This window comes from Salarias fasciatus, chromosome 11 (assembly GCF_902148845.1).
Source record: "Salarias fasciatus chromosome 11, fSalaFa1.1, whole genome shotgun sequence".
Classification (NCBI taxonomy): Eukaryota; Metazoa; Chordata; class Actinopteri; order Blenniiformes; family Blenniidae; genus Salarias; species Salarias fasciatus.
The window spans coordinates 11,012,863-11,083,585 of NC_043755.1; the positions used below are offsets into that span (position 1 = coordinate 11,012,863).

Sequence of the window (70,723 nt, forward strand, 5' to 3'; positions counted from 1 at the left end):
CAGGAGCCTCAGCAGCGCTGCACTCTATGGCTGCAGCAACAAACTACAGCTGCCACTGAAATCTCTGGAGGAGGAGGAATTCACGGTGACTAAGACAAGAGCTGTGCTGCAGTATAGAGACTCTGTGGACCCAAAGGTTTCTAATGCTGGTGTGGAGGTGAAGACTGGTAGAAAATGGAGTGCAGAGAAGTCAGTCCAACAAGCGGAGTCCAGATTGCATTTCACCAGGCTGGTGGGAGCAGTGACAAGAGGAAGGGCTTGCTTTGGCTCTCTCCCGACGAGGAACATGGCACCAAAAGGGAATCAGGAGCAGCAACAAGTCTTGGTTAAGATGGGAGAGTGCAAACCAGAGGCGTGTGACCTGGGCGGACCTGTGGAGAGCGGAGCCCCAGAGGATCAAGTTCCTTATCCAGGCCGTGCACAATGTGCTCCCTAGCCCTGCCAATCTGCACACTTGGGGCTTGGCAGAAAGTCCATCATGCGCAATGTGCTCCAAGCGCGGATCACTAGAGCACATTCTGAGCAGCTGTGCGAAAGCACTGGGGAAGGGCCGCTACAGGTGTAGACACGATCAGGTCCTCAAAAGCATTGCAGAGGCCATTGGGGGTGGAGTAGAGAGAGCTCGACGCTCCCAGCCTATCAAGAAGATCATGACCTTTTTAAAGGCTGGAGAAAAGAAGGCGCTCAAGACGAGAACTTCGACAGGTGTTCTGACCACTGCAAATGACTGGCAGATGTTGGTGGACCTGCAGAAACAACTGAAGTTCCCAAGTCACATTGTGAGCACCAGCTTGAGGCCAGACATCGTCCTCTTCTCCGAGTCCACAAAGCTGCTGGAGCTGACTGACCCTTGGGAAGATCGTCTGGACGAGACCTTTGAAAGAAAGCTCGCCAAATACGAGGGTCTGGCAAGCAGCTGCCAGCAGGCAGGATGGAGATTAACTGTTACCATGTTAATGCCATTTCTAGGGTTTGGACTAGCTTAAAAAAAAGTATGATACAGCCCCTATGGGCCGCACGGTGGCGCAGCCCAGAATTGCCCAGAATCCCCGACCCAATCCGGAGCAAGATTGTCCAGAATTTCTCACAGCAACCAATCGCGTATCTCCAGCCCCAGAATTTTTCAGCCAACCGACGTCTCTTCTGCCCAGAATTGCCCAGAATCACCCACCCAATCCAGATCTGAGCACGTGGCTTCTCTCGACCAATCGATGTCCGGCTTACTACTAGCTCGCTAAACAACCAATGACAGGACACGTAACAAGTCACGATGGACCCGCTGCCGGTGGCTTCCTCCTCCTCAAACTCTGTGGACAAACACCGTGGCTTTGCACATCAAGGTAAGTTGATATTAACTTTCTTTTAGTCTTTTTCAATAAGCTACACATGTGACACCGCTATGATCACAAGAAAGAAACGGCCGTGGCATCGTGGTGACTCTGGAGTTATTTCATTCATTCATTCGTGTTATCCTGCTTGTTGTTTTGATTGTGTTATTTAGATGCTTGTTTTTTTCACTTCAGAATACCTATAGTTTTTTAAGCTGTTTTAGCTATTTAAAGTGCTGCTTTTGCTTTAATTGTTACCGTAGCCACAGGAGTATTATTTAATTATGCAATGTGCCAATTAACTTCAATGAATTTATATATTTGACATTTCCTGAGAGCTTCTCTGAGCTCCAGAGCCACATTTTTAGCCTGACTTGACTGGAACTGCAATGACTGAAGTCCTTTTTTACTGCAGCTTCACTGTGCTGTCTTATTGGCAAAAATATCAGCTGAGAAATTTAACTGAAAAGCTTTTATTAATTTGCAGTGTCACCTCAGTAAAGCCCCCCCCACACACACACACACAAAAAAAGAAATGAGAAAAAACACTGAGGTTAACTATGCATTAAAGAATATACATACAATATGTTAGAATTTGTGCTTTTTAAACTTATATACCTCCAAATAATAATGACAGTAATATAACACATATCAGTAAGAGCTATTTCTCAGGCATAACTCTGGCTGGACTTCTTGGTGTGACGTGTGCATCTATTCCTTCTTCCAAACAGAAGAAGCACAGAGCCATGGGGGATGAGGGGTGGGTTTGCACCCTGCAAAGGTTTGCTGCTTTCAGCGTTTGGCTCTGAGGCAGGAAACAGACCAGCACCACCAGAAGAAGTGGCCTGATCTTTATCTGAAGGTAAAGTTGGACAGAATAATCAGCATTCAGTGTGCACTTAAGAATAAACTTAATTTAAAAAAGTGTGAGGCATTATAAGATATATTCAGATTGTATTGTAGATTGAGAAATGCCCAATGCAGCTGAGGGACGGTCATCTTTGTTTGGCCAGATGCAAACATGTAGCTGTGGTTTCCATGCACAGAGGGTGTTGTTAGTATCTCATGAAATGAATGCATGCAGGTGTTTTATTCATTTTCCTTCCCTGTGCTCTTGCAGCCTTCCAGCAGCGTCCCGGTCACATTCCCCAGCGCTCCAGATCATCCGGGTCCGTCAGCAGCAGCATCTGGACAGACTGCTCCCAGGCCCTCTTTGACTTTGTCATCGGTAAATATGAATGATGTTACAGGTGTTGGTCATGTCAAAAATATTTAGAGAAAACATGTTGACTATGCTGCACTGAACCCAAACCTGAGTTTGGCTAGAAAACATGTCTTCAAGGTAACGTAGCAGCAGCACGAACAGCCTCTCAGTCCAACATTTGAATGGGATTGTTGAAATGCTTCATAGTCACTGACAGTCTCACCATCCACTGTCATTCATTATGTTTTGAGCTGTTCTCTCTTCCTCTCTCGTCAGGCCTGCAGCTCCTCTGTGTCCTCTGTCACATTCAGAACCACGACAAGCAGAGCACCGTCACCTGTCTGCAGTCCAGGACGTCATCAGCCTCATCCTCAGCTCCTCAAACCCCCCCTGTCCTCTACAACCACCTCTGTGTCCATCTGCTCCACCTCCGACTGCTCCTCCTCCGACTGCTCCTCCTCCGACTGCTCCCTCTGAGCTCTCCACATCCGACCATCTTCACGCTCCAGCAGCAGAAGCACAGCCTGCTCCAGGTTCTGAGCCTCACTGTTTCCCAGCAGAGATGAATAAAATAGACCTGCTCAGGACCAGAGATGGATTTCAGCCTCCATCTGGAAAAACCAGCAACTGCAGTTAGACCTGAAGTTGTGGTCCACACCACCAGAGTCTGCTCTTATTTCTCACCAGTTTCCTACTCCAGAGTGGTTTTTTTCACCCACAGGCTCCTCCTGTGGATGCCGGATCACTGTGGAAAGTGATTCTGCACTGGCCTGTGTGCAGAAAGCAGCTCACAGGTGCCGGTGTCCACAAGAGAGCTCGGACAGTCCTGGATGTGCTCAGTGATTTTTTTTTTCATTTTCTTAATAGTGTTGTATGTAATTGTGTTGAAATACTTTGCTGTACATAGTTAGCTCATATATCTCTTTGTGTCATATACAAATGATATGTTTGTATTTTTCAATAAATCTGGCCTTTCTTTGTGCAGCAGTGCTTTTGGTTTGTTATTCACATAAATATCTGTTTAGAAAGGGAAAACAGACAGACTTTTATGCATTGTCAAGATAAAATGACATGTCAAGATCATATATTTAAAATAGTAACTGATCAAATTTACCTTATTAAATAAAAGGGTATCATTACAACTAGAAAAGCTTTTTAAAGAAAGCCAGTCTTCTTATATAGCTTTGTTAAGATCAGAGTTATAAAAGCTCTTTTAATGCAGGTCTGACCAGACAGCAACACATTTACAAAAGGTGAATAATATTTTCATGGCAAACTTAGTTTTATGTCAAAGTTGAACAGTATCCACTTAGAAGTAGTTCACATATTTGGGTCGTCAGCGGGGCTCGAACCAGCAACTTTTGGAGCCACATCTTCCCCATCAAACACACAGTCAATGACAGATTTTCCCCATATATTTGACATTTCAGGAAGAAATTGGATCTAAGTAGATCATAAAGGCAGTAAAAAGGCAAGCAAAAGTGAAAGAAGCTGTCAATTCTCCTTTATTCTCCTTTTTTTCCTTCTTCTTCTCCTTTTTCCTTCTCCCCCTTCTTCCCCCTCTTCTTCCCCTTCTTTTCCCTTCTTCCCCCCCCTAGACAGACTATTGTTCCCCAGCTTTGGCGCAGTGGTTAGCGCTCTTGCCTCACAGCAAGAAGGTCCTGGGTTCAAATACCGGCTGGGGCTCAGGGCCTTTCTGTGTGGAGTTTGCATGTTCTCCCCGTGTGTGCGTGGGTTCCCTCCAGGTACTCCGGCTTCCTCCCACAGTCCAAAAACATGCATGGTAGGTTAATTGATCACCCTAAATTGCCCCTAGGTATGAATGTGTGAGTGATGTTTGTCTATATATGTCAGCCCTGCGACAGACTGGGGAACTGTCCAGGGTGTACCCTGCCTTCGTTCACAGCAGCTGGGATCGGCTCCAGCCACTCGCGACCCCGAAAGGGATAAAGCGGCAGAAAATGAATGAATGATACAGCCCCTTTAAAATAAAACAGACGTGTAACACATGCAATGTAATTTAGGGACTGTATCTGGCCCAAGAAATTTTTGAAAAAGATTTTATTTTTATATTTTAAATTTCTAACATGTATTATAATTTAGTTGGATATGTGACGAGAAAGGTACTGGACTTCTTGAAGGCTAATTTTATTAGCAAAGAAGTTATATAACTTTCATCTTTACTATTAGGAGTAGATAAAGAAATACACAGACAAAAACACACTTTGGTTTCAGTAGGTCAGTAATATGAAAGAGTTACAAAATAAATCTTCTTGATCACATTTAATTAAAAAAAAAATACCTGTGGACATGTCTCAGGCACGCAGCATTGTATTTCTCAGCTCACAAATGAGTCTGTGTCTACACATAATGCCAGAGGTGGACGATGTTTACAACCTTTCTGATATTTCAGCAGACCAACGTACACAGACATTCCCCAGAATGAGACAATATGAATGACTCGTGTTGAGTAAGAGGGGACCATGTTCACCACCTTATGGGCAGTCTATTAATGAGTGGGCAGACCAGTTTTTTTCCTGAGATGTTTTGGAGACAAAAGTAGTACCATTCATGTCTGATGGGATAATATTGTTTGCAGTCTTCTTCTTATGTCTTGTTATCTTATTTGCTCAGCATTATTCCACTGAAATGTTTGATTAATTACAAAGACGTGTCTTGATGGAAACAAACGTTGCTTCAACATGTCTATCTGCTTTTGAGCACTGATGGTGACTGATGGTGAGTTTCCAGCTGTATAATAACATAGGCGGTAATGCAACTGTGCAGCATCTGCCATGATGACTTTTGAAAGTGTGCACAAGATAGCAAGGTGGATGATCCCTTGAAGGGATTCCCTTCTCTTTTTTTAGTCCACTTGACAAAATATTTGCAAAGAAAAACTCTTGCAAGTCATGTTTGTGATGGCTCACTCAGGTACCGAGATTCTTTAGAGGATGACTATTTGTGGAAAACATCTGGTTCTGTGCCACTTGGTGGCGCACTAAAACAGGATTTACATTTCCACACGCAGCCGTGTGAGATCGCCAGAGGGCAGCAAATAGAAGAGATCTGTGCTCTCTATTCCTCCTGTTATCAGAGGATCTGTATGGAGCCTCCCAGGGGACATATTGGAGGCAACAATTCTGTCCCCAGTCATCCACTGTGTTCACTACTGTATGTGAATTTAATTAACTTTAATAATAAGTCATTTGGAACGAATAGTTGTGTGCTGAGCAACAGATGAGGCATTAATGAAGGCATGAAGACTGCATCAGCTGGATTGGCATTGCATGTATCCCTTTCCAGATAAATCCGCTGAAAACTTTTCCAACACTTCACCTGTGCAAGTATTTGTACAGGAGAGTGTTGCACTCATGAGAATCATGCACTCTGAGACAAAAAGTCAGCACTTGTGACTTTTACATAATGCCTTGCTTGATGAACTCCAAAAACTACAGTATATTTAAGAATCAGCTTTGGATATGAAGAAATTTTCTCTCTTTCAGCCCATAGGCAGTGTAGTTATCAGTGTTTTAATTTTAAGAGATTGTGCAGCACGCAGCTCTTTTCTTAATGATTATTTTCAGAGTGATGAAGAATGAACCCTCTAATGATGAGGCAGAAGTACGGAGGGAACACAATAGCTTTCATTGTTGTTGACTTCTTACAATCAGTGGCTCCATCAGCTCCACTTAAAGCAAGAGCAGAAAATGTGATGAAGTGAATGTGTGCAAATTGCATACCCACAGCTCTGTGTCCTGGCGAAATCGAGAAAGCTCGACTTAGACAAATGCAACTTAGTGAAATTGCAGCATTTTTTTTTTTTCAGGACTGGAGAATGTATTTGTCTGGAGTTTCAGCATTTAGGAAACAGTCTTTTAGATTCCATGATTGTGAGATGCCATCCTCTCAGTCTGTAAATGATCAGACCGATTGTCAAACATCTTTTCTTTCTTTGAGAAAGTGAATGCTGATGAAGTATTGTTGATATGATCAGCAGTTATCATAAATATGGCTTTCAGGTGGAATAAGCTTTGTATCATCTGAAGGCTGTAGATGTAATTCATGGTGACCTGGGGTTGGAAAACATAATGTTGGTTGACCAAAAGTCCCAACCTGCCGGTTTTCGTCTGGCTCACACAATATCAGCAGCTAAGCCAGGCAATTCAATTCAATTCAGCTTTATTTATAAAGTGCCAATTACAACATAGTCATTTCTTGACATTTTTACAGAGAAAACCCAACAGATCCACATGAGCAAGCATAAGTGACTGTGGAAAGAAAAAAAAAACTTTTAAAAAGAAGAAACTGTTGCAGCACCAGGCTCAGAGGTGGCAGATTTCTGCTATTCCGGTTGGGGTGAGGGGACAGAAAGAGAAGGCGATAGGACAGGCAGGTAAATTTGTTGTATCAACATACATTTGTGAAGTGAAGCAGAACTGGGAGCCGGTTCCACATGGTAGGAGCCTGGAGTTTGGGAAACCGCTCGCACCCACTGGATCGGGGCTGTCTCATTCAATCAATGGATCAACTCTTTTGATTGATGCCCAGTTAGAAACTGCACCCATTGAGTCCAGGTTGTCTCATTAGATCAATGGATCAGCCGCGATTGATGTTCTGTTAATCATCCAATCATCCAATCCCTGCTATATTGGTGAGTAACTTCAATGTTGTCCCATCTGTTAGTGACAAAGTGGAGATGGTGTTAGAGGCTGATCTGATCAAGGTTCTTTCTCTTCCCTCAGGTCTGCAGAGGTACTGCTGGGAGTCGGACCACCCTACTCTGCGGCAGTAGATGTTTTGTTGCTGGAGTGCATAGCCTCATCTTTGTACTTTGGCGCACTGGTCTGTCCTGCCAAGTGTCCACCTGAAATGGTAATTACAACTAAAACTTTCATTGGGTGTGAAATATAGTATAATACACAATGAATAAGTGAGACATCCAGAAGAAATGGGACTTCTGATCAGACTGATGTTCTCTATGAAAGCTGAGGTACTCAGACCAGTGTCAGGGTCAGATACCAACGTGACGGACAAGTTGGTTGAAATCAGGGATGTTTTGAAATATATTGGCCAAATACTTGGACTATGCAATGTAGTTTGACTAAACAGGATTTGATTTTCACTCTTCTCATTGAGCTCACCCAAAATGATTATTTCTTTCCCATCAGATCTGTGGAAAACTTCAGTAACTCCTCAATCTTTGTCTGGAGCTCCTTGGCCTTCTCTGCGTTTTCTCCTTTCTCCACTCCTGCCACCCGGAGCCCATTCAGCACCGACTGCAGGGCGTCTGCATTCTTCACCGAGTCCATCTGGTCTCTGTCTACCTGGATCTCCTCCACCCAGTCCAGGTAGGCCTGCAGCAAACCGAGGTCATCCACAAAGTTTGCAATGATCCTTAGATCCGGTCGGCATTGTTCCAGGTCCCTCAGCCTCCTCCTCCCCTCCTCTCCGATGTCATTCCCAACAATGCTGAGAAAAGAGGAATATCAGGTTAAATCAGAAGTAAAGAAGCTCGTAAGATAACCTTCACAAAGGGGAACGACAAAGAAAATTAAATAAACATCAAGTTTCACTAGATGGCAGTGTTAGAGAAGTGTTTTTTAGTCTTACGTCAGCGTCTTCAGAGAAGTGTTTTTGCTGAGGCTGTTGGCGATGTTTTCTGTTCCTCTCTCTGTGATGCCGGTGATATCCAGATAGAGTTCCTCCACAGTGGTGTTGTGTTCCAAAGCATTCCACAGCTTCAAAACACCCTCTGGACCCAGGTTATTGCCACACATGCTGCATACAAGTATATATTATTATAATATATATTATTTATATTTATATTATTATTCAAAAATGCATCAAGACATTTATGATATTTAATGTTCTTATATTGCTGGTCAGGTTAAATCTTTAAATTTTCCATGCATGTGTAAACTGTGAATCTTAAAATTTTAAAAGGCAGCTTTGACATATTTGTATCAACTTACTAGAGCTTCTTGACTTGGCACTGATTCGATTTCAGAACTTCAGATTCCAAAACTGCCGCTTGCTTGTCCAGACAGTTGTATCTCAAACTGCAAGACAAAAAGAAAAAACATCAGGTCAGATTTGTTTTCTTTGTTTTTCTAGCCGAGCAATTATAAAGGGACTTGAGTCCATCACTGCAGATGTTGGACAGACAGCCCTGGAGAGACTGCCAGTATATCTTAGAACTAACAACCCGGACAAACCAGCACGTGTAGGAAGTGAGACGATGTGTATTGGCATCAGCCACTGCACACTCTTGGTTCCAAACTTGCTTTGATCACATTATTTTTTATATGAGTGCAGTTTAAGGTGAGCTACTCACTAGAGACATTCACAGCGATGTAATATCGGTCCCAGCTTGTCGAGTCCTCTGTTTCCAATGTTGGAGTAACCCAAGTTCAACTCCTTTAGACTGTGGGGAGAAAACTGCAACACGTAGTGCATGGCCGCACAGTCAACAACACTCAGCTTCATTTTGAAAAGGTTGAGTGTCTTGATCTCTGGTGCTGCGATGCTGGTGGTCTCCTCTATGTGGAACTCCATTAAGCAGTGGAGAAGATTCAGTGTTGTTTGGTTTTTCAGTTTTCTTTCCTTAAACTGGTTTTGAAACCACAGTCCCAGCCTGGTGGGGATGTCGTCCACACGTTTCACAGTTGGATCAATGAGGCCTTCCAGCTGACCTGCAAGCCGAGCTCGAAGCATTCCCATGAAGAAGCGAGTGAACATCTGGAGGTTCTCCAGCTTGTCCATGTTGAGGTCGTTGCTTCGCAGGAGTGCAACAGTGGAGGATGACGGATGTATCCCAAAGCACCACAAGTCCAGAGCCTGCATTATGTCCTCTTGACTGAAGAGGTTGGTGGCACAGTAGAGGGCAGCTAGATGCTCTTGAACAGTCAGGTGGAAGAAAGAAAACGTCTCCACAGTCTCTTCTTTGTGAGGACAGAGAAAAGTGCTCTGAATATCAGCGGGAGTGACGCCGTAGTTCTTCAAATCCTCTCTGCTGAATATGATCTTGGTCTGCAGCAGGTTTTGGTAAGCCAGCTTACCCAGGTTTGTCAGCTGCTGCTTGGCCAGAGCAAGAACCTCAGATCTAGGTGTGGTTCTTCCTGCGCTGCCCTTCAGCGCATGGTGCTTGATGACAGTGAAGAGGTAGCAGAAATACACCTCGCTGACTGTTCTGGGAGGGTTTACCTCAAGAGAACTGAAGTCACCGTCAGTTTGAGCTGATGAACTGAAGAACTCTGCCATAGCAGTGCAGATGATGTAGCAATAAAGCGGAATGAAGGACAGAGCAAAAATGTTGTCGTTGTTCACTATGTACTCGCAGACCTTTGCTGCAACTTGGTTGTCGTTGTAGAACTTTTCAGTGTATTCCTTCACCTGGTCCTCCTCGAAGCCAAGAACCACACAACATCTCTGGAAGAAATTCTTGGGAGCCTCAGTGGAAGGCCTTGTTGTGAGAATGACCGACGCTTGTGGAAGAAGACTTCCTTTGATTAAAGCCACCATCAGCTCTGACACTGACACCTTTGAGCCCACGTTGACGTTCTTGCCCTGGCTCTTCCAGTCCAAAGGGAATTTGAACTCATCCAACCCATCCAAGATGAAGAGCAAAGTTTCTGGTGAGGCCAAAAGATCAGGCAGAGCTTCCTTCAGATACCGAAATCGCTCCTGGAGCAGATCCAGTAAACTCAGTGGCGTGTCAGTCAGATTGAGCTCTCTGAAGCGCAGGTCAAAAATACAGGTGAATTCACGCATGTTCTTCCCAATGGCCCACTCATAAACCAGCCTCTGCATCGCCACGCTCTTTCCAATCCCTGCAATACCTTTCACCTTCACCCTTTTGGGGGCCCGTCCTGATGTTTCTTGGGGGCTGAAGAGATCGCATGGTCGGATGCGCTGACAGGCCTGGTGGACATAGATACGGGCTCGCCTGCGCTCTAAGGCAAAGTATTCGTGTTGGCTATTGTCGACAAAGTCGTCATCTTCTGTCACGAACAGGTCGGTGTAGCGGATCTCGATGTGAGAAGCAGAGTTTGAAGCATCTGCGCTTCCCTCTGAGTAACACTTAAACTGCTCTGTGCGTTTCAGCAAGGTTGTTTTATGAGCAGAAATGGAAACTGGAATGAGAAATAGAGATATTGGAGTGCAATGTAAAAATTCCATCACATCACATAGATCGAGTGCTCCTGTTCTTGACGTACCTCTGATGTTGGGCTTCAGACTCTTCTTAGATGTTATTTCATCTTCAGCTGCAAGATGAAAATCATAAGATGAACTTGAGTTCATCTCTTCAGTTCCAGTATCAATAAACTGAATATACTGTTCAGGTATTGATCATCATTTAAGAAAAAAAACCATCAAAAATGAAAATCATATTGTAAATTTAGTTTATATAAATTATAAATTCATACCTTTAACTTGGACCTCTGGAGAGAACCCTTTGCTTTTCCTTTTGATCAGTTTTTCAATGAGACCTTTATGTTTTTTCTCTGTAGATTTCACAGAATTCAGAATATGAATTATAATTTAAACAATAGATGATTTTTGTTGTTTTTCAAGTTTTTGCTAAAAATACCAGTCATACTCTTATTTTACATCTTTTTATGAGTGAATACTTATGATAGAAGTGGTGCCAATTTATATGACAGAAGTCAAGATACCTTATTGAGAAAAAACTTTGGCTTATTGCCTGGAGGAAGTATCAGGACACGTCCAACTCACAGTATTTAAATCAGACATACCATTATATATTCCATTCTTTTTTTCAGGCACCAGTAAAGCTCATATTACTATTCCAGAACTCATGATTGCAATGACAAACATTTGGACCGGCGTTACTGAGCCAAAATTCTGTCATCTGTTAACACTGCTTGAGGGGGGAAAGTCAACAGAAAGTTGAAGACACCTTACCAGGTCCAACCTCTCCAGGTACAACATGTGGTTTACTGATGATATCATTTCTGCAGTGGTTCCCCACCCAGTCCTGCAGGTCTCTGCAGTAATAATCCTGAACGTCCCTCAGCACCAGCAGGAATTTTTTGCTGTTGTCCTCAGTGGCACATGCAGTCTCCAGTGCCTGGGCCACAGCATTAGAAGGTGTCCTCTCCAGCACAGACAGGTAGTCGGAGGGGGAGAGCACCCCAGCATCACGGAGCCAACGCAGCAGGGGCGCCGGATGGTCACACGTCCAGTTCAGCAGCACATCTCTGTGAGACCGGAGCAGCTGCTGAGCTGAGCTCATGGCCTTTTAATGCACAGCTGGACTTTTATGACAAATCAAAGAAGTAGATGAGATTTGAGTAAATACAAAAGCTTGACATGGGAAAGGACTGTGAAAGAAAAGCACATTTTCACGTTTCTGCAACCTGTATCCCACGCCCCACACACACACACACACACACACACACACACACACACACACACACACACACACGCACAGACACGCACACCGACACTGACTAAAATTGTCTGCACACCAATCAATCAAAGACATACCTTGACAAGCTGTATCGATATGGCCCCAGGCGCTCTCAGTCTCCTCCGGTGTTGCTATTGAACTCAAGAGTGGCGCAAACGCCGTGCTGCTCATTCTCTGAATTATGGTGCAGAAAGCAATTCAAACACCATCAGTTGGTGCAAAGTTCAAACAATGTTGTGACCCACGCTCTGATTGCTTCCTCTCGTTTGATCTCGCAGAGTCATGTGCTTTATAACCAGGAACTAACAAAGTCTATTGTAAAAATAAGATAGTGACACACACACACCGTCTACAGTGTACTAGCTTTAGCGATCATGCTTATGAAAATGTTTGCATTGTTTTCTCAGAAATTCAGCTTTCTAAAATTTTAAATGATTTTATTTTTCATCAAAGATTTCTGTCACGGTTAATATTTGTTTTCCTTACTTTGCATACTCGTGATGCCAATGACCTATGTACAGTAGCCTACTTACTTTGAGCAACTGTGCAGTAAACCCAGCGACAGTCAAAGAAGTTAAATGTCAAACTTTATGTGGAACTTCAAACATGTTTTTTTCTGTTTTACCCCTCTGTCACTGGAAATTAACTACAACCACATTTCGGTGTCACGGCGTTTGAGGAAATGGCCAGCAACATGAGCATGACTCACTCACTGTCATGTGTCGTCTCAGAGCAACTTGCTGAGGTCTTTTGTTCCCCTGCAAGTCATTCTTAGGATCTGAGTGATTAACTGTAATAACTGAATAAGTCTTGAAATCTATCATTCCCCAATTTAAAAACAACACTGTGTGTTGCAAGGTGAATTCATCTGACAGCAGTGACAGAATATACAAAATGTGAAAGATAAAGGTGAAAAGTTTGGCTGGACTGCTCAAAGTGAAGTCATGGCTCAAGCAGCACAACGAAACAATCCCACTTCCCCCTCCTTGCTCCTCTGTTCATCCTTCCCTGTCTGCGCTGCCAGAGCAGGGTTGCAGTCATGCATGCAGACACCGTCTTTCTTTCCTGTGCTGTGATTTTTGGTAAGTAATTCAGTGAATTATTAATGCAAGGATTTCACTTTTAGCTGCAATTTCAAGAAGATGTAGCATTCTCACTTGTGTAATGACTCAATGTGCCTGAAGCCATAAACTGCAACTTTGAATATATATATATATATATATATTTTAAATTTTTCTGTATGTGGCTTGCAAGATGTTCTCTACCAGTGAATATGGAATATCAAGAGATGAACATATTCTTTATTAAAAGTGCCATACTCATTGTTTTATTATACGATCTGTTGTGCAACTAAAAATGCAGAGATGCTACATTGTGTCTATTGTATTATTTACCCAAAAAGTATTCATATAGTGTAAAACATCGGCATTGTGGGCTAAAATCGCAGTTTTCCTCTTCCCTTTTCTAATTATACTCCTGTTGCGAAATTTTTCTGTGTCATGTTAAGCATTGGGATACTGGGTCACCGCAAGCTGGAGAGCAAGACGCATGTTAATTCAAATTTTGTCTTTGCGATTAACTTCCTTAACAATTTTAAGAAATTCAAGCCATTTTAGTGTATTTTTTGGAAGAAAATAAAAAGGTTGGATATTGTGTACTTGTATGGTAGTGGTTAGCTCACTCCCCTCGAAATTAGATTTACCTTGCTCCAAAGAGGCTTTGGGATAGTTTCTGTGTGAAATTTTCACATGTTCTCCCTGTGCATTCTGGGGGATATTAGAGTTTTACTCTCACAGCTGAAAACATGTTGAATTGAAATTCAATCCTGCTTGCTCAGTGTTCTTTGTCCTCTGTCTCACCAGCAGCCTGTTGGAGGACGATACAGGCCGTCTCTCCTGTCCCCTCGGTCCCCGACCGTGTCCGGGCCCTGGCGGGCTCCTGTGTGGTGATTCCCTGCTCCTTCACACCTCCAGCTCCTCATCCTCTCAGAGGGAGGAAGCAGAGGGTGGATGTGCGGCTGAGATTCAGAGGCGGAGGCCAATTTTTTCCCCTCCGAAGCACAGCTTTCAACAGTCAGGACAGAGATCAAGTGAGCCGCGACTTCCAAGGCCGGACGTCCCTCTTTGGACGAATTGCAGATGGCGACTGCTCGGTGAAGATCGAAAGGATCAGACAGGATGACCCTCAGGCTTTTGAGGTTGCTCTGAAGGCAGGAGATGACTTGCTCTGGGGAAAGCCACAAAACTTCAAGCTGGATGTTACTGGTAAGTGGAGGAAAATATGTTCAACCTATTTCTTCTCAGTTAAAAAAGATCTTCTTTATTTTAAGGATACAGCGAGTTTACTCTTGTGTACAGTGAGAATTGTCCCCTACTTTTAACCGATTCTGGCAGAGTATTTGAGGCTTTAGGGGCTTTACTTAAGGGCTCAAAGGGTTGACAAGTGAAGACTTTCAAATGTATCTTGTACACTAACTACAAACTAAATTACCGTACTTTGATGGTTTCACCAATTTGACAAATATTACACATAAAAAGAGTTTATGATATAATCTGGAGTAGATATTCATCTGCCTAGAGTTAAATGCCATGCAAAAGTCAGAAACTCAAAAAGATGTAACCAAAGTTCTATTGAAAGACAGATTTTCCTGCATCAATGCACCTTTGTGCTTGTTTAACATAGAAAATAAAACAATAATGAACAGAAACGAGTAAATAAAATTAAGCACTAATGGTGAAATGATGGACATTTCTCTTCCTGACAGACACACCTGAGGCTCCTGTGGTCAGCGGCATGTTGTCTGCCACAGAGGGGCAGCAGGTCACTCTGAACTGCTCCGTCAGCTTTAACTGCCCCTCCAGGCCTCCGGCCCTGCAGTGGAGATGGGAGCGAGGGAGTCTGCTGAACGACACCGAGCCTGGAGAAGTGCAGACCCTCCACACCGACCCCCACAGGCTGACGTTACTGGCCTCTCTCTCCTTCACCGTCTCACACCAGGTGAAGCCCAGGCTCAAATGTGAGGCCGATTACCCAGGAGCCAAAACTTTAACCACGTCCAGGGATCTTCACGTCACATGTAAGCACAAATTCCAGTTGCACCTCTGTGTGTTTGGATTCACTTTACACTAAATTCTCTTCTTTGTTTCTGCTTTCAGTCTCACCTAAAGACGTGAAGGTGCAGGTGCAGACCCTGACCGTGCACGAGGGGGGCAGCGCCTTACTAACATGCTCATGTAAAGCCGATCCTCCAGTGACGGAGTACCGCTGGTCCTACACACAACACGGCCACACCGTGCACCCCCACCAGCGGACGCACACGATCCGGGTGTTCAACGTGACCCGGGACATGAGGCTCCGCTGTTCAGCTCAGAACCTGATTGGTCGTGGAGAGTCGAGTCCCACAGCCCTGAACATACAGTGTAAGTCTCCCTCTTCAGCCTCTTCCACTGGAATACATACATTAGCATCCCAGACATGCTACTGTTTGTTTTACTTTTTATTGTTTGGATTTTGGTCAAAAGTTCAAGTGTAACCTCACTCAACTGCAATATTGTAGTGGACTGACCCAACCTGAAGAACAATACAACATCATGGCAGTGAGATGAGACAGTAAATAAGTAAAGCTCACATAAACTGCTCCTTGATATAGTAAAGGAAAAAAATAACAATAGAGGACAGACTGAAGAAGACCAACATGGAGGAAAATGAGTAGCCTTGCAGAGTTACATGAGAAGGTATATAACAATATCAGGATACGTATATATAGAGCTACTACTTGCAGTCAGTTAACTGATTTTACCAGAAAGCTGAGAGAAACTTCAGGGATTTAGTAGTGGAAAAAAGTCAACAAATTACGATTTCCCCTTTGTAAAGGTTTATCTTTGTGCAAAGTTCACACATTACACAAATTTATAGCTGAGCTCTCAATATGCATGAAAAGTTATGAAGCAGTTTTCCCTTTTTTTTATTTAACCTTTATTTATACAGTTGGGGCCACATTTTCAAGAGTAGTGTAAAGCATTACCTGCCATATTAATCATCAGCAGGTATTTGTTCTTTCAGATGGTACCAAATTATAACTGTTCAAAATCCTTATGATACATTGGATACTCAAAATAAAAAATGGTGATGCACACTTACAAATCACAAGTGTGATATCAAGAGCGTGAATGATTTGAAGCCAGTGTTAAAGCTATAGTTTCAGTCAAAGGTGTAAATGTACTTTTTTCCCCTCCTGCAGATAAGCCAGCCATCCTCCGGCTCTCCTCCACCTGCACTGTGGAGGATTCTAAGGTGCTCTGCAGCTGCTCGGTCGACTCCAACCCCAGACCTGCCGTAACCTGGAGCGTCAACGGGACTGTTCCACCTCAGGATTACAACCTGTCTGCCACATCAGAGCCCAACCTGCTGACGGCGACTTTAACAGGCTACATGGACAGACCTCAGACGGTGATTTGTTTTGCTTTCAATGCAGTGGGAAACGACTCGCTGGTTTTGCTGCAGGGAGGCAAAGGTGTGTTCAAAGCAATGCTTTTCTCTCTTCTCTAATAAATGCAAGAGCTCTACCTTTTGTTTATTCACTCTGAAGCAAGGTGCTGAACATCTGTGCAACATGCCTGCAGCTTAAAAACATAAGTAGAAGAGAGCAAGCTGAAGGGCGGATATGGAGAAAGGCTTCAGCATTGTACCATTCTTGAACACGAGTACTTTTTCTTGGCCTAGTGTGTTTATGTTTGTTGCACAGGTTTCACCATAAGTACAAGCAGTTTGTAGTGAGACGCTACCATTATGGAAAAGTGTAGCCATTAAATTCTGATCCACTGCTATTGTTGCCGTCCATACACAGAAACAGCCCCTCTGCTGTGGTTGGTTCTGCCTGCTCTGGCCATCTGCCTGGTATTATCGCTTCTGTCTATTCTTGTCTACTGCTGCCGGAAGAAAACTAAAAAGTAAGTGGAGTAAGCCTGTTAAATGTTTCTTTTATCTGTTTCACACTCGCTGAATTTGAAGCTGACAGATTTGCTTTCCCCCTTTCAGACATGTCCTGAATCGACATCCTGCTGTTTACCCTGAGGGAATGGGGATTTATCAGGACAGGATGCCCCTTTACATCAACTGCACGGAAGTGACGCACATTTACACCAATGGCAGCTACCAGCTTGTGTACCAGAACTGCACTCCTCTTTTTGTCCATACCAAGCAGGTAATTGTTTAATATGACCTTTATAGTGATAAAGTAAAAATAAAAACTCATCATCATCAGAGAATGAGCAGCATTGTGGTGTGATTTCCAGATGCGTCCGATGGGAAGAAGAGGTGGGGAGAGAAGAAGAGGTAGAGAAGTTGGAGGAATGGACAGACATGCTGGTCTGGGAGTCAGACGAACAAGAGAGGTCCAGAACACTGTGGCAGATGCAGATACAGCCATCTACCTGGAGATCCTTTGAACTCAGAGCCACATTACTCTCATATTCTGCAATATTCAGACTTGTTTTCATCCTTGTTTTCATCCTGATTGTCATCTCTGTCTTATCTGATTCCGGGCTAATGTGTACATTGTATATCGATGTATGCATTTGAAAAGCATTTATTGTGCGGTGAGACCTCTTGGACACCAGTGGTGGTCTATCTCACTCATTTTTTATAATCGGTGCAATTTTCTTCTCTGAGTGTTGTTGTGTGAACTGTGTCTTTACCCTTTTATGAAAGAAAGCATTTGAGAAAAGATTTGATAAAAGGGCCATCATCACCTTGTCAGTGATGCCTGAGAGAATACAAGTCCAAGGTTCTGATATATCTGCCACACTCGCACCGCCTACTTTTGATTTGCAGAGAGAGAGAGAGAGAGAGAGAGAGAGAGAGAGAGAGAGAGAGAGAGAGAGAGAGAGAGAGAGCAAGAGAAACAGAGAGAAAGAGAGACCTCTACTGACATTTGTTCCTCATTTTATGAGTGATGGCTCTGTTCCATTAGAAATCCCCTAGAGCTTGACTGGTGTCATTCATAAATCCTGGAGAATGTTAAATTGAATTCAAAGAACATTTTTTATGATGATTTTAAGACTAGATTTACACATATTATATATTTATTGTCCTGATGTTAGTAAGGTTAGAAATAGAATTGCTTTCATCATTCAAACAATAATTCGACCAATATATCAAAATATGCAACTACTGTCCAGTTTGCCTGTCTGGTTGGATTCATATTGATCATTTGTATTTTTTTGGGTGATTGTTTACATAAGCTTTATTTACAAGTAAACTGGCATCGGTGCCTTCCTACTGCATTACTACAGTGTGGCGTGATTTTTTTTTTTTATACATTCCTGTGGTTACATTATATCTGTATAACACCTCAGTCTTGTTTGCCAACATAAGAAACAAAATGCTTCGTTAATGACAGTGACAAATATAAAATGCAAAGTACAAAAATATTTCAAATGAGTCAGACACACGAAGACAAATCACAAATTTACGTCCAGAAAGGAACATTTAAACAACAAAAATGCAAATACGTGTCAGTAAAGGTGGAGCTTGTCTCGGTTTTATAACAATACATTTGATAAGATCATATTGCTCTTCCCAGTTGGTGGCGGTCTTATATACACTGTCAATGGTGGCAGTATAACTTCGGTGATGCTTTTTTATGACAGTAGAAGAAGACAGCAGACGCTCTCATTGGATAAAAAGGACATTTACCGGAAGTGGCGGTACGTCATAGCATGTATGGGCTTTTGGTGGGAAAATGAGTGCTCAGATGCGCACGTTTAACTTAAAATTATTACCAGTAACACACATTTTCTTGTGTTTCGCGTAACTACAAGGTGACGGATGTGCGTTAAGTTAATATCCGTGTGACGGACTCATACGCTGTTGCCTTGATGTGTGCTGAAATAATCAGCATCAGCAGGAAAACTTGCCTCTGCCTTTTGTTTGCTAGCATGCTATCCCGTCAGATAGCTGTCTGTACTTTAGTCTGAGGTCCGTGACACGTCTAAGCAGTCACTTAGTGTGTTTTATGTGTCGTTAGCCGGTTGAGATAACCCGAGGTTTGGTGTAACGAACGAAATCAGGAATAATTATTAATAAATAGCCAAGCGGAATCAACAACAGCATGCCAGAGATCAAACTGAAGCACGTCGTGTCTTGTAGCACTGAAGACTCGGTGAGTTTTTGGAAGAGGTTTGTTTTAGAAGGGACTTGAAAAATCCAGCTGTTTCTTATATCAGTCTTTTATTTACAAACCAGACTCATAAAGCAGATAATCTGCTGAGCTCCGACACCTACAGGAAATGGAAAGCAGCGAGAGCCGGAGAGAAGCAGACATCCGTCATCCTGCAGGTTTGTGTTTGCTCTGACTCACACCAGTGTAAACAAGCTGTTTGATTGCTGATGTGGCGTTTACTTAACTTCGATTACAAGATAGATGGATTCCTATTAGACTGAATCATAACATTTCTATGGAGGGCGGGTCTGGGTTTGCTCCGAGTGGAGTTTTCATGTTCTCCCTACGAAATATTGTATTTGTAGTAATTCCAGTGTTTCTCTGTCTTTAGGGATCTTTGCTTCACACAATACAGGATTGTGTGAGGATTCTGTGCACCTTTAAATAAACAAGACTCTCACTCAATTTTGACTTCTGTACCTTTATTGCAAACAGATTCTTTGTTCTGCAGTGGTTTGCAGATAATCGACAATTATAAGTTTCATAAGTCCTCAAGCACACAGATAGTTTGCTGCTTTTCTAGAGATGAACACAAGTATTATCAAGGGATGATGCCTGCAATATTACATTCCTATATCACCCGAGTCGACAGCCTTGTTAAGCCGAAATATTGGTTTTGAAATAGAAAAACAATTGAAGTTACTTGCAATAGCTATGTGTACATGTGAAAGAAAGTTCCATGTCATGCCTGATTCTCTTGAAGAAGCACAGAGTTGATAAAGTCATCTAGTTTATTGTAAGGGAAATATTGGCACTGGCAAATGATCAGATGTGTTTAAAATTATTGTCCTCTCATGTTAAATATTGCCATCTCCCCTCTGAATGTGTATTGATTCTGTGCTGTCAAGTTTTCTGTAATTGAGAATCATGCTTTAAAATACATCATTAGCAATAATTTGTTTTGTGTCCATTTAGTTTGAGCGCTCACATGTGGGGATATGTTCAATAGTCTTTCGCTGCTCTGTCAGAACTTTCTTCTTCCCACTTGTGTTCAAGCTGATTTACTGTGCTCTCAGTTTGAGAAGGAGGAACAGGTGCACAGCATCGATATTGGAAATGAAGGGTCGGCTTTCGTCGAGGTGCTGGTGGGAAATTCTTCTGCAGTCCGAGACCAGGACTATGAGGTATTCCCTCTACACTAAGCTTTCACCTTCATAATGTATAACGTGTAGGAATATAATAGTTAACTTTAGTTTTTTTTTTAGGTTCTGTTGGTCACGTCTTCCTTCATGTCCCCCACCGAGAGCCGCAACGGCACCAACATGAACCGGGTGCGGTTTTTTGGGCCCTCCCAGCTGCAGAAGAGCACGGCTCAGGAGAAGTGGGACAGAGTGAAAATCGTGTGTAGCCAGCCGTACAGCAAGGTAATGACCATTATTATCCACCAACACTTCTCAATCAGTTCTGAATAAAACATTTCTAAAGTGTGTCTGTAGTTTGATGTTCATTAAGAGACTGTTATTTTACGTACTGCTATCGGTAATAAAGCTTTCAGTAATATGCAGGTGTCACAGGTGTAACTTTCAGGGTCCATTCAGTTGAGATGAATGCATTTTTGTTTTCTCTTGTCGTAATAATATATTTTTAACCTTTGTCTTTGTGCTTTTCAGAACATAGCGTACGGTCTCACCTTTGTTAAGTTTCATTCACCGCCTGACAAAAATGACCCTCCTCCCACTTCATCCCCTGTAAGTAATGTAACACACACACACACACACACACACACACACACACACACACACACACACACACACGCACAGTCTTGTATTTCTATCCTTGTGGGGACCGTCCATTGACTCCCATTCATGTCTAGCCCCTAACCCTGACCCTTACCCTAACCCTAACCCACACCACAATAAAGCCTAACCCTAAAGAAATGTTTTTGCACTTTTACTTTTTTCAGTAACAACAACATGGTCAAGAAAACACTGTTTCTCCTACTTAGGACCGGAAAAAGGTCCCCACAAGGCACGTCGTTTCACGTTTTGCTATCCTTGTGGGGACATTTGGCCCCAACAAGGATAGAAATACGAGAACACACACACACACACACACACACACACTCAGTGTCAATAACAAAAAGTTCAAACTTTGAATTGCCTAGTTTTTCACATTAATTGGTCGTGACATTTGATCAGATGTATAAACATTTTTGGTGTCATTTTAATTTTTATGGTTTTTTTATTGTAATCACTCAATATATTTATTACACTTTATCACGAAAACATGAAGCTGTAAATTTTTATGTTCTAATGCAATTGCTATAATTTCTTTTTACTTTTTATAGCTATTATTTTTTAACCACTTTTTTTAAACAGGTTTCCTTCCTTCTGATTTTCCTTCCATATCCATGATTTGTATATGTGGGAGGAAAAGCATACTGTACAGTTCATGCTGCTGTGAGTTTAATGCAGTAACTTTCACTGTGTGCTGAGCTGAATGCAGTGTTGGTGTTTTTGCCAGCTGAGAACACACCCACACTTTGTAAAATACCAAAAAATGACAAATAGCTGGCAGGAATTCCTCAGCTGTACACACCAGCACCAGTGGAGTCGACCTGCTGTAATGATGAGATCTTCTGACACCAGTAGCACGCTGTGATTCTTTAGAAGTCTTGATCTCCTGCTGGATTCAGCTGGAAAACCATTTTTTTAGAGCTGCTTATTAGGTGTGTATGAGTATTTAGATTCACTATCGTCCAGAGGGCTGCGTCAACATTGCACCATGGATCATATAAACCGAGCACGCATAAACACGTCTTTGATTTTTTTTTTTCTTTTTTTAATGGAGAATAATTCTGTGAGACCGATCCCAACGTAAAAGTGATGTTTAAATTAAAAAAAAAAATTAAAAAAAAAGCACATTAAAAAGTCCATCTTCAGTACTGTGTCTTGTTATTGGTTCATGTGCACAAGCCACGAACGGCCAGTGTCGCAGCACAAAGCATCATGGGATCGATCCCCCGACTGCATGTGTCTAAAGCTGATATTTTTGGTGTATATAATCCAGCCCGTCAATCTGATCACTTCATTCACTGTTCATGTAATCACACTACTAAAGCTGCGAAACACATTACATCAATAAAATCCATTTATCCTTCTGTTTGGACCCTGAACTCCTTTTTTATTTCAGAAATTGACGAAGCTGGGACAGTTCAAGGTGAAGGATGAGTCTCCTTCGTCTGGATCCAGTCTTCAACCCGGCAGCCTCTTCTTCAACCGGGAGTCAAAGTCAAGCACTTCACTCAAGGGTAAATGTTTCATTTCACTCTGTATAACCTGGAAAAACCTTTTAAATTCTCATTGGATCCCAAAGTGGAGATGTGTGCAAATCAATGGCCTAATTTTTTTGTCCTTAAGGCTGTATTTTGAAGAAAAGTTTCTTCTCTTCCTTCATCTGCTCTTTGCATTCCTGCCTCTGCAGCGTCTCCTCAGACTGAGAAGCTGAGTTACGCTGCAGCCGCCCTGCAAGCGGGGGGAAGCTCCCACTCAGCAGGCCAAGCTTCGTCTTCCAACGCTTCCTCGCCACAGGTACCGAACCTCTCCGTCATTTTCTGCACCAAAGCACAGTTTAGGAGCTTGACGCCTACAATGTAATGACTTTCTATGGCGACCAGTGGGACTTGTTGCTGCATAAAATGTGTCTGCGCATCAGTTATTTTGCTGTTTTCCAGAACACTCTGTTACCTCTGTCTTTCAGCCACCAGCAAAAAGGAAATTTGAGTTCAGTAAAGAGCGCCAGTCGGCCCCCGGCCCCCCCGCGCCCAAGAAAACGAGCCCCGTCGGCTCACCGGAGGGCAAAGCGGCAGCCCTCAAAAACAAGGCGAGCCCGGCCAGCACTGCCAAAGGTAGAACCGCGTGCGAGTAACTGCCAGCAGACGATCGTTTGACCCTGACGGTGTTTAAAATCCCTCACTTCTCCTCACAGCTCCACCAGCACCGAAAGCTACGGAGAAGAAGCGGGAGAGCCAGTCGAAGCCGGAACCCAAACCCAAACAGAAGGCCAAATCTCCCAGTGAGCAGCAGGTCCCGCTGAACCGCATCATGGAGGGCGTGGTGTTCGTCCTGAGCGGCTTCCAGAACCCCTTCAGAGGGGAGCTCAGGGAGAAAGCTCTGGACATGGGGGCCAAGTATCGACCCGACTGGACGCCCGACGCCACACACCTCATGTAAGCTTGACTCGGTTTACCTTTAGTGCAAGTTGTACAAAATAAACGCGTCTTTGTGTCGTGAATGTGAAGCTGCAGTCAGACCCTTTTTGGAATAATATGGTGTAAAGATGATTATCAGCTCTAACAAAGCTGTTTAATTAATTAAAACCTCTTTTTACTCATCTGAAAGTAACATCAGATTTTTAGTTTATGTGATGAACCAGTTAACTGTATTCTGAAGCCTTTTGCTTAATCAGCAGGCATACCAACAAATTGAAGGCATGTCCTTATGAGAAAGTGTCTGATGCCTAAATTGCCTGAAGTGTTCAAATCAGTTTGTTTGATTTACGTGTGATGCTCTCTATTGCCGAGGGTTTCAGTGAGATACATTGAAAATGTTTTTTTTCCTTTTTAGTGTTTATTGATGGACTTTGTAACAACTGTTGACGTTGAAATATTCAGTCTTTATTGGATTAGAAGGCATGTTTTTCTCAGTTTCAGAAGTCTCTAGATGTGAATAGCATAAAAGAATAAAAGATACTGACGTGATGAGTTTTAGGTTCTCCCTCATGTTGGTGTTGATTGCATTGTGGTTTTTTTCTGTAGATTATATGAGCTGTTTCTTGTCTTAACTCTGGTGCTTGGAAACTTTCTGCCTGCACGAATGCACCAGTGGCAGCATCAGCTTCTAACGATCACATTACTTATTGATGATAATGGCTTTATTTTTTTCCCCTAAGTGCAAATATTTCCTAATTTTCCCGTTTATGTTCTGTTGTTCTTCATTCTGTCTGTCTCTGATATTTTCATAATTGAAACAGATTAGGCCGTGAATCCAATAATAGCAGACTATTTACAACTGTCAGTGTCTCTTTAGTGATGTAACCGTGTGTGTGTGTGTGTGTGTGTGTGTGTGTGTGTGTGTGTGTGTGTGTGTGTTTGGTCCCCTCGCTCTCCAGCTGTGCCTTCGCCAACACCCCCAAATACAGCCAGGTGAAGTCAGCAGGGGGCATGATCGTGCGGAAGGAGTGGGTGTTGGACTGCCACAAGAGAAAGCAGAAGCTCTCCTATAAACGGTGAGTGAAGGAGAAATTCCGTGAAAAGCAGCCGATTTAGATTGAAGTGAAACTGAGTGGAATTTCTGCCCTGAGCAAGAACAATTCGACAAGGATTCAGTATCTTTTTTTCCTCCCCTGTTGCACATTTGTGTAACGCATAAGTCCACGTCTGATTAACGCCCTAAGCCACATCTGTCCCTCCACGTCCAGCAATCTGCGCTCGGCACTCGAGCTGATTGAAACGTCCAAAAATACACCTCGCGCGGCAGCGCTGCCCACTCTCCACGGAGAACATCGTAACCTTGAGCAGCTGATCCCCCGCCGCGATCACAAATTAAAGCCACCCGGCACCGGCAGCCCCCTAATTACCCGCCTCATTACCGAGGCCAGCTTTCGTAACATCAAGGTCTTCTGTCATCACGCCACAAAAAAAAAAAAAAATCAGTGCGTACTGAATAATGCAGAGCCGAGCGCTACTTCCAAGCCGTGGAAAAGTCCAGAATAATTTGAGTGGTAGTGTACTTTGCTGTGTTTTTTTGCTTCATCATTTAAAGAATTCCTTCACTCCCGTCTCTTAAAGGATGATTGTGCCTGTCAGTTTCGCACCAGGCCGGGTTATCCAAGGCTTTACAGAAGATAATTCTGATATATTTAGACTTTTTAAACTAACTAAGTGTCTGTAATAATAAGCTGTTGATATATCAGACCTAATTATATCATTTTATATATTACTTCTAAATATAAAATCAGCAAAATTCATTTTGAGTTATGGTTCTTTTTGTTTTTAAATTGGTTTAATGTTAATAATGACAGAGGGAAATTCTTTCTTCTGATATATAGTTTAATAATGTCTCTATAAATATATATCTATCAATAAATATCCATGTGATAGTTTCTATAATAATGATGAAAATAATTCACTTTTTTGTTCATTAGCAGGTTTTATAGAATCCTGAGCAACAGCATTAATACATTGTGTATACTGTTCAATTGTTTGTCGATTATTTGAAAAATAAATAAATAAACGCCAGTCAGGTAATCAGCGGCTCGTGATTCGAGCTCTCAGCCACATGGTGCACCTTTTAATCTGTCCCTTCTTTCACCGCGGCAGCTTGAGCTGAACCGGGATTATTTCATCGCTGCTGAGAAAAAAAAACATTTACATGAATAACAAAGAGAAAAAACTCACGGGGAATGATTGCTTTCAAAGTAGTTGAACTTTCAGTTTTGAACCAAGCATTTCACAATAACAGCATTACAACACAAACCATCGCCGATGGTTTGTGTTGTAATGCTGTTATTGTGAGTGATTCATAATAACAGCATAACACACTCTAATGAACCCTGCTGTGACTTCGATCATACTCCCTACTGTATTTATTTAGATTTTTTCAGTTGTGGAATTGTCGAAAATGTCACACTGTTCAGTGTCAAGAAGAGTAAGAAAAGGCTAAAATGGTTAAATCTGCAAAAAATGAACCAAAGGAGGATATTTATTCCAAATCATCTTAAATCACTCAAAAGGTCAACAAAAAACATGCAAAATGGTTAAAATGCAGAAACGATAGATTCGAGACTGAGAATATCTACTAAAATGGCTGAAACGGCGCAGTGCTCTAAAGCTGGACTAAGAAGTGGCCGTAAAATATCTACCATTCTAAACTGTCGTGAGAAGCGGTTTTGGATTTGTAGGTTTGTGTATTCTCTAAGAGGCCGCCGGTGAAAACTGGAAACACAAAAATAAAAATCTAGAAGTAAAAAAAAACTTTATAAATTTGAGGCAAGAGAAAGAGCACTGCTATTTGGATGAACAGACATTAACATGCATTTAAATGTTTCAATGTATGGCAAATCAGACCTGTGTTGCAATAAACCACAACATTGTTTCCATTTATTACGTTATTATGATGCAGTTTTCTCTCTGCTGCTCTTTTTCAAACATGCATGTAGTTTGGATCACTTCTGTTCATGGTGAAGTTCAGTCAGTGGGCTGAAAGTTGGTCTTTTTTTTTTCTCTCACACGAAGAGATTAATTGTGTTTTGGTTTTGACGCGTCAGTCACCACTTCTCCCTACAGTTTTTGGATTTCGCTGAGCGATGAGCTGTTGATTTAGATTTATATATGAGCGCGGCAGCTCTGAGTTGAAGATGCCAGAAAAGCGTTCTGCTGCGTCATTTCAGAGAATTAATTCTCATTCAGCTCCTGCAGGACACGCCTCATAGACCAGACAGGTTGAGAGAAATCAATTTTTGGTCCACGTTGGTCTTCAGAGTCTTTAATTAAAGCGGTCGGCGTGATGGGATCTCTGTTGACAACCTCACTCCGACCGATCTGTCTGCCTCATGCTGAAAGAGAGAAGCTAAATGCATGAATGACAATATTTCTTTGAATCCAAATCTTCCTTTAAGATTTTCTGAAAGTGAAACGATAGATATTCCCGAAGCCTTCGCCGTCACCCTCACCTTTCTCCATCAGTTCCTCATCCACCCCCAAAAGATCTCTGCCCCCCCCACTCCCTCCTCAGAATAAAGCAGCACTATTGTGCAGCATGTGGAGTGTGCAGCTTTGATGATGTATCCTTTATTTAAAAGCTGCATCTGCTATGCGTAATTAAAGGGACCACTTACTTTGATGATGACAAGTACCCCAAACACACACACACACACACGCACGCACGCTAAAGCGTCTAAAGGTGAACGCGCCGCTCCATCCGGCTCCTGAGAGACCGACACGAGCCAAGCAGTCCAGAAATGCTTTTCTCTCGTCGCCGTTACGCAATCGGAGACGGGCGGAAAACACTCGAGGAACTCTACAACATCTCGCCACAATAGATCCGAAGAGCTGAGCACGTCGCTGATGAAAGCAGCGCTCTGCAGCAGCGTCCCAGGAGGAGCTGCCAGCCCAACAATACCTGAACACCATCACTGTCTAATTAATCTGCAGCGCATTAAATATGGGAAAACAAAAACATCTTCTTGACAAGAACTCCTGCGTCATGGAGAAAACTGATTATTTCCTATTTAATTGGAGCCATATCTGTGAGTAACGCTGCAGTGTGAGACGAGCAGCAGCTCTGTGTGTGACGCTCAGTTTACCTGCTGGGCTTTATCAGGTTTTATTTGAGGAGTAAAAGTCAGGAAATGAGTGACGGGATCACATGCGGTGCTGCAGCATGTTTTCCCGGAACGGAGTCACACCAAGCAAAACGTATTTCCGATTTGTCACATAATTGATTAATGTGTAGTTTGAAGTGCAGCCGTTGTTATTCTCCACCGCAGCTCTTGGGCCAGGTTTGTGCTGGAAGCGCCTGTCAGTCTCCAGAGCCGCAGGCTTGATCTCTGCCTCGCCCTGTCTCTATCTCAAAATGTTTTTTAGCCGCTCTGCCATGAATTGCTTCCAATGGAGATGAGATAACTGAAGCAGAAAATAAACTATATGTGTGAAATATTTGTATTTCAAACTGAAATTGCAGATCGCTATGCTGCTTCCATAGCAGCATAGCATTTAAAGCTTTGTCATTTTTACAGTGTTTTTAGTCGTGTAGATTCTTTACTGATTAAGTATTCTTATTTCATTATCTTTGCGGTTATTCTTCGGTTGTTTTAGAGCAAATTTGAGTGTGTATGTGTCTGTACAATCACAGTAAAGATAATCCTATAGTATTATATTGGTCCAAGTGGAAGACAGACTCTTTACTCTGTTTCCAAAAGTCGTTTTTACATACATATATATTTATATATGTGTGTGTAGCAACTTTTTTTTTCAGCATTTGTAATCTGATTTACAATGCTGCATTTACCTTATTCAGCAAAAAAAAAAAAAAAGAAAAGAAAGGAAAAGGGGAAAAAAAGTCGGACCAGTAGACACAGCTTTATGTTTCCACGTCCCAAAATAAGGAGTGTCCTTTCAGTTCAGGTCACCCGTTACTCTGCACATTTTCAAATCCTGCTTGAAAACACACCATCCAAGCATAAGATAAGCTTTTCAGGTTAAATCGTCTCAGAAGGTCTGATATTCAGGATGTGATATTTCATCTCTCGGTGTTGCTCCGACTTCTGCATGACGACGGCAAGACGGCCTCCAAATCAAGAGGAACGTGCAAGTGCTGGAAACAGTTTATCAAGAGATAAATGTCAGGCCCCCGAGCTATGATCAATGTCCAGAGGGTTTAAAATGTTGCATCTTAGATGTTTTGCTGTACTCTAGACGTCTAGAGGTCTAGACGAAAGACTGATTAAAATGAACCTGCATTCCATCTTTATTGGTGCTGTAAATGAACACGAAATATTGACAACTGTTAATAACTTCAAAAACAACAAATCGACAGATCACGCTAATATAGACATATCCTTAATTAAAAGTATAATTGATATAATTTTAAAACCTTTTACCTATATTTGCAATTTATCATTCCAAACCGGCATTTTCCCCGATGAAATGAAAATTGCAAAAGTCATTCAGATATACAAAAATGGAGATAAACAATTACTCACTAATTACAGACCAATCTCACTACTCCCTCAATTTTCCAAAATCCTGGAAAAACTTTTTATGGACAGGTTGGACAGTTTTATCAATAAGCACCATTTGTTAAGTAATCATCAATACGGTTTTAGAACCAACAGGTCAACATCAATGGCTGCAATTGAACTCATCGAGAGCATTTCAAATGCAACGGACAACTCAGAATTCACCGTTGGGAGTCTTCATAGACCTCAGAAAAGCATTTGATACCATCCATCACAAGACACTACTCAATAAAATGTACAGATATGGAGTACGGGGTACCGCCCTTGCATGGCTAAAAAGCTACCTTACTGATAGGAAACAATATGTGCATTTCAATGGAGTAGATTCCGATATCCAACAGGTTACATATGGTGTCCCACAAGGCTCTGTTCTTGGCCCCAAGCTTTTCATACTTTATATAAATGATATCTGTGATGCTCTGCAAAATGTTACCTGTGTCCTATTTGCTGACGATACAAGCCTTTATGCCTCCGGTCCAAATCTCGATCAGCTCTTGCATGTAGTAGAAAATGATCTAAAAATTCTTAAAAAGTGGTTTGATATAAATCAATTATCATTAAATATAAATAAAACAAATTTCATTTTATTTGGTAATAAAATGATCAAAATTCCATTGAAATTATCCATTAACGATAGAGCCATTGAGCAAGTTAACCAAACAAAATTTCTAGGCGTCATAATTGATAGCAAACTAAATTGGAAGGCCCATATTGACAATTTAAAAAGAAAAATATCGAAAATAATTGCCATCTTACACAAAGTAAAATATTTTGTCAATCCAAGATCACTCCATATCCTATACTGCTCCCTGTTATTATCATATCTAACATACTGTGTGGAAGTGTGGGGGCACACATATAAATCTATAGTCCAATCGATTTTCATATTACAAAAAAAAGCAATAAGAATTGTCAATCATAGCGACTATTACGCTCCAACAAATCCACTTTTCATTAAAAACCGCCTACTTAAATTAGAAGACTTAACAAACTTAAGCACAGCAGTGATAATGTATAAGGCAGATCATAATATTCTCCCAGACTGCATGCAGGAGCTGTTCAAGCAAAGAGAGACCAGGTATAATCTGAGGGGCACTGCAATATTCAATAAAATAAAAACAAGAACAAATACCAGAGGAAATACTTCTTCAGTCAAAGGGGTAAATCTGTGGAGCACTCTGGACATGGAACTAAAAACAGCAAACTCGCTGATTAAATTAAAAAAATTATACGAAATAAGGGTCATTGACAAATGCATTACACTGAGGTAGCAAACAAACCTCACAATCCAAACTTCACAAAACTCATAATCGAACTAAACTTCTGTTGTTTTCTTTCTTTTATCAATCTATCAATTATTTATTTATTTTTTGTATTAATTTTGTGTCTTGTGATCTATCTCTGTTCATTATTTACGGTTAGTACTATTCTTAGCGGCCTCATTAAGGGTGAGAAGGGCAAAGAAAAAGGAGGAAAATTGGAATGTAAAAAAGAGGACAGGAAAAGGAAAAGAAGTAGAGAAGATAGAGCAGAAGAAGGGAAGGAAAGAAGGGAGAGAGAAGGGAGGAAGGGGGGGAGAGGAAAAAAAAAAGATTGGCTCCCTCTGTCATGCTCCATCTTGACTGTTGCGCTTGGTTCGACTTTGTATAATGTTTCTTTTCTCTATGTCGCGGTGAGGTAAAGGTGGGCTAAATAAGCTTCGGCTTCAGCCCGAAACCTTTTCGGTCTGATAACATGTTAACCATATATACACATATGTTTTTTGTACTTTTCTGTTTATTATGTACCAGACCGAAATAAAATCTAAAATCTAATCTTTAAAACCATCTAGTTTTAGGGATATTTCTGTCACAGTCGAGCCCCGGTGTGGCTTTTAGTTTATTTGTCTCGACTGCTGTCTTCGCTTGATGAATTCTGCTTCACAATAATAGGAAGAGCCGACACCGAAGTGCCGTGGTACCGGTGTGTCTGCACATGTGAATGATTTATACCAGTGTCTGGACCAATTATACTTCTCAAAAAATAAATAACACGTCCCAGATCTCAATGGATCCAGTTGAAAATCTTTATTTACTACACAGCGGAAAACATTGAGACAAAACAACTTAAAAATGATCGACGCAAATCAAATGTATTATCCCATGGAGGTCTCCTCTTGGTCCTCCTTGCACAAAAAGTCGATGTGCCTCCTGGCCTGTCTGCTGATATCTCCTGCCTGCTCTGGACACTGCCCTGACTTAAGGCCGGCACACACTACGGGAGAATCGGGCCGAATTTTGCCCCGACGTTCTCCTGATCGAAGCCGGCAAAGGTCCGACTGTCTGGAGTATGCAAATGAGCTCGGGTCCGATCTTCCTGTGGTGTGCGGTGTGTTCAGAGAGATTTTTTTTATTTGCGGTCGGAGCCGCTCGGGAGGCGTCGGAAGGGGAGATCGTGGATAATATGAACATGTTTAATATTCCTGATCACAGATCCTGTTGTGTGTGGAAGAGTGAGGAGCCGATTCTCTCCGTAGTAACACCACACACTAGAAGATCAGGAGAGGAAAATCTGGTGCTTTCTGTCTTCTGTTGTCTTCTAGTGTGTGCTCTCTGAATCGCGGAAGATTTGAAAACATCCTGCAGTGTGTACCAGGCTTTTAAACATCAGCGAAAAAATCACGCAGAGAGGATGAGAGCGGAGAAAAGCTCCGCGGTCACCACCTGCAGAACGACTCCTAATTGCCTCTAATTTCCAGCCATTCAGTCCCACAGCAGGTGAAACTGACTCACAATCAGTGTTGCTTCCTAACTGGACTGCTTGATTTCACAGAAGCCTGATTGACTCGGCGTTGCTTCGCGTTGTTCAAGTGCTCCCTTTATTGTTTCGAGCTGTGTAGTTGTAAACACTTGTATCATGAGGACTCATCAAGTCCCTAAATTTCGATCGAGTCTACAGAAACTCTGAAAACAAGAGCGTGTGTGTCACGAGGACATCAGGAGTTATTTTCCACGCGGCAGTTTTTCTGCATGTCTCCTCCATTTCTGATATCATTACAACTGGTACATGGAGCTTAATGGAGCATAGAGCCTTTTATTTCCCCCCGCTCTCTCTTAACCTTCGCAGAGATCATTACTGGTGATCATCTCCTCTCTAACAGCCCGGCTTTGCATGAATTTTCCATTTTGGATTCAGTTTCTTCAGTTTATTTGACTGTTAAATGCCAAACGGGCTTCGGTTCAGCCTGGGTTATTGATTTGTTTCTTACTTTTTTTCACCACATGAGATGAATATATTTCATTCTCAATATTCGGCTCTATGAGTTTTTTCACGCAGAGATAATGAAGCACTAAGTGATTTACGCCACAGAAACAAAAACAGCCCCCCTCCCCCCCAAACACATTTAAAATCAAGGCTGAAAAGTTTGTGGAAAGCTTAAAAATAAAAGCTATAAATATATAAATAGAAATGTTAAAGTCTGATTAAATAAATTTGCTTTTGACTACGTCAATACTCACCGCAGACTGACATTTCAGAGGAAATGCAGTCTTGCTTTATAAGAGTGATCTATGGTAATTTAATTACAAAACAAGTTATCAGTCTGAATGAAAAAATTACAAAAGAAGTTTACGTGTTTGGAAGCATCCAGTCTGACTGTGGCGTCGATGCGAACCTCAGTATTTCTGATTTCACTGCTCAAATAAAGCAGTGCAGCATCACACTTATTCACTAAAATGTATGTTTTATATATAATTACCTTAAAAACTGAAACATGAATCCATCAGTCAGTTGTTTATAGGTGCACATGATGAATTTTTCTTCTTCTTCTTCCCATAATTAAATTCAAACAGTCTCAAAACAATTGAATCAGGTAAATTGGATGATGCCCGCATGCCTCATCCCAGTGGCTTCATCAAATCAAGCTGGACTAATCTGGCTGGGGAACTTTCACAGACGGCGTAAAACTTGGATCGCTGCTACATTTATTCCATTAAACTGAGATATCCATGTATCTTCTCTGCCGCTGTATTCAGTTAAAGGTCGCGGGGGTCTGGAGTGGATCCCGTCGACTCTGGGTGTGAAGGCAGGGTCACACCTCGGATAGGTCACCAGGCCGTAGCAGGAAGCAGGAAGGCGACCGCACATTGATATTCATACAGGCAGTTCTGCTCACCAATTGTATCTAAAAGCATGTTTCGCGACAGCGGGAGAAAAGCCATGAACACATATTTTGGGAAAAAAAAGAAGAAAAAAATCTAAAACAAAGAAAGAAAAGATTCGAACTTCACAAAAGAAAAGATTCTGCAGCTTCAGAAGGCCTGGCCTGGACTCACACCACAGCTTTACTGCTATGAGATGAATGTTCCACCTGTCACATCGCATATAATTTGTATATAATTATTTCCTCCCATTTTTTTAAACGGGTGCTTTTGATTCATGCAAAGTACTAAAAACACACTGAAATAATTCCAACGTTGCATAAATGCTGTTCGGTTTAGTATGTTTTAGTTGATTATTTGAATGTTAAAAACAACTGATATAACAATGAACTTTTCAATGAGTGTCAATTTTTCATGCATTCATCTGTGTTTCTTACAAGTTGAGCGTATCTGTTCATCATGGATGTTAAGTGGTGGACGCAGTGGTTGGTGGCTTGTTGTTTTACAGGGAAAGAAGTCAGAATGTTAAAAACACAGGTTGAGAAGCATCTTTTATACATGGTCGATCCAGATGTTTGCTGTGTCTAATATTGTTCTTTAAATACAGAGAGTAGATGCTATTCAGTGTTTTTACATGAGCAGCTTCGCTCTTGAATCAGATTATACCTGTCTTGGTCACCTCGAACTGAGCAGAGCTCGATCTGATTAAACAAACGCCTGGTCCCATTACACTCCGACTGATTCGTTGCTTTAGTCTGGGTTTCTTAGCATGATTTCATTTGAGACGCTTTAGTGGAAGAAATGCAACAAATTCACTTTTTTAAAGGTCTGATACACGATTTTCTCGAAAAGACGAAGCCCCACGTCTGTTACTCACTTTTTGAACAACGCGCATGCGCCAGACCATCCGCCCGGCTCTCCTGCTTCTCCCAGGAAACGCGTAAGTGTACGAGCGCGATCTCCTCTTCTCCGCCGTGCACGGCTCTGTTTACAGTTTCTGCGATCCGCCTCGCTCATAAATAAAGCTTTTTTTCTGAAACAGTTACAGTTTCATTGTGTCAGACTCGCCATCGGTAAGTACTAGCTCAGAAGCTCACGGCTACATAAACACTCTGAATGCGCATGCGCAAAAGGGAGAAGCTGATTGGGCGCAAGCACGTAGAACCGCCTTACGAAAGCAGCTCGTCAGAATGATTGACAAACAGACCCACCAATTATTTAGGTGATCCACCCGGAAATCAAAATGTTGTATTACACCTTTAAGTCTGACAGAAATGCAGGGATGGTTTTTACCTGAAAAACTCAGCAATTTTCAAGTCAGTAACTTTGTGTCTGAAATCAGAGAGTGATTGTAATTATATGCTGAAACAGAAAACATGATATTTCTCTGGATTCTAACTGGCACTGATTGTTAAACAAACAACGACAAGGCCGATTATCCCGGTGGAAAGTGGAAAGCGTCCACTCTTGGCGTACCTTGAATCACTGCACAAGTAAAACTGATTGAGAACATGATATTTTGTGCACGTCTTCCTTTTCCTCCGGCTTTTTTTTTATCATCCCGACACTCCATTTGTTTCCACGCAGATACTTGATGGATGGAGCCGAGTCGAGTTCGGAGAGCGAGATGGACGTGGACGACCGGAGCGAGGAAGAAATGAGCACCGAGGTACATTTGTTTTCTGAGCGAGCCCATCAGAGTAACCAGGTGAAGCATCAGTCTGTCTGACCGGGCCGTTTCCGCAGAGTCCGCAGAAGCAGCAGAGACGAGTCACCCCCAAAAAGACTCCAGTGAAGATGGAGGAAGACGACGAGTACGGCGGCTCCACTGACGTGGACGAACCAGGTGAACCGTCACTGACCTTCACTGACCTCCAGGAACACCAGAACAGTCCGGCTCTTTCTGACTGGCAGTGAGCATCCTGTTGTCAGCATTACAAAGCGATAAACATGTTTTTCGATTGACTGATGGCCGGGTGGACCCGACACGAAGAGCAGAGTGAAATGAAATGGGAGGAACCCGGCAGTGGAGAGGATATTGGAAAATGTGAGCCAAGATGAAAGAGGCACTTAAAGTTGAGATTCAGTGTGAGCAGATCGGTACAGTCACAGAACTCGGTGTTGGAGGTAAGTTTGTTTGTGTCGAGGCGTGTAGCTCCCTCTTAATATGAGGTTATAGATCCAGATTGGTCGGACTGACATGAGTAGTGTTGCACAAACCACCAAAAGGTTCATCTTTCGCCTCCGTACCGCCTGAAACAGCCAATCACATCCAATCACATCCATGCCATGCTTGTTTTCATGGATAAAATAAAAGCAAGCTGATAAAAACAGCTTTTAATTGCAACTATTTCTTTCTTCCAAAAAAAAAAAAAAAAAACATTTGATGCAACATTAAGCCGCGTTCCTCTTGAGAAAGCAATAAAAGACGTCTTTGCGGAGGCCAAGGAGGCAGAGTGTAAGCGAGTGAACTAACACAATGAATCACTTCCCACAAGTCGCAAACGGCTCGAGCCTGAAGAGGGATGAATCAATTGAGAGGGCGCGATGTGAGAGCAGAAAGAAAAGAACCGCCTTCACCAAGCACTTAGAGACGGATCGGTCGACAGCACTTCCACGGGAAGGACGGCGGCTCGGGCACACACGCCGGCGCTGCAGGTGGAGGAGCCGGCGGCCGGGCGTGATCGCCGTGGAGAGACTTGTGCATGATTCTCATTTCTATGTTAATGCGGAGCCGGGAGTAAAGTGGCGGGGTCGGCCTCTCCTCTCCCGCTTCAGCGGCTCTAGATTGTATGCTAATGGGCGGCGGCGCCAACAAGGTCACACCTATTGAACAACAAAAACGCAAGTTTTCCAAGCGATATAGGCGCATCAGGCATTTTCGTTTCATCCTGCAGGAAACACAGTAGAAAGATGAAGCAGTTTGTCTCCAGTAGTTTAACTCTCATTCTTCATGGTTAACTAGAGTTAAACTCAGAGTGCAGACGTGGAATTTAAATCGGTAAATAAATCCTGCTTTAATGTCTATAAGGCATTAAAAGTGTAGGGTTTTTGTCTTTTGTGTGTTTTTCTTAATTTTTATGGGCAATACATGAAAACATTGACATGTATGTTCTTCATCTGACAGGGGACGACGACTCTGCAGGCGACACGGAGGACGAGCTGCAGAGGTAAACGCCACAGACAGCCTTGAGGAGGCTGTTTTAAAATATTGACGTTGATCGGTTTCAGCGTCCCTGTCCGGTTATTTCACTCTTGGCTCACCTGACTCGGCCGTTCCATTTATAATTTCATTACAACTCGAGCTAAAGTGATGCCAGGTGAGATTTTTCATCTTTGGAAAACTTCCCACAGCCCTGCTGAATATCTTTTTTTTTTTTTTTTCCTCTCTCACTTCACTGTTTTAGTCCAATTTTTGTGTTCTCCTCTTCTGCTCAGCAGTGTTTTCTGATCGCAGCAGTTCCAAAGCTCTCAAAACACAATGTTTGTTTTCCTTTGCAGCACTAAACTGTAGAATCACTAAGCCGTCCTCTCGGATGGTGCATTGATTTAAAAAAGAAAGCTCATTTGTTCCTTCAAAGTGCTTATAACATGAACAGGAAACATGTTTTGGACGGCTCTTGTAACTCTTTAAAAGGTTTAATAATGCAGTTTGGTTTGTAAGGATTGCTAATAACATTTTATGTATTTTGTTGATGATTTTAGAATGTTTTATGTAACTTATCACCAGGCAGTCTTTGCATAATGTTAAAAAAGTTCTTGGTTTTAAAAGAAACGGTGAATTCAGTCTGGTAAATCAACCCGTAGCAGAAGTGACAGAGACATTGAGTCTGGAAACACGCAGCATGACTGTGTTTCGCTGTTGAAAGGGTGGAGAAGAGTCACAAAGGGAAGACGGCGGCAGCGGTGAAGGACGAGGATCCGTACGGAGGGTCCACGGATGAAAACACAGACGTTGAGGCTGAAGTGGATCATCCCATTCCCGAGCTGCCAGGCGAGCCTCTTTTTCACTTTATTTTCAACTTCCCTGTTTTGTTCCACTAACAAGCCATAATTACTCTTTCTACATGTTGTGCTGTCTTGCTTTTTACCTTCCAGACTTCCTGAGTGGAAAGCACTTCTTCCTCTACGGGAAATTCCCCAACAATGAGAGGCGACTGTTATTACGATACATCGTTGCTTTTAACGGGTGAGACAGACGTTTTGTTGTTGAAATAAAAAATTCATATAATTTACCGTCATTTTCTCAAAAATGTGGCTGGAATTTCAACATTCAGAGAGATCGAGGACTACATGACGGAGAAGGTGCAGTTCGTGGTGACCAGTGAAGGCTGGCACGAGTCCTTCGAAGATGTGAGTTCACTTCTTTCACATTTTTATTCAAGTCCTCCGGTTTCCTAACACACTCTGTAAACACTGACGTGACTCCACTGTGTCGTTTCAACTTTCCCGGTGAATGTGAAAGCATTTGTGGCTCGTATTTAGTGACTTCTCAGCCGCGTCTCGGCCTCGCCGGTGTTTAATTCAGTAACGTTTCCTCCACCAGGCCCTGATGGAGAACGGAAACCTGAACTTTGTCAAACCCGCCTGGATTTACGCCATCAATGAGCGGCAGAAGATGCTGCCCTACCAGCCGTACTCAGTCGTCCCCTGAACAGTGAACTGAACGTACAGACCAGGAGGAGCCACAGACACATTTTTTACTTTTACAGATTGCGTTGAAGACGGTAATAATCAAACTTCATTATCGCCTCTGTTTGTACTGGATATCGACAAAGAACTGTTTTTCACAGATGTTTTTGCCAGTTTGCAAAAAAAAAATCTTTTTTAAATGGTGTCTGTTGAGGTTAAGTGTTAGGATTAGTGGTAGAGTTCTAGCTTTCGCTGACGAGGGTTGTTATTCTCAGAAGTCTTCCTCTCTCTCTCTCTCTCTCTCTCTCTCTCATTCATGTTTTCTCGGTCCATTTTGCTGCAGCGTGCCATCGCGGCTCCCCTCCTCTACCTCGGGCTCTGTCTGAAAATGAATTATCACCCTGTCCTGACAGCAGGCAACGCTGATAAAGCTCCTACTGGTGTGAGCAGGCAAACTATTACAAGACAAACCCAAAGTCAGGTGAAAGGTGTCTGTTAGTAAATGCCAGGAAGAGATGAGGATTTAAAAAAAAAAAAATAAGTGTCTGTGTGTGTGAATATTTTAGAAAAGAGCAGAAAAAGTGAGGATTTTGTTTTCTTCTTTGCTTTTCATTTGATAAAACACTGCGATTTCTGGCATGCCGGTGAGGATTAATGGGTAGAAGTTTGATTTTATTTATGTTTGTTGAATCAGTGTGACAACAACCAACCGACGGGGAAACGCGACAGATGTCGAGCTTTTATATGTTTTTTTTGGACATTTCGTTAAAAAAAAAAGTCCTTCCTAATAGACTCAAATACACCATCTGCTTTTCACAGCTCAACTTGTTCAATTCCAAGCCTTGAACTTATTTTCTTATAGGACTTAATTATTTTGTCTAAATAAAAGAGGTTTTTAATGAAAATATTGTTCTGGTTTTTATTGATTTAAACCGTCTTTGTGCCCACCTGCTCTCTCGCTCCTGTGTTTACAGCTCAAGAGGCTCGGTCTTCCTTGTCATTCCTCCTCTGATCTCTCTCTAATTTACTTCCCTCCTGTTTTGCGCCCCGGAGCGACCGACTCTTCTCCTCAGCGGTCCGGGGGATTAGAACGTGGACGAGAGGCGGCGAGGGGAGGGGGAAGCTGCAAAAAACATGGGTTTAGATTTTGAGTAAAGCTGCATAAAATAGCCAAGGACAGGACTGCCTCCTAGTTTCAGTTAGATAAATTTACACACTTGTGATCCGCGTTCCTGCGACCTTGTCAAAGACACTGATCTGCTTTTTCATCAGAGAGAGAGCGCGAGGTCAAAACCCTTAGTCCTGGAAATGGACAAATTTATCACAGTTAATGACATCAACCGGATACAAGGTCGTATTTCACCTAAATGGAGATCCGTCCTGGAGGATGAGCTGCTTTTTTTTAAAATTTTTTTTTGATAGGTCGACTTCGGTCATCCTGCAGAGTTTCCTCCCGTTTCTTGATCGGCAGGCAGATTATTCTTTCTTTGTGCATTTTTATTCCTCCTGTGAATCTCGGCGGTGGCTTTGCCTGACAGAAACCTTCTTTCCTTCAAAGCCAAACACTCTGACTCCTCAACACGAGGAGCAGCGGTTGGCATATTCTAGGAAAAAGATTTTTTTTTTTTTCTTAAATGTTCATTAGTTGGGTTTTTTTTTGTCATTGTTTTGCTGCTCATGTAATGTTTTGATGTCAAAATGTGAAAGATACTGATAGCGGATTCCTCACATCCAATTAACTAATGTTATTCCACTTCTGTTAATCAGCTGAAGTATTTTTGTATTTTGAAATGTGTTGGTGAAATTTCCCACCTCACAATGAGAATATCTCTCTGTGAGCCCTTTGGGTTACTCTTCTCTTCACTCGTATCTGCTTAAGGATCATTTGTATGGTTTTAGTGTTTCAGCCTTTTAAGCAGGATGTGATTCCGTCTCTCCTGACATAAATTACTGCGAGTCGTGATGAGCTCCGGTGCATACGAGCTGATAACGATTCATCCTCTTTATTGAGAGCATCTCCGGGCTGGCTTTGTTTTAGAGGGCAGCGTTCATTTTGCAGAGGTGAGCAGGTCATCAGCAGGACACTTGTGTTTTTACTCCGGTTATATCAGAATTGCACAAAATGTAGAAGGATCACTGCCCTGTCAAAGTGCAGGTGGAATATGCTCGTGTTTATTTTCCAGTTTAAAAACATGGAGCAGCAGTATTTCAACCCAGAGCTCACAAAAGTGTGAATATTGAGGAAGTATGGTTACAACACAGAGAGAAAGTTCAATCTGCTCAGTAGGATCTGAGGCATTCCAAAGCCTTCCTCTTGATCTCGACCCGCTGCTCCAAATGAGAGGCCAGGGTGTCACGCTCCACTTTTCCACATCCAGCAGTTAAATCTAACAGCACCAAAAAACGCAAGTGCCCAAGTCAATAGCTAAGATAATGTCATTAATTAATTCAATGCACTGAATCTATGCTTTGTAAAGCTTGAAAATCAACTGGAAAACCTCAAGAATTTCATTTTTATTTAAAAAGTCAATTAGTTGGTAGAGTATTTTCGGAAAGACTTATGATAGAAAATTGAGTTTTGAAATTGGCTATTTTGCTAAAACTTTATGGTCCTGAGAAGGTTTTTTTTAAATCAGTAGCTGCATAATTGCACATTTAAAGCTTACAGTGACCACACCTATTTGTTGTTTATTTTCGCAAAGTTTTCGAATATGTGGAAAAACTGTTGGAGCCCTGAGGGATGGCCCAGCACACCAAGGAGGCAAAGCCATTAGGAGAAAACGCATGCAGGCACAGGGAGAACATGCAAACACAAAGTGTTCCCAAGATTGCATCTCTCCACATAAATAATTTTCTCTTCTCTCCGTCACTCACCATTGTCATTCAGGTATTGTAATATGCAAATAGAACAGCGAGCGGTAACACACAGAATATTAATTTGAGTCTGGTATTAATGAACAGACTGACCTTATGAATAACCAGGACTACTAATTCAGTCCAATCAAAAGCTCGGTGTGTGTATTGTGCCCCCTGTGAGCCCAAGTATTTTATCCAGAAGGTTCAGACGCTCCTGCAAAATCAAATGAGAGGAATCTCTTTAGACACGAGTTGACGCCTGTTGAGATTTGAGAGCAGCATGAGACGAGCCATGAAATACGATGATGATAATAACGTTTGTATTTTAGGACCAAATGTGAAGTCCCACTGTGCTGCAGGAGTGTTTTCCTTTCTTTCTTTTTTTTTTTTATCTGTTTGACATCAAAGCACACCATCAGGATGTGACTGGACAAAAATGGCTCCATGGCGGAGTTTCAGGGTGGAAACCACCGCTGATGAAAAAGAACATGAAGGCATATAAACATCTTCAGAAATCCAATTCTTGGGTCAGTCTCAATACGCTGAGCCGAATGATTTCAGCCACAGTGTGACTTCACGTTCACGCCATTTGCTCTGCTTTCCTCATGAAGATCATATGATTTCATTTTATCCAGGCTTCCTTTTTTTTCCTTCATTTTCCGTCTCGTTTCATTAGGCCTGTTGACGGTGAGCTTCACCGGGTTGAAGGGCGGTTCCACGGAGATTTCTGTTCCCATCAGATCACTGTACACCGTGACAGCAGCGCCAGCTTTTCCTGAGCGCTGTCTCTTCAAATCGGTTTGGACACATTTACTCCTCTTGAGATCCAACTAAGTTAACATCCCAGGGGTCTTTGAAAAACGTTGAAAGAAAACTTAAAGTTGAGATAATCCTTCAAAATACACGACGAAATGACAGGATACACAAAAGGCGTATTTATTAAAGAGCAGTCAAGAAAATGTTCGACTGTGACGTTTAAACTTTGCTCAAGTTACAAATCCCCTCCTTTCACTGCGACCAGGCTCCGTGGAGTCACTGTTCCTCATGTAGGAATTAAAGTGAGGTCTGCAGACATGTTATTTTTAATTATCTCCTCGTGTTTTAATAAGAATGTTTAATATTTTGTTGGAAAACTTATAAAACATGTCTTCCGTCTCTGCAGACACAATCGATACTTGTGGTAAATACTCAAGCCAATATTCCAGCTGTTGCCTGCCAGGTGGGCTGGTTTATGGCAGTATATGGTGTGATTTAGGGCACTAAATGACATGAAAGAGACTGCCGTGGTTGTAAAATTTGCGCATATTTTGTGCACTAATCAAAAAAAAACTGAATTTATTAAAAATGTGCATTTTTGATGAAACACCAACCTTTACGAATCAATTACAACTTCCTGGTTTTGGAAAAAAATAAATAAATGGCACTTAATGATGAAGAGGTGAATTGTCTGCCTTGTAAATACAGGTTTATAGCACCCATAAAGAAAATTGATTCTTTGCTCATGAGCTACCTTGGATTACACGATAACATCTCTGAACAACATGCACACTCAGTCCAATAAATAAATTAGCCTCGTCGAATTTTAAGGGCGTTGTCTTAAAGGATTTTTCAAATAATGCTCTAAATGTCAAAAACTCTTCCTGGACTCATTCCTTCATAAAAGAAAACAAGTTCCTGTTCATGAACATTTTGTCTTTTCTTCCTCTTCTTCCCAGATTTCTCCTCATTAACAGGTCATTATGTGTATATTAGGGGGAAGCAGCTGCTAGAATAAGGCTTATTCTATTAAATTTTTCCCCTTATGTGACTGTTTTGTTCTCACTTATATCCATCCACTGATCCACTCTGTCTTAGTTCTTCATACAAGGTTCATGAAACCAACATTTCATATTTAAAATTATGAAAATGTTTGATGAAAAATAGACTTATTTTACCCTGACACAGATTTTATTTACAAATGAAGAACAGAGTCTTTTGTCACTCAAGGTTACATGATTCAGCACTGAATCAGATGCTTGAGAAGAGTAGAAAGGAAAACAGTTTGTCACAAACTGGCCACTATAGCATCCTTTCAATGATCAGTGTTTATAAATAACTCATTGTCTTTACTATACAACAACAACAACAACTATATAACATACAATCCATAGTGTTACAATAACAGTAGTTGTTTGATTCCACGTGTGTACACGTGTTTGCTCGTGTATCCATGTAAAATAAAACAAAAGACAGTTACAGAGTTCTGCTGCAGAAAGTGCTCTGTTCTGGTTTGTACCGGTCTCATCTGAACAACGCCCACGGATTGGGAACTTCTGCCTAAAAGACTCAATCTGGGGCCTCCAGACTAGTTTATTGAAACTACAGGTGGAACATCCCGAGCCTGTGGTTGTGACTGCCCAAAGTTCTGTGTTTTTTAGATGATCAAACTAATATCTATACAGAGAGTGACGGTGCAGGTCACGGCAGAAGGTTGAGGTCAGACTGAACCTCCAAGTTTGAGGAAGTGCCTCACAGACTGGAACTTCAGGAAATATACTGGACTTAAAAGCTAAAAACGTCCTGTCATTCACCAACCACGGCTTCTATTCTCCTTATTTCATAAGGCAAAAGTGTGGAATTTTGGGGGGAGTTTTGGAGGACTGTTGCTTCTTCTCCTCAACAAACAGGATCCTATAGACTAGTTTCTAGTTTAACAAATAAATTATAAAAACTGTGATCAAGTAGTGTTTGGAGGACCTGTATTTTGTCAAGAATTCACTCATACTTAAGTACACTTCACATGGCATGAGCTAGACCATTCAAACTTTTTGATTTGCATGTTTGGAGCTAATTTTTTCTTTTTCAATTAATTTGTGTTTACTAAGGACATTTTTAAAATATTAAGGACTTTTCATCTGGTTTGGCTTTTCATCAAGTGTTTTTAATGTCTGTTTGGATTCTATGGATTTCAAAGTGTTTAGATTTGTCTTTGACCAGGTTGTGAAGCAGTATGTTATATGGGAGAAGATCATGTCATGCGCAAAAAGTTTTGCTGCATCTATGGTTAGGTATAGTCTTATGTGCCTGAAATTGGACAAATTGAATTTAATCATATTTTCTACCTTTTTAATGTGCTTTTTGAATGTCAAGTTTGAGTCTAATGTGATTCCGAGATATTTAAATTCTGATACTACCTGAATATTGTTTCCACTGAGCACAATGTCAGGGTTGAGTTTAAGTGAGAAAAACAGACAAACCGTTTTGTTTGTGTTTAGAAGTAAACATGAGTTCCTCAACCAGTCAGACACATGAAACATGGCTGCATTCAGTTTTTCTCTTGCTAGTTTAGTTTCAGCATGTGTATAAAGAACTGTGTCGTCGGTGTACATTTGTATGGAGACAGTTGGACAGACAGAAGGCAGATCATTTATGTATAAACTAAATAAAATAGGCCCCAATATCGATCCCTGGGGAACTCCAAAGTTACAGTTAAGATATGTTGACTGAGATTTAATTTAATTGGATTGAATGTGATTCAAGGGCCACAAGTGAGAATTTTGTTGGTTAAATTCTGACTCGGCTTTTTTTCTTTAACAGCCCAAGAACGTGCATGTGAGGTTAACTATAATGGCATTGAATTCCTTAAATGTGCATGTGTGGCTGTGTATTTCTGTGTGTTTGCCTTGTGATGGACTGTGACCTGTCCAGTGTGTGTCCTGTCCTCACCCTTGGTAAGCTGGACTCCAGGACCCCCTGACCCTTTACATGATAAAGCGATAGAGAAGATGGATGGATGGATGTTTGTAGGTGAATGATTTTTTTGTCATGCATGCTATACACCTAAATACATTCACGACCATTTCTATAAACTGAGTGTGAGTAATAGTAGCCTTACACTGAGTGGCTTTTGAGGAGACTATTTTCACTCAGGTATTTTTAAAAACATTGAAAAGAACAGTAGCCTGTTTTTTTTTTTGTTTTGTTTTTTTGAAGTACCATTTGTATTAGCAATACAAGACACTCAGCCACCAAATGTAACATCCTCTGATCCAGTTTTTTGACAGAAAGACTGATGAGTCAAATGCTGAGAAATTACCACCTAAGTTGAATCAATATGTTAGAATACAATGAAATAGAAAATATTTGAAAATATTGATTGTGTTAAGTTTGAATCACTGGGATTCACTGACAAGTATCATTGAATTCTTATTCGCTCAAAATAAATGACCACCCATCAGAAATTGAGAAATAAAAAAACACACACACACTCTCTCTTTGGCTCCACCCCCTAGAATAACTTTAGCCAATAATATTACAGTATGTCTGCAGCGACAACAGCCGGTATTTTCCTTTTTTTGCTGTAAATATAAACAGAACCTGTTCAGACTCCTCCAGGTCTCCCGCAGCTGTTTCCATCCGCGTCCCCGGCTCCTCTGTCGGACTGCCCGGCGCTCCCCCCGCCGCCCCCGGCCAGAGGAGCGGATCTATCCGACCAGACAGACGGACAGGGGGTCAGGGTGGGAGGACTGGCCGTCAGTCGTTGATGGGACGCGGCTGACCGGCGGACAGTTTGTCGGAGAGGAGCAGAGAGCGGAGAGAGGAAAGGTGAGGAAACAGACTTTTAGCGCGTGTGTATAAATTCATATTTTAATAGCCAGAAACACTTGTATTTATCGTGCAGGAGACTAGTTGCTGTCTTTAAATGAGAAAATTGTGCACTTGTGTACTTTTTCCTGCTGTGACAACCCTTTAGACTTGGGTGTATTCTTCATATTTCCAGTTTATAAGCCACCTTAGTCAAAATACAGCATCACATAATATTACATATTGTCAAAGATAAAACGTTTTGTTTTTGATTTTATCACATTTAAAATGATTTCTTTGCTTTTATTTTTATGTGGTTACTCTGAAATATTTAACCTAACCATTAACTTTTCTCTGATATTTACATTTTTCTGTCATTGTTTAACAATGTAAGAACTCAAAATGCAAACAACAGTCTAAAAGCTCATATGAAGTCCGATGCTTGTATTGAGTGTGTGACGTTTTGAGTGCTGAGAGCATTTATTGTGAGCAAATATAACTGTAGATTCGAGGTGTTTTTAATGACACAGGTGAAGCACTTGGCAGAGGTGATGAAGGGTTTATAGTGTTGAAATGAAAGTATCCTCGATGATATAGATTAAATGTCACAATTTGAATTCATGCCATATTTCTTACTAGCGCTTGGTTCCGATTTCTTTTCCACCTGGACTTCTGCTGATGCTATTCTTGATTTGCTGTTTGATTCTCTTGAGCCCTGTGTGGTTGGTGTGTCCACCTTCACGAGACATATGTGTCAATGTAGTGAGCATGGTGTCCACTGTGGCCTTGGATGTAATAATATCTCCACAGAAAGACAACCTGCTTCACTTGAAACTGCAGAAAGAGACATTAGGTTTTTATGAAGGACTCTTGTGTGACCGTCATGTTGTACATGGCCACCAGGCTGCAAAGTGCCATTGTGCCTAATTCTCTCAGCCAAAGGACACAATTAAAGTCATTCTGAGTGGGAGAAATGTAAGATTTAGAGAGGTAGAAGGTGCTTAAATGTCAGTGGGACATGTGGTTAAGTATGCAAATAGCTGCTAACCCTGATTGTATTAACACCTTAAATGTTTGTACCATCTGTGGCGGCTGATAAACTGTTACTGACTTGGACTCATTATGAAATTCTCTCTCCGCGAATAGAGAGAATTACCCCGGCTTTGGAGTTATCAGTTTGTTATCCCACTCCGCACCGAGGCGCTAGTTCCTCAACAGTCGGGGTGTAATTGCTTTTCAGTTCTACTTTAAATTCAGCTCGGCCTGCTCCGGGCTCACACACACACACACACACACCTCTTGGAAGTGGCTTCCGAAAGCTGCAATGTCTCTTTTCCATCTTTTATTTAGAAAAAAAAAACTCTGCTGCCTGAGTGAAAGATGGTTGTGGTTGGTCTGGAGCTCCTCCTTGGATGGAGTGATTTCCTCTCAGCATGCTAATCAATTGATTGGGAATTTAATCAGGAGAGCACCTCTGCTGATTTTTTTTTTTACAAGACAAAGTGTCAAACATCTGATTCAGAGCTGCCTGCCTGTGAACCGTGGCTCATGAAATCATTTCTTGTTATAATCACCTTATTGGCAGATTTCTTTGTGAAGAAGAGGTTTGGATGAAAGAAGTTTTATTAGCAGTTCAGCACACAAAGCCAGAGAACTCACAGTATCACTTTATTTAACCAAGGCTCCTCCATCTCTAATGATGTGAAGGTGGCGTTTCTCCTCCTGCTGCGTCTCCTCAGCTCACAACACAGGGAGCCATGTACTGCAACTGCAATAAGAGGTGTTACACAGACTCCTCAGTATAATTGGAGTCATTATTTTGCACTGGGTGTTGATTGGGTGTATTTCAGCACTCGACTCAGGGCTAATCTAAATCTTTAAAAAAAATTGCTCTCGGATTTTTCTGCATTTCTGCAGATGTCTTGAAATTTTACTACTTTTTAAAAATCACCAGCTGCTTGTTAAAAAAAACTTGCAGGGTGGAAAAAAGTCACATGAGTACTCCTGGGAGCGATCGAGAGAAAAAAAGGGGGGATGAGAAAGTGAATATTTTCCTGCTGATGAATATAGCGGAGCCGAGCATCCTCATCGTTCCCAGTGGTGGAGGCTCGTTGCTGGCTCTCACTGAGAGCAATGAAAGATTTATTGCCGGCCAGCTCATAGCCTCAGTACAGCTGGGTTAAGTTTGACGGAGTACGTTCGAAAAAAAAACTTCTCTTCTCTCCGTCTTTCCCTCTCCGTATTTTCCAGCTGTGTTGCAGGCAAACAAGGCCAAGGATGTAATAGAGCTGTCAAGCGTCTCCAGAGACGAGCAGCAGAGGAAGAGAAACAGGAGATTGGACAGCAGGAGGAGAAGGAGATAAGAGAAAAGGCTGGTGGATGTTACTGAAGGGAAAGTCAAGACAATAGGGGCGTCTGACAGAACGAGGATGACGAAGTGAGAGGTAAGTTCATGAGTGAAGCATCTTATCATCGACGAGTTGGAGAGAGATTAGAGATATTACATATTGAGTTGCAGAGAAAATGAAGCATTGTTCTTTATGATTTTAGTCAGGCATGTTGTGAAGCGATCAGGTTTTCCCACGTCACTCTGAAGAGAAAGAAGGCAGGAAGGACTTCAGATTGCACTTTAATGTTGTTTGTGTTGGATTTTGCAGCCATCAGAAGTTCATTATATATCAGCGTCTCTTCATTGTAACATGTTTTATGATGCAAAGCAGGCTTTGGACGCTCAATCTGAATCCAATTTCACTGCTATGGGCCTGTGAGCAACCTTCAGCTGCTCAGGTCACATCAGGAAGGGAATCCAGCGTCCAGTTGTGTGAACATCTGGATTACCTCATCTGACATGGCGAGGCATAAGAGAGCAGCTGAAATCCTCTTTCAGAGGAGATTTTGTAGAAATGTGAACATTTTCAGGCTGAGCTTGGGTAAGCATGAATTAATATTTCAGTTGTGAGTAATCAAATGTTTAATTTTACTAATACAGCCCGTTTGAGACCAGACATATTTGATTTTGGCTCGTCGGCCACAGTTTGACACCGCTGATCTAACTGAGAGATATGTCATATTTAGACAGTTTATATCATTTCACTGTGTTTCATCTGTTGTTTCGTTAATATCCCTGTCCTTGGATCTTCTTATCTCCTCCCCCAGAGTTGTTTTCAAAAGATCCAACGCTCACCTTCCTTTTTTCAGACAGCCTCTCTGTTTTCTAACTGCCTCTAAAAATTCCAGAGACTGATTTTATGACTCCTAATTAGACTTTGCTGTCCTCATAATGAACACGAGTACAAAATAAATCAAGGTTCTAATGAGCAGCCATAGGACTTTCATCAGAGTGGCGGCGGTTCATTTTGCAGCTTAAAAAACATCTGGCTCGTGTTTCACTTTTCTGCCGGTTGCTTGTAAAGATTGTTTCTTGAGACGTTGACAAATGAGACTGACACTCTGAAATGCTGATGAGACATTGTGGATACGCTCCTGTGCAAAAAGCAGAAATCTCATTTATTTAGTTGCTTCTAAGCTGTTTTGGGACTTTATTTTTGGTTGGGAGCCTCAAATTTGGATTGAAATTAGTCATGTAAAACCATCCTTTCATGGGCTTAAGCCTTGTTGGAGTACAAATAATTGAGGGGACAAAATAACAGACTGGATGCCATTGTTTTCCACCGCACTCATTCACTGTTTGAAGAAGACAGTCATTCAGAATGGTAATTGTTGGGCTCTGGAAGAGATGGTGAAGCATTTGAAAGTTTTCAGCTTTAAAACTGTGTTGGAAAAAATGTTTGTGAGCAAAAGTTCAAAGTTTTAAAGTTGAAGGGAGCGAATCCTATAAAAATTCTGCATACTAGAGCCACTAGGTGACGACACTCACACACTCAGGCACAGGTGAAGGGCGTCAAGGTGAAGAACCAAGGAGCCTGAAACAAGAGACCGTTAGGATTTCACAAAAAGCACCAGAGACAAACATGAATCGTCACAACAGCTCTGCATCGTAAAATCTTACCTATATTTCATAACTTATAGTTAGATGAGATATACTGTTTGGTAGATTTATGTGAAATATGTACAGTGATGCAGTGATCGTGCGCCATCCCCACAGTGGTCAATCTCTGGTTTGAGTCCAGGTTTGTGGTTCTTTACTTTGGGTCTTTTGGGGGATGCTGTGTAATTAATAATTTAACCTGGAACTATTCTGATCATGTGATATTTGTCATTGAAAAGATTAATTGTGTTTGATCTCAGCACCAGTAGTCAAGCATCGGCGCATACTGCATTTAGAGAACAACAAAAACTGACTAATCATTCAGTTATAAATCGGGACCACTGACCACTCTCAGATACGTAAACCACTGCAGGTAATGATCCATATTATATTATCTATAGCATATGGACTACTGGAAACCAGAGAAGAGAATACATACATGCATGCAAGAACGTGTGAACTCCAGACAGTAAGACCTTGCAAAGGCAACCAAGTGCAGTCCTATCAAGGGCATATCCACCTGACCTGAGGAGAGTCAGCACAGTTTAGCAGCACTTCTCCATATTTCTCCAAAATGTGTTTTTCCTCTATGATACATGTAGAAGTGAGCATGACGTTTATGGGGAATAAAAATGAAAAGAAATAAAAAGACAACAAAGAATTCAGTCAGACAAACCGCACTGATGGGAAGGGAGATCACAATATATTCCATTTTACACTGGAAGAAAATACAGTTATAGAGTGAGAGGAAGTTGAATAGACAGTAAAATCTCTTTTTTATGCTATTTGCAGCCGAGTGTGTTCCTACACCCATCTAATAAAGTCTGACCTTAAGAATTACATCCGACAAACCCAGATAACATTTGTAGCTGTGACCTCAGGGGACCCGGCTGCAGCTCTTATTTATGCACATTTTAAAGTGTGTTTATTTGTGTGTTTGTGTGTGTGTGTGTGTGTGTGTGTGTGTGTGTGTGTGTGTGTGTGTGTGTGTGTGTGTAAGAGAGAGGGAGAAATTTGTGTTAACAGGGATCACTGCACCTTGCTCTGAAAGGAAATCAATAAGCCGATGTTAATAACGGCCGACCCTCACGATCAATAACAGAAATGCCCCTGGTGCCACGTTACTTATGAAGCAGGACGTACGTCTGGGCGGAGCCAAAAACAGGATTACCCTTTCATAATTAAAACCTCTTGAAGCTCGTCTGGTGCGCTGCGCTCCAAAAGAGTTGGCGTTTCTGTTTGGATTAGAGGGAAATGTGTAAAAATATGAAGCTTCACATGAGGCTTTTCCTCATAAATGAATTTGAAAACCTGTTTAAAAAATTAATACTATCAGGAAAGAGCTCAATAAGTAATTCTGTGAATAAAGCAGGTTATGAGGCGAATAAAACTGTTCTATTGTGCAGATATTATATTGAACTGATGTACTTCAGTGAATTACGGTGCTATAAAAGTGAATAAGCAGGGGTTTTTTAGTGCTTTTCTCAAGCAGAGCACATAAGTTAGAGTGAGAAAGTCAGCCTCAGCCATGTCTGAGGAGAAAAATGTTTTCCTTGGGTTAATTAATTTGAGGTTGATATATTTTCTCTGGGCAAAGACACCAATTAAAAACCTCTCGCCTAATTCAGCAATCATCCGCATGTTCAAAGTAAATAAGAAACTGTTTACATTTCAAGAGTTAAACTCTTGCACATTAAAATTTAGTTTAAAGTGCACAAGCAGGCATGACCTGCAAACATAATTCTGAGCACGATTCATTTTATTCTGTCCCTGCTTGAACCTGCAGAACATTAAGAAAAGCTGGCGCGAGTCAAAAAGCAGGTCAACAGGTTCACAGAATAGTTTAATTTAATATTTAATGATTGAGCTGCAAAATGTAAGTGAACTAGTTTTAGACAGCAATTGAAATTTCAACCCCTGTGTCATGAAAGCAAAAACTATTTTTCTTTTTCATCTTTTTTCCTGTGACATTTAAACTAATAGTGATCATAAAGTGGTGCTCCAAGAGGGAGACGTGCGTAGAAGGGTCACCACGTTATGATTCTTGGTAAAGAAAAGACTTGAGCAGCTTTAGGAAACTTGAATGGTGCTTCAGATTTACTCAAAGATGTCGTATAGCTTAAAAATTCAGTTATATCACCAAATATTATCTCTGTATGACTTTTCAGATGTTACCTAATGTGCTTTATTAAGCCTGGAATGAGCTGTCCTTGTAAAAAAAAAAAACACAAAAGAAACTATAGAATGTTAGAAAATTCCTCTTCTGAATAAAAAATGAAACTGTAACAAAATCTTAAATGTTATAAAGTCCAAGTGGACAAATAAACAAAAAAATTACATTGTCCTCTCAATTTGTCTTCTGTTTTAAATCATCAGTTTCACAGTATTTCTTCCTGTTAATTAATATTATAAAAAAATAATAAAACAGCACCTGCACAAATCTACTAGTTTAACATCTTGTGGGCAGATAGACGTATTGCTGCTTCAGTGTCTGCTCAGACAATGTCTACACTGTGAGTGTGTTAGAACAGCTTGTGGATCATACACTCAAGAAATTCTGTGAAAAAGCTCCAGTCAAGTAAATCAATGCTTAACAGTTCTGAAAAAAACTACAACTAGGCATTTTTATAGATTTAAAAAAATAAAAATTCTGTCCTGCCAGAACATGCAAAGTGGACGTATTTCGGCAACAGAGGAACTTGTAATAATAATTCAGACAGCACTGTGTTTTAAGCATTTTAATTAATATATGATGGTATGCATTGTGCTCATAAACATGCTGCAAAATTCATAAAGTGATGTTTTCTCTACTTTTTCTGCAAATGACACCAGATTGTAGGGAACTCGTACTTGGTTTTGGATTTAATATGAGGAAATTCATGTTGTAGATTTTTTTAATTAGAAGACATTGCAAAGTTCTAATTGATGAAAGATGTTTTAATGGTTTGCTCCCATCCGTCCGTCCACTGCCAGCTCTCGATGGATGAAGGTATGTTGAGCCCTGGACCTCAATCCATAACGATCATGAACTTTTCAAATTCAAATGGCTTATATTAAGTGCTTTTCTAACTTTTAAAAAGCCATTTAATTTAAAAATGCCCTGAGATACTTTATAAGCTGAAGGTAATATACCTTCCCATCTCGACGTATTTCACAGAGTGCCCTATAAAGTTTTTAATGCTCTTCATTAATTTGATTGAATTTACCTGACGGAGGCTTGACTCTAATCCAGTGTTGACTCATCATCTCAGGTCTTTAATTTAACAATCGCATATCTCTTAATGAAGAGAACCACGGTTAGAGATTTAAAGTCGGTCCAACAGGCATGCATAGGGAAAGAATGTAAATTCCACGGAGGAACAACCCCACAAGCAGCTTAAAGTCTGATTTTGTTTGGTTGCAAAGCCACTTCTCCAGCCTGTCATCTCCGAACAAAGCAACGGCAACTGCAACATATTTATTCAGAAATTTGTTTTTAAAAGTTAGGTAGTAATTATGCTGGAAGTTATGAAATAACTGACAAAAAATAAACTTTTCAATTATATTCAAACTACTTGAGGTGCACAGGTCCAGTTGACTCTTTTTGCCATCCAGCTTTTACACATTTTGGAGGGTTAAAAACAGGTCGGAGTGCAATGTTCCTGCAAAATCCATCCATATCTTTTATGGATGAATTCATATTCCACCTTGCGAATAAACTGACCTTTAACCCACAGAAATGTGAGTTCTCACCTTCTCCGGCACTGATTCAGATCAATATCTAACCGTGTCAAATCAGTGTGTGGCCGCCAGAGATGATAATGTCCTCCTCGGGTGCTGTGGTCAGTGGAGCGAGGTCAACAGGTAGGAGAGTAGATAGAGGTGCTTATTGATTCGCTAAGCCCCATCCTTCTCCGATATGTGTGAATTAGCGATGCAGATCACGGGCCGGTTGGAGTGAGCCGAGTTATGGCAGCACAAATCTCACAGAGCTCAATTATGACCTTGAGAATAACAGTAAAGTTCATACAGAGATGCTGCAAATGAGGAGCCGGTTTCAGCTCACTGTCACTGCTGAATATTTTATGCAGCCTTTTCGCGTCTTACAATACCGGCTGTTTGTTCCAGTGCAGCAGAAGAGAGTAGTGGAGTGAGATAAGAGAAAGGGAGAATGCTTCTCATGTAGCTTGGTGGTGTAGTGTTTGGCACCATCATGTTTGAGTTTGCATGTTTTCCCTGTATGTTTTTTCCCCAAGTACTCTGGCTTCCTCCCACATCCAGATAGCATGGATACAAGTCCATCAAAAGTGAAATTCCAGTTGGGATCTGCTGCCCTAAGTTGGATAAAGTTTGTTTTGGTGATGGTTTTGTTCTGCAGAAAGTTGATAAATGCCCTGCTGCATGTTAATGATGAGAGATTTTACAACTGAGTTGAGGAGCAGAGGAACAGCATGATGTTAATTTCGAGCACGCGGCCCAGTCATGATTACGAATGAGTCCTCATGCATTCACAAAACTATTTACTCTGACCGTATTGCACATGTGCAGAACCCTTTCAGAAAAATTCCACGTTCCCTGTTTGTCTGGAGATGGAGCGATTTCAAAATGTTGCTCCATGCACCGCTGTCATGTGAACAAAAACACAAAAAGAAAGTTTAGAGAGTAAAGTGTGAACAGGAGCGGCTTCCTGTGAAACAGACATCCATCCGACATTAATTCTAGCTTTTGATTCCTGAACAAACAACCAAATGCTGTCACTCTGGAAAATATTCTCCTCAGATACATTTATTCATCAAACATGCAGGCAGGCTTCAAATGTTCAAATGTGCAGGCTTCAAATGTTGCCTGAAATGCCTGTTTATACAGAATAGAGGCTGTTTTCAGCTTTAATAGGACAACTGGAATGAAATTAAATGTTTACAAGTTGACCTGGTGGAGAAAAAGAAGCCTGAACCCCAGTGAATGTATAAAGTTGTTGAGCCGAATCCATTTTTACACACTCTATTTTTATTCTCTAACAGTATTTATTTCAGAATGTAGATAAATCCTCTACCCAGGACCAACCCTCACTGGCAGGTGTGTTGCACAGTTTGCAAGTTTAATCAAATATTTCTATCTTAAGGGCTAATCGTACATAAATGGAAAAATAATTAGCAGTTTTTCAAGCACATTTTACATTTAGTATTTCTATTTTCAGTGCTGCCAGTGACTATAAACCTCAACTTCCACAAGAACTCACAGAAGAAGGCTACAACAAATTGAACAATAAGTTAATGCTGTTAAAGAGGCTTGGTTTAGAGATCTGTTATTTAATATTACTGTTTTTGCTCCATCCACAGACTTTACACTGAAGCAATCTGATAAACTGACAGCTCAGCTAATGTGTCTCAGCAACAACACTGCAGTGAAATAACAGCCTAAAGAGACAATCAAAATAATGCAAGTTACTTTTTCGTACAGCTATTATTTTTTAATAGTAAGAGTTTGTAGCTCCACAAAAAACCTAGTAAACTTGTAATCAAGTACTAAATTGCATTAACTTAAAGGACACTGATCAAATATTGGCAAACGGAGTTCAGTCTGAAACACATCAGCAGCGATGACGCATCGCAGTGTTGTATTCAGCTCATGCTACAACAAACCAATAATACATGACAACATTTTTGAATTTAAAATGTATACATACTTTTTTTATTATTTTATTTTGAAATATCAGTTATGCAAATTTAGATTTTTACTGTATAGATAACCATCATCATCATGTCTTGCCAATATTCTGAGAACTGAGCAGATCCTGTAGTCCTGTTTCTCAGTACAAAACTGCACCGAGGGAAAAACCCGAACTGAATCATCAGAACATCTCACTTCATGCAGGGAGCATCAAAATAAACGAGATGGAACAAATGCACATTCGTGCCAAATCAATGAAATATGATCAATAAAGAGATCATGAAATAACAGTCCACTTCTCGGTCCCCATTTCACTCGTAAGGGACGTGTTAGAAGGTATATGTTTACAGAAAAAAATCAAACCGAGGGAGTCCTCCGGGTTTTCACAGAACAGAAACCTTATTGTCTGGTAAAAATGGGCCTGTGAAGCCTCACTGGATATGCTATGGGCTCCATTTAGTAAGATGCCCAAACTTTAAAATCCACATTTTTTTATGTGGGAGGATCTGTTTTGAACCATTTTGTTAATACACATTTTAATGAAGATGTGAGTAGCTCTCCCCTTCAGGCCTGTGAATCTTTCAGTGATCACCGAGGCTTTGCTGTCAAAATAAGATCTTGCACATATAAAAGGTGAATCTTCCTGTTTTTGGCTCACTGTAAGGTTTTAATAACTCAGACTGAAGAGCGGCTCAGCAGCCATTTGTGGAGGAAATCTGGTGAAAGCTGCTGTTGTGAAGGAGCTGGTTCTGATCAGTCACCTGCTGTGCTTCAGTACATGTTTTGCATTATATTGGATCATAGTTAAAAAAAACGTTCTCTGTACGTGTTCACAGTGTTTTCATTTCTTTAACTACAGTCACACTTGACCAGCTACACTGATTTTATTTGTGCAAAATCAGTGATTCTAGCAGTTATTTTCTCCTCCTTGAATGGATTCTTGTGTAAAGTTTGATCTTTGAAGCACCAGAGGCTCCAGAGAGAACCTGGAGAGATGTGCAGAGCATCTTTCAGCTGTGTTACAGTGGGTGTAAAGCCATGTGATCTTGACTGTGTACCTGTGCATGTGTGCGTGCGTGCGTGCGTGTGTGTGTGTGTGTGTGTGTGTGTGTGTGTGTACACGTGTGTGTACAGGCAGCGTGCACTGGTGTTTGTCTCGGTGTTCTGTGTTTGGATTCCTGCTGAAGTGTTTCTCTGAGGGGAAACACACTTTCAGTCCTGTGCCACAATAACCCGATTTTTATTTTGTTGCCTTGAATAAAGAAGCCAGTCTTTCTTGGCTGTATTGTGAAAAGCTGAATTGAGCACACAGCGCGTCAAGAGGGGTAATTATTTTCATTTCTTGCTTTTCTTCTCTTTGTCATCAATTCTCAGCCGGGCCATGTTTACTGGAGCAAGATCATGACTTCGCTCAACAAGTCAGATGAGGCTTCCTCCTCTACCTCTTCCTCCTCCTCCTCCTCCTCCCTTGAGCAGAACTTCTCCATTATTGCCTCCCACGACCCCCCCTACACCGAGTCCTTTCCCACTCCCACCTCCCTGCTGACGTCCTCCAACTGCACCAGCTCGCCGTCGGCCGCGTCGCCTCCCTACAACTTCTACGCGGTGCTGCTGGTGCTCCTCATCTTCTGCGTGGTGTTCGGTAACGTGCTGGTGTGTGTGGCGGTGTCGCGGGAGCGCGCCCTGCAGACCACCACCAACTACCTCATCGTCTCCCTCGCCGTGTCCGACCTGCTGCTGGCCACCCTGGTCATGCCCTGGGGCGTCTACCTGGAGGTGTGTGTGTGTGTATGTGTGTGTGCACTTGGTGTTTTAAAGAAGAAATATAAAATGAGCCCATCACATTATTTACTCAGTCACAGAAACCACTTTCTGATTTTCAGAGTCATAAACAGTAGTTTGTTAGTTGTTACTCTCTTTTATTTTTTCGTAAAACTTTCTAAGAAGAGCCAATAATTTGAAATAATTAATTTTCTTTGATTTTGTCAGTAAGCAGTGAATCGATTAAAGGAATTTCAAACCTGAAGGTTAAAGAAAAAGGGAGTTAATCCTTCTCAACAGTCCATATCAAGTCTTCCAGTTACATTATGTTTTAGACACAATCAGCTGACAAAGCTCAACTTTAATGAAGTATAGGAGTGTTCTCTGTCTGAAAAATGAAACGGAGAACATCTGGGAAATTTCAGTCTGATGCTCTCTCGCCTTACAGCGAGAAGGCCGTTGGTTCAAATACTGGCCAGACGTTTCTGTGTCAAGTTTGCATGTTCTCCTGGCAAATTGGCCCTTGGTGTGAAGGTGAGTGGGTGGCTGTCCGTCTCTGTGATGGACCGGGGATCTGTCCACAGTGCACCAGGCCTTCACTGGATCAGCTCCACCGACACTGAAGGGGATTTAAGTTGCATCGAAGATGAAAAAAAAAACATGGTCTTGGTTTCAGGATGTCAAAACTAAAAAGAGCCAAATCTCATTTCTTATCCTTCTGAACATTCTTGCAGCCATGAAGTTATTGTTGTTGCTGTTTTTTCTTATTTTTAACTTGTTTTTTCTTCTTCATTCTCTTTTTTTTTTTTTTTTTTTTTTTTATTGGTGTTCTTGTTTTTTTCTTTTTTTCATCCTCTTTGTGTACTTCTAGTTTTTTCTTTTTCTCTTTCTTGATGTTCTGGTTGTTCTCTTTTTGGGAGATTATTATTATTATGTTATTCATCCTATTGATTTTTGCCGTCGTTGTTCTTGGTGTTCTTTATTCTTGGTATGTCGGAGTGTGACTCCAGTTTGTGTTTTGTGCTTGAAGGTGGTGGGAGAGTGGCGCTTCAGCCTCATCCACTGCGACATCCTGCTCACCCTCGACGTCATGATGTGCACCGCCAGCATCCTCAACCTCTGCGCCATCAGCATCGACAGGTGGATTCCTGATCATTCGATCTCCTCTTCCACTTTGCACAAAAACATTTTATATTTATTATCTATTGATGCTTTAACACAGCCGCTACTCCTCCAGTGTTATTATCCTTCTCAATTACTTTGAATGTGGCGTTTCTTTCCAGCAAGGCTTTTTAGCAAAGCGCAAACAACCCAGATTGCAGTAAATCAATATGCTATTTCGTTTTGAGGCACCTCACCTTGAAGTCTGGCTTGCCAAAGAGCATGAAGATCCACAGAGTTCCCACAGAGACTTGAAAGCATCATGTATTGTGCAGCGGTTAATGGCAGGTTGTCATTTACATTGTCCTCTATCATTTTTGTTTGAGTTTTTCTTTATGCGGGGGATGAGGGGATCGCGTTAGATGATTTGATGTTGCACCTGCTGCCCTCCATCATGGGGGTGACCAGAGGCCCGGTGGCACGCCGTCTGCAGCTGCTGCTCTCAATCCTCCGACAACGTGACACATCGAGGCAGAGCCGGTTCAGGCTCCTGTGATTCGGTGCAATAAGTGAAGATAAAGTCTTAATTGCCTTGTTGAAGCACGGCGATAAAAAATAATCTGAGAAGTAAAAGGCTGTCAGCGCTTAATACCTTGGCAATTTGCAATGAAACGGTGACTACCAGGTTAAAGCGGTGCATTTAAGTGCTTTAATTTCAGGGAGGTTACGTCTGCATCAGATGAGCAGTCTGAGAAACGTGGCTCCTTTTTTATGCACTATCCTAATGGAGAGCATTTGGATAAGATAGCACACACCCAAATAAAATTATTCCATTAAGGGGAATAATTTATTGCTTTGGGTTTGTTTATACCCATAAAAACAAGACAGATTTACTGTCTGTTCTTGGGGAAATTGTTTTAAAGAAAATCTCATAAATCGAATTCATCTTGTTTCAGTCGAATAATGTTGGATTGGAAAATACACTTTGCCTGCTAAGAGATGCTTTACAGTTTCTTTCATCAATCAATAGAGACAAAAAGAACATTTGGGCAAACTTCTACTAACTTCCTGTGAGCTTCTAAAAGTTCCCTGTACGACTTTATTTCAAATGTATGTTTGTTTTCACTGTTGTCCAATCTAATATTTTCTTGTGAGACAGTGTTTTCATTTCCTTTGTACAGAAAAGGTAAAACAGAACAACTTTTTCTTTTACCTTCTTGAGTTCATTTGTGGTTTCAAGTCTTAATTCCCGCAAAAAGGACATTCTATTCATGCCAAATTCACTGTAGTTCATTCAACTACATCTTCTTTTTTGGCAGGGTTCAGACTGGTAAAGCAATGGCATGATCACTTTATAAGTAGAAAAACTTTAAAGTTCTTTTAACACAAAAAAATAGCAGTGCATTATGAAATATTCTAATGTGACACTCTCACTGTTTTTTTTTAAAGAAACTGCATCTTCTTGTCTTTCTTGGCACAGTGATGTTCTTAAGGTGAACATAAGTAAATTGCTGTTGCTTCTGAGGCTTCACAGTGTCTGCAGCCTTCAGTCTGCATATTGTCACAAACTCTTCCTCCAGTATAGATTTCAGTTTGATGTAGTTTTTCAAGCAGCAACTCGCTTCTCACTTCTTGTTCTGTGTGTTGTGTGTTGACTGCTGATCCGAGCAAAAACAGAGCAACTTCCAGTTGGTTAGTTCCAACAGTTACTTCATGATTGCAGTTATGGCTCTTCTGGTCATTGTTAGATATATAAATAACTTACTCTATATCTGTGCATTTGGTCCTTTAAATCAAAATAAATTCGTTCTTTTGCCGTCACACTGTAATTAAAGTGTGTGATATTGTGACCATCTGTGACCGTCTGCCTGCAGCCAAAATCGAAACAGCTCATTCAAAACAGATGACTGTCAGTGGCACTTATTTGTGTCTTTGAGGCTGTGAAATGACCAGAGACAGATTTTGTCTTGGAAGTTTAGTCTGTAAAACAACTGTATACATGAGTACGAACAATTGAGGATACATTAGTTTGTTTTTGGTTTTTTTTTTCTCAATATTTGAGTAAATGCAGGCACCGTGTGTCTGTGAGAGGCATGCTAATGCGTCGCCTGTTTGTGTGGTTCCAGATACACAGCGGTGGCCATGCCGCTGCTCTATAACACCAGATACAGCTCCCGGAGGAGGGTGGCGGTCATGATCGCGGTGGTGTGGTTCCTCTCTTTCGCCATCTCCTGCCCTTTGCTGTTCGGCCTGAACAATACGGGTAACGTCACCATCTGATACTTCCTTTCCAGTTACTCCTCGAGGTGCTGTTCCCTCCATCTTGGCTCCACACGTCCCAGAGTGCAGCACACTGAAATTCAGTCATGCATCCTGAGAAAATATTGTGTGTGTGTGTGTGTGTGTGTGTGTGTGTGTGTGTGTAGAAGGCTGTGTGAGTGCTCCTCAGAGCTGTGCAGTGCTTAAAGCTGGTCACGAACAGCCTGTGAGTGCAGTTAATTTAAAGAAATATATTATGAATGAAAGAAGGCTCCGCAATTTAAACTCCCGCAGAGCACTTTGCAGCTTCTCCATGGTAGAAAGTTTAATTTTTCCTTGCTTCATTGCATCAAATATTTACCACTGCAATAATTGGTGTCCATCTCAAATGTCCGTGTTTGAAAGTTTATAACTGAGATCAGCACTACAGCACTATCTAAAAGTATTCTTTGCTTTGCAAATCTCCTATTTGAAGAACATTACTTCGGGTTACGTTTATCTTTGTTAATTGTAGGATAGTGATGAAAGAAAAAGCTACAGTGAAGTAATATTTTAAAAACAGAAGAATGCCAAAAACCAAACCAAACCATTCAGTTCCCCTCACTGCAACAGAAATCTTCTGTGTTCTGGAAGAATTAAACGTAGATATATATTTAAAAGAAAGAAATAGATTAAAACAATACACAGGAGAATAGGCACACATTTTTGCTGAATCTCATCCAGTTAAACCAGATTACTCATGTCTCTCACACTCGGCATCAGAAATAATCCTGATGCACCACCGCAAAGTTTCAAAGAAAAGAAACATAAAGTTTATCTGTCTGGGGTTGTCAGGTAATGTGATACAAAACAGGAAGCCTAAACAGCAATTACTGTCCAAGTTTGAGGGTTTCTTTTCATGCAGACAAACACAGAAAGCAATTCATAGTAGAAAGCAGACAAAATATATACATATATCTTCTAACGTCTTCAGGGAAGGTACAACTCCTCTGATATTTTTCTTTTCATGCATCAGTACTTGTGTCACAGATCCTTAACCCAAACTTAGCATTTCACTGTCACTTCCATAATAACAGTCTTCACATCCTAATTTTCACATAATTGCCACCTATCAAAAGGCGTGACTTAAAGATCTTTGCAGTTTTTGTTTTCAGTTGACCTGTCAAACTGCCCCTTCAAGCATCTTGAGTTGAAAGACTAGCTCCGCTGTTGCTCAAGTGTTTTGGACAGCATCTTACTTTTTGGGTGTGTTCTAATTTGAACACGTCTTTAAAGCAACACTAAGGAACTTTCAGTTTCCGTTGATTTTGGCGGCGCCAGTGGACAAAAGCGGTAGTGTTTTGCCTAAAGGACTACAGTTCCCATGAGGACTAGTGCGTGACGTCGTAAAATGCTGCTCCCGGTGGCGTGCTGTCAGACTGAACTCGCCTACATTTGTTTCCAGTGGCTGTGTGAAGGACGGATAGCGACGAGGTAATGAATGTAATGGTGGCTAAACAATATTATATCATAATGTGACGCATGCCGTGTGCTGGGTTCCTACCACCCTCCTCACAGTTTCTTAGTCCAAGTGAAAGCAATACTGACGCCCTCAGCCCGTGACAGAGGGGTCATTCAACTAGTTGTAATTCGATGTGTCATCACAAAAGATATTAAAATGTTTTATTAAGGTTGAAAAGTTCCTTAGTGTCGCTTTAATGGATCACACACACATTCTCACCCCAAAGCCCACACTCGTGAGTTTCCTGCTGAGAGGGAAGAGCAGAAACTTGAGCTCTGCTAACTTTTTATTTTCACACAGTAAAAATAAAACATGCTTTTCATCTTTGGATGCAGGACGTTAATCCTTCATTTTTCCTCTGAGCTGCCTCCCTGTTTTTGAGAGTCTCTGGTTTCAGCTTTAAAGGCTGCTGCTGGATCCATAATCTATTCCATACCAGTACAAGTTATGGACACCACGTCTTCAAGTGGAAATATCAAGTTCATGTCCTTCATGGACTGCTCAGTTTTTGGGGGGGTTTTTCTAACTTGAAGGATTTTTATGCTTTAGTGTCCTCTGAGATGTAAATTAGAAACGCTGCAGTAGTCTTGTCCATCTGTCTCTGGGTCTTATTATTGTTTGATGAAATAAACAAATCACACTCAACAAAAATTTAAACGCAACACTTTTGTTTTTGCTCCCATTTTTCATGAGATGGACTTAAAGATCTAAAATTCATTGCAGATACACAATATTACCATTTCTTTCGAACATTGTTTACAGATCTGTCTAAATGTGTGATAGTGAGCGCTTCTGCTTTGCTGAGATAATCCATCCCACCTCACAGATATGCTACATCAAGATGCTCATCAGACACCATGATTAGTGCACAGGTGTGCCTTAGACTGTCCACAATAAAAGGCCACCCTGAAATGTGCAGTTTTTTTTGTTCTTTTTTTTTTTTTTTTGCTTTATTGGGGGTCTAGGGACTCAGAACCAGTCAGTATCTGGTGTGACCACCATTTGCCTCATGCAGTGAAAGGCATCTTCTTCGCATAGAGTTTATCAGATTGTCAATTGTGGCCTGTGGAATTTTTATATTTTTGTTGATTGTACATCCACGCGGTCAACAGATACTTGATGAAATTGTTACTGAACTATTCATGAGCAACGAACTTGCGGAGCGTTGAGTATCGTTTTCTTATGTTCTCCTATCAAGTGAGTTTGGACTGATTCCCTGTAGAGAAGTGAACTCAGGTATTATAGTTTCTTCAGTGTCTCCAAAAAGCAGCAGACAACAATGTGAAACCTGATGTCAAACATAACCATCTGGTGATAAAGTTGATTTCAACCTTCAGTTCATATTACCAGTTTGGAAATAAATGACTGAGTGACATAGTTTCTGCATTTCAAATAAACACGATTCATTGACAAATGCTTATCAAGAGAAAGTACTGGCAGAACAGTTTGTTTTGTTGGGAATTGTTTACTTCAGCTCAGCTGCTGAATGAACATTTGTTCATTGGTTCAGCTATAACATATGCTCAAGACCATGAAAGTCAAAATAACACCTTAATTTATATTTCATCTATTTTATTGCTAAAACTGTAGTTCCTAATCTTGTTTTCACTGTAATTAAGCTGCCATATTGTATATTATATGAAATCTGACCTTCTGCTTCCCCTGTTTCAGCCAGCCGTGAAGGCACTACGTGCAGCTTTGCAGACCCCGCCTTCGTGGTGTACTCGTCTGTGGCCTCCTTCTACGTTCCCTTCATAGTGACCTTGCTGGTGTATGCACAGATCTGCGTGGTGCTCCGCAAGCGAGGCAGACGCACGGCTCCGCCGCGCCAACACGATCTGCTCACGCAGAGCGGGGCCGAGGCAGGAGATGCCCACCGACACCGGAAGGTAGACTTACCACTGCACCACTGAACCTCGATTTTAGTCCATCCATCCATTTTCTACCGCTTATCCGGGACCGGGTCGCGGGGACAGCAGTCTAAGCAGGGATGCCCAGACTTCCCTGTCCCCAGACTTTTCGTCCAGCTCTTCTGGGAGGATCCCAAGGCCTTCCCAGGCCAGCTGAGAGACATTTTCTCTCCAGCGTGTCCTAGGTTTTTGCTGGGGCCTCCTCCCGGTGGGATAGGCCCAGAACACCTCCCCAGGGAAGCGTCCAGGAGGCATCCTAAACAGGTGTCCGACATGCACTGGGACCAAGTCCGACTTACTCCCAGCAATGCAGACCAGGCTCCTGCTTCGGTTATACAGAGACCAGACGGCCCTTAACAATGAGCCCTGGACCCCTTACTCCCAAAGCACCCCCCACAAGATATCACAAGGGACCCTGTCGAACGCCCTCTCCAAATCCACAAAATACATGCGGACTTGTTGAGCGAACTCCCATGAGCCCTCGAGCACCCTATGCAGGGTATAGAGCTGGTCCAGTGTTCCACGACCAGGACGAACACCGCATTGTTCCTCCTGAATCCGAGGTGCGACTCATGAAATCTTCCTCTCCAGTACCCTGGAATAGACTTTCCCGGAGAGGCTGAGGACTTTGCCCCCCTATAGTTGGAGCACACCTGCCGGTCCCCCTTTTTGAAAAGGGGAACCACCACCTTGGTCTGCCAATCCAGAGGCACTGTCCCCAACCACCTAGCAATCGTACAGCGACGTGTCAACCAATGACAGTCCCTGCATATCCAGAGACTTAAGGTACTCAGGGCAAATCTCATCCACCCCCAGAGCCTTGCCACCAAGGAGCTTACCAACCACCTTAGTGACTTCAGCTTTGGTGAAAGGTGATTCCACTTCTGGGACCTTAGCCTCTGCTTCCTCCATGGAAGACATGGCAGCAGGATTGAGGAGGTCCTCAAAGTATTCCTTCCACTGCCCTATAATATCCCCAGTTGATGTCAACAGCTCCCCACCTCCACTATAACCGGTGTTGGTGGAAACCTGCTTTCCCCTCCTGAGCCACTGGATGTTTTTTTTTTTTTTCCAGAATTTCTTCAAGGCTGACTGGTAGGCCTCCTACATGGCCTTCCCAAACTCTTCCCAGACCCGAGTTTTTGCCTCCACAATCACTCAGGCTGTAGTTGACTTGGCCTGCCAGTACCTGTCGGCTGCTTCGGGAGTCCCACAAGCCAACAAGACTTGATAGGACTCCTTCTTCAGCTTGACAGCAGCCCTTATCTCCAATGTCCACCACCAGGTTTGGGGGTTTGTTGCCACGGCAGGCAAAGGAGACCTTACAACCACAGCTCCAAGCAGCAGCTTTGACAATGGAGGTCGAGAACATGGTCCACTCGGACTCGTTGTCCTCAGCCTCCCTCGGGACATGAGCGAAGCTCTCCCGGAGGTGGGAGTTGAAAACCCTGCTGACATAGGGTTTCACCAGACATTCACAGCAGATCTTCTCAACACGTTTGGGTCTGCCAAGTCTGTCTGGTTTCCTCCTCCGCCAGCAAATCCAACTCACCACTAGGTGGTGATCGGTCCACAGCTCTGCTCCTCTCTTCACCCGAGTGTCCAAGACAGGTGGCCGGAGGTCAGATGACACGGCAACAAAGTCGATCATCGACCTCCGACCTAGGGTGTGCTGGTGCCAAGTGCACTTATGGACACCCCTGTGCCCTGTGCTTGTTGAACAAGGTGTTAGTTTTGGACAAACTGTGACTAGCACAGAAGTACATATAACAGAACAACCACTGGGGTTCAGATCGGAGATGCCGTGCGACCCAGTCACCCCCCTCCAGGTCTCACTGTTGCTGCCCATGTGGGCGTTGAAATCCCCCAGTAGAATAATGGAGTCCCCAGTCGGAGTACTGTCCGGCACCCCTACCCACTGTCCGGCACCCCTCCCAGGGACTCCAAGAAGGCCGGGTACTCAGCACTGCTGTTTGGCAAGTAAGTCGAAACAACAGTGAGGCACCTATCCCCTACCCGAAGGCACAGGAATGCAGCCCTCTCTTTCACTGGGGTGAATTCCCACAAATGGAGCAGGATTACTATTGCAACAACACATCATCAGTAGGGTAAAACTAACCTGTCTCACGACGGTCTAATCCCAGCTCACGTTCCCTATTAGTGGGTGAACAATCCAACGCTTGGTGAATTCTGCTTCACAATGATAGGAAGAGCCGACATCGAAGGATCAAAAAGCGACGTTGCTATGAACGCTTGGCCGCCACAAGCCAGTTGTGAGCCTCATGGCCATAAGCAAACCCACGCCAGCCCACCATCTCTCATCACGGGCAACGCCAGAGAGGAGGAGAGTCTAGCCCTTCTCGAGAAGTTGGGTTTCAGAGCCCAGACTATGTGTGGAGGTAAGCCCGACTTAGCCGGTACCTCCTAACCTCCCTCACAAGCTCAGGCTCCTTCCCCCCCAATGAGGTACCATTCCATGTCCCTCAAGCTAGTCTCTGTGTCTGGGGATCAGGTCACTGGGCACACTGTTGTCGGCTGCCACCCAATCGACACTGCACCCAGCTCCTTCGGTTCCCTCGGTGGTCGGTGAGCCCACCGGAGGCCTCGATTACAGTGTTTTTTCTAACTTCACTTTATTGCAGTTCAGTCTGCGTGTTGTTTTTATCTGGTCTTGATTGTGGACTTTTCTATTGATGGCACTCTGCTTTATTTCAGAATAAGTGTACACAGCCTGAGGATGTAAAACTGTGCACTCTGATCCTGAGACCTGCCACGGCAGCCCCACAGCGCAAGAAAGTGGTGAGCACTTGTCCTTAATTCCCTCCATTTTTAAGCCCTCCTTTGTTTCTCAGCCCAGAGTGATGCTGTTTTATTTCTCCTTAAATTAATGCCCCCGATTCGCCTGTGTCAAGAATCCCCACCTTCACCGCCCTCCTCCCTCCCTCTCTGTGTGTCAGACGCTGGTGAAGGAAGCCGTGGTTCATCCCCTGGAGGTGGAGCCGGGTCAGTTCCTGCCACAGACCCAGCAGAGCCTGGACCCTCCCCCGGCACCTCAAACCTCCTCCCGCTCGGGACGCTCCAGGATCTCCCTGTCCATCTCGGTCGGGCCCGCCCCCGTTCTGCCCTCTACCGTGACGCGATCGGCACTGACGCCCCGTCCCCCCACGCTGGAGGACGGCATGAGGGGCCGCGAGGGATGGAGGGAGCGCGGTGGCGGCGGCAGCGGGAGGGAGAAATGGGGCATCACCAAGGAGAGGGTGAGGGGAAGGCTGTCACAACAGAAGGAGAGGAAGGCGACTCAGATGCTGGCTATTGTTCTTGGTGAGTGGAGACAGGTTCAAACCTGAGAGGCGATGGTATGCGCACGTCCAGTAATCACAGCGCGCACAGAACTTTAGGTTACTTAACGTAACCCCGGTTCTCAGAGTAGCATGAGTGAGATGTCTCACTATGGGATACGCCCCCAGCGTATGCCTCAGAAGCATTTATCTCACTACGCCAATCCTGATTGGCTGGTGATCGCGACGCCCACCGAGGGTGGAGCCACCTACCCTTTAAGTAGCCTGCGTCATCTGCGCAGCGTCACTCAAAATAAGCACCTCTTCTCGCTTCGCCCAGCAAGAAGGGCTGTCTGGTGAGACATCTCACTCATGCTACTCTGAGAACCGGGGTTACGTTAAGTAACCTAAAGTTCTCTTTCATAGCATTCGTTTCGATGTCTCACTATGGGATATGGAAACTCCCGTATTGCCAGACATGCTTATCTCGATTGACCACCAGCTCTCAGGAAAGGCCCTCCCCCCTGCCCTAAGAGAGCCCCGCAGTCAGTACTGCATGAGCCAGGCTCAGAGCAGGGATGTCCAGCTTATAAAAGCGGACGAAGGTGAGTGGTGAAGACCAGCTCGCTGCTGCACAAATCTCCTGAATTGACACCCCTTTACACAGGGCCCAGGATGCAGCCAGGCCACGTGTAGAATGGGCCCGCAGGCCCACAGGGGCCTGAAGACCTTGACACGTGTAGGCCAGGGCGATCGCTCCCACAATCCAGTGGGAGAGTCGCTGCTTCGTGATGGGTCTGCCCCTGCAGGGGCGAGCCCAGGACACAAAGAGCTGGTCACCTTCCCGAAACCCCATTGTCCTGTCCATATAAATCCGCAAGGCACGGACTGGACACAGCATGTGCAGCCGCTGTTCTTCCGGAGAAGAAAATGGCGGTGGAGAAAATGCTGTAAGAACAATAGGAGAGCATGAGCCCACCACCTTTGGCACGAAGGCCAGGTGGGGCTTCAGTGACACCCTGGCATTCCCAGGGGCAAACTGAGTGCACGAGGAGTGCACTGAGAGTGCATGAATGTCACTAACACGCTTGGCAGAGGCCAAAGCTAGAAGCAGCGCTGTCTTCAGAGACAGATGCTTCAAGCTCACCTCCTCCAGTGGTTCAAACGGAGCTCTGGAGAGCCCATTTAAAACCACCGCCAAGTCCCATGGGGGCGCCAGCGGCCTGCAAACAGGAAGCAGCCTGCGTGCCCCTTTCATGAAACGGCAGACCAAAGGATGCTGGCTGACCGTTTTTCCACCAAACTCCACATGGCACGCGGCAATTGCAGCCAGATACACCTTTATTGTGGAGAAGGCTTTACGTTTGTCAATCAAGTCCTGCAAGAATGACAAAATAACACCAACAGTGCACTGAAAGGAGATGTGTCCTTTTTTCTGACACCACTCCTCAAACACCCTCCACTTACAGTCATAAAGAGACCTAGTGGAGGCTGCTCTAGCACTCTGAATAGTGTTAATCACATTCTGAGGGAGTCCAGCAGTATTTAAATTACACCACTCAGGGGCCAGGCCCAAAGAGCCAGGCGCTCCGGATGTGGGTGAAAAACTGCTCCCCCTGCCTGTGACAGCATGTCCCTGCGGAGGGGAAGCTGCCATGGCTGCCCCGACAGAAGCTGATAAACCTCCGCTAGCCAGTGCATGGCCGGCCACTGCGGAGCTATCAGAACCAGCGTGTGGCGATGCTCCCTGACTCTGTCCAGAGTCGGGGGAATCAAAGCCAACGGGGGAAAAGCATATAGGAGGACCGACGGCCAGACGTGCGCGAGCGCGTCCACGCCGAGCGGCGCACCTGGATCGCGTATTGAGAAAAACAGCGGACATTGCGCGTTCTCTCTCGACGCGAACAGATCCACAGTGGCTCTGCCAAAGCGGGCCCACACCTGCTCCACGAGGGCTGGATGTAACATCCATTCCCCGTAGAGCGGCGCACCCCTGGACAACAGGTCCGCCCCCCGGTTCAGAGCCCCCGGGACATGGGTGGCTCTCAGAGACCGGAGGCGGACGCTGCTCCACAGGATCAGTCTGCGTGCCAGCATGTGTAATTGCCGGGAGCGCAGACCTCCGTGACGGTTGATATATGCCACCGTCGTCGTATTGTCCGTTCTCACCAGGACATGATGTCCCCTGAGAAGCGGGAGAAAGCGTCTCAGCGTGAGAAACACCGCCAAGAGCTCGAGGTAGTTTATGTGAGCGTGCTGGAGATCCTCGCTCCAGACGCCCCTCACGTAACGGTCCTCGCATATACCACCCCAGCCCGACATGCTCGCGTCTGTGGTGATCACTTTCCGGGACAGTACGGGGCCCATAGGCACCCCTGTCACCAGACAAGCCGGGTGGAGCCAGCGACGCAGTGCCATTACGCATTGCGCACTGACCGTCACCCTCCGTGCACCATGACGCACGGGATTCAGCCTGAGGGAACGCACCCACAGCTGAAAATCCCTCATGTGCAGACGGCCGAGCCGGACTACAAGGATGGCCGAAGCCATCAGGCCCAGTAGTCGGAGGCATAATCTGAAGGGGACCAGATTGCGCAGGGTGAAACGCGAGAGGCAGGCTCTGAAAACGTTCACCCTCGCCGCTGACAGACGGGCCGTGAAGGACACCGAGTCGAGTGATAACCCCAGGAAGATTATTTTCTGCACTGGAGATAATACACTCTTTTCCGAGTTTATCATAAAACCCAGGTCGATCAGGTGTTTTATGAGGATGTGCGTTTGCGCGATGGCGTCCTCTCTGGACCGTGCCAGGAGGAGCCAATCGTCCAGGTACGTGGCCAGCCTGATGCCCTGTCGCCGCAGCGGGGCAATGGCCGCTTCCGTACAACGCACAAACACCCTTGGGCTCAGAGATAACCCGAAGGGCAGCACTCTGTACTCGTAACAAACACCCTGAAAAGCAAACCTCAGATATTTCCTGTGAGGAGGATATATCGGAATGTGGAAATATGCGTCTTTGAGGTCGACTGACGTGAACCAGTCGTTCCGACGCACCATACGCAGCAGGGATGCGTGTGTAAGCATCCTGAACTGGTATGTTCTGAGGTATTTGTTCAGAGCCCGGAGATCCAGGATTGGGCGAATCCCGGTCCCTCCTCGTTTGGGGACCAGGAAATACCTGGAATAAAAGCCGCTCTGACATTGTCCGGGAGGCACCACGCATATTGCTCTCTTTTCCAATAGCGAGTGAATTTCCTCCTGGAGAACACGAGCTGACTCTCCGCGCGCCTGAGAATGCACTATACCAGAGAAACGAGGGGGAACGGCTGCAAACTGAAGCCTGTAACCCCGCGATATCGTTCTCAGGACCCAGGCTGAGCTGGGGAGCGCGGCCCATCTCTCTGTCCTCAGGCAGAGTGATGTGACAGCGTCTGTCAGACCGCCTGTCACTGGAGACTCCATAAACGGTGTTATGGCGCCCCCTAGTGACAAGATGCGGTTGCAACCGGCGTGCGCCACTGCGCATGCGCCGGGTGTTAGTGCATTGACAGGTCCGGTGTAGCTCCGGGACCGGAGACGGGACGTCACCCGCTCCGGAACCGGGAGCGACACCGAACTGTTTATGTTCTTGTTTGTTAATTGTGACTGCGCCCTCGACCTGCGGTCTGGATGCGGCAGTGGAGCACTTTTTATTAAACAAGAACAGTGAAGTGTGCTTGTGTGACTTCGGGGAGCGCACGCAGTAGCGGGGACTCGTGGGCTCCGGAAATCGAACCAAGCACGCTGAGGAAGAAAGACAGGTGGGGCTGCTGAACGTGCAGCCCCGGCACCGGTCTGAGGAAGGAGACCATCAGGTCGGCTTCTTCTTCTTCCTGGCCTGCGGACCGGCAGACTGCTCGTTCTGTGACGGCAGAGCTGCTGTCGCTGCAGTGGCCTTTCTGGGCCAGCCGGACCTCACCTCCTGTCTGGGTGGACCAGCAGGGGCAGGACGGGCTTTCGGCCGTGTGGGGATTTTAAACTGAGGGAAAGAAGGACGTGCCGTAGCCTGCGCGGCGCTCTGCCGCGGGGCTGGGGCAGGTGGACGCTCGGCTTTGCGCGGGAGGCAGAGCTGGAGAGCTTCATCCTCCCTCTTCTTCGCCTCGCAGCGCTGCTGCATTG

General features: G+C 43.0%; 4 protein-coding genes across 4 annotated transcripts in view; 3 read left to right on the forward strand and 1 right to left on the reverse strand.

Moving 5' to 3' along the window:
- Window positions 1–7,685: 7,685 nt before the first annotated feature.
- Window positions 7,686–11,791, reverse strand: LOC115396467 (NLR family CARD domain-containing protein 3-like). Its single transcript, XM_030102347.1, has 6 exons — window positions 11,461–11,791; window positions 10,752–10,799; window positions 8,870–10,667; window positions 8,508–8,594; window positions 8,146–8,313; window positions 7,686–8,004 (listed from the first exon to the last, which is right to left on the reverse strand). The coding sequence occupies exons 1-6, from the start codon at window positions 11,789–11,791 to the stop codon at window positions 7,686–7,688; spliced, it is 2,751 nt and encodes a 916-aa protein (XP_029958207.1).
- Window positions 11,792–13,006: 1,215 nt separating this feature from the next.
- On the forward strand, window positions 13,007–18,250 carry LOC115396806 (B-cell receptor CD22-like). Its single transcript, XM_030102839.1, has 8 exons — window positions 13,007–13,050; window positions 13,831–14,232; window positions 14,733–15,044; window positions 15,124–15,387; window positions 16,209–16,481; window positions 16,815–16,917; window positions 17,006–17,171; window positions 17,263–18,250. Exons 1-8 carry the CDS (start codon window positions 13,008–13,010, stop codon window positions 17,413–17,415), a joined length of 1,716 nt encoding a protein of 571 aa, XP_029958699.1. The 5' UTR covers window position 13,007; the 3' UTR covers window positions 17,416–18,250.
- A 435-nt stretch (window positions 18,251–18,685) lies between these two features.
- LOC115397323 (DNA repair protein XRCC1-like) lies at window positions 18,686–37,888 on the forward strand. Its single transcript, XM_030103567.1, has 17 exons — window positions 18,686–19,130; window positions 19,214–19,306; window positions 20,207–20,314; window positions 20,396–20,554; window positions 20,801–20,878; window positions 22,323–22,440; window positions 22,614–22,720; window positions 22,890–23,037; window positions 23,118–23,358; window positions 24,300–24,416; window positions 34,655–34,736; window positions 34,814–34,913; window positions 36,195–36,237; window positions 36,937–37,061; window positions 37,166–37,256; window positions 37,345–37,420; window positions 37,614–37,888. The coding sequence occupies exons 1-17, from the start codon at window positions 19,080–19,082 to the stop codon at window positions 37,719–37,721; spliced, it is 1,845 nt and encodes a 614-aa protein (XP_029959427.1). The 5' UTR covers window positions 18,686–19,079; the 3' UTR covers window positions 37,722–37,888.
- An 18,246-nt stretch (window positions 37,889–56,134) lies between these two features.
- LOC115397218 (D(2) dopamine receptor A-like) overlaps window positions 56,135–70,723 on the forward strand; it is an 18,445-nt gene continuing 3,856 nt past the window's right edge. The window contains exons 1-6 of the mRNA XM_030103436.1: window positions 56,135–56,531; window positions 57,547–57,656; window positions 59,744–59,880; window positions 63,049–63,266; window positions 66,003–66,086; window positions 66,245–66,608. Of these exons, the coding sequence (XP_029959296.1) occupies window positions 56,157–56,531; window positions 57,547–57,656; window positions 59,744–59,880; window positions 63,049–63,266; window positions 66,003–66,086; window positions 66,245–66,608 (1,288 nt within the window). The 5' untranslated portion in view covers window positions 56,135–56,156. The remainder of the gene's footprint in view (window positions 56,532–57,546; window positions 57,657–59,743; window positions 59,881–63,048; window positions 63,267–66,002; window positions 66,087–66,244; window positions 66,609–70,723) is intronic.

Bases quoted from the DNA above. Each gene is read 5' to 3' on its own strand.
- LOC115396467 (XM_030102347.1), bottom strand. From the start codon at position 11,791: ATGAGCTCAGCTCAGCAGCTGCTCCGGTCTCACAGAGATGTGCTGCTG. The intron at 10,800-11,460 runs GTAAGGTGTCTT...TTCATCTTGCAG, and splicing joins ACCTGGAGAGGTTGGACCTG to CTGAAGATGAAATAACATCT. The intron at 10,668-10,751 runs GTACGTCAAGAA...TTCTCATTCCAG, and splicing joins TCTGAAGCCCAACATCAGAG to TTTCCATTTCTGCTCATAAA.
- LOC115396806 (XM_030102839.1), top strand. From the start codon at position 13,008: ATGCATGCAGACACCGTCTTTCTTTCCTGTGCTGTGATTTTTG. The intron at 14,233-14,732 runs GTAAGTGGAGGA...TCTTCCTGACAG, and splicing joins CTTCAAGCTGGATGTTACTG to ACACACCTGAGGCTCCTGTG. The intron at 15,045-15,123 runs GTAAGCACAAAT...TTCTGCTTTCAG, and splicing joins CAGGGATCTTCACGTCACAT to TCTCACCTAAAGACGTGAAG.
- LOC115397323 (XM_030103567.1), top strand. From the start codon at position 19,080: ATGCCAGAGATCAAACTGAAGCACGTCGTGTCTTGTAGCACTGAAGAC. The intron at 22,441-22,613 runs GTAAATGTTTCA...CTGCCTCTGCAG, and splicing joins GTCAAGCACTTCACTCAAGG to CGTCTCCTCAGACTGAGAAG. The intron at 34,914-36,194 runs GTGAACCGTCAC...TTCATCTGACAG, and splicing joins CACTGACGTGGACGAACCAG to GGGACGACGACTCTGCAGGC.